Below are 72,089 nucleotides of genomic sequence, written 5' to 3'. Positions count from 1 at the left end.
AACTAGAGTGGAGACTGCGAGCCAGGCCTTCTTGTCCAACATTAGTGTCTGTATCACAAATGCGCTTCTTGAAGAATGGTCAAAAATTCCCATAAACACACTCCTAACCTTTCCCAGAAGAGTTGAAACTGTTATAGCTGCAAAGGGTGGACCGACGTCATATTAAACCCTATGAATTAAGAATCAGCTGTCACTTAAGTTCATATGCGTGTAAATCAGAATCAGAATCGCTTTTTATTGCCAGGTATGTGGACACACACGAGGAATTTGACTCCGGTTACACCTCACTCTCTTTAGTGCAACAATTACAAAAAAATAGACAAAAAATAGACATAGAACAAGATTAAATCAGAAGTGCAAATTGGTGCATGGTGCAAGGATGAAACACTGAAGTCCGGTTTTAGCTGTTTAACACAGAGACAGCCTGAGGGAAGAAACTGTTCCTGTGTCTTGTTGTTTTGGCGTACAGAGTTCTGTAGCGCCTTGCAGAAGGGAGGAGTTTAAACAGTTTGTGTCCAGGGTGTGATGGGTCTGCAGAGATGTAACCTGCCCGTTTCCTGACTCTGGACAGGTACAGATCCTGGATGGAGGGCAGGCTGACACCAATAATCTTCTCTGCAGACCTTATTGTCCGTTGCAGTCTGTTTTTTTCCTGTTTGGTGGTTAAAAAAAGGCAGAAAGGCAGATGAGCGAATATTTTGGCAATATAGTGTAGCTTTCAGTGTTTCAGTTCCTTTGATAACTTCAATACACACCTGAACATTAGTAAACTAATGTGATATGGGCAAGCTAATAAAGTTAGCTAATGTTAACAAACTAATACCACTTTGAATCAATTTTGTTGTTCTACTTATAGCTAATTTAGAATTTTGCTGGAGAAGTGGATTTGATCGTTCCATATAAGGTAGGTGGCCTTTTTTTTATGATTATTTCCAGCTTAATCATAAAAAAGTCCTGCAGAAACCTTATGAAGATAAGTTTAACATTGATTTGGTGAACAGTGTTATTTCAACGTTGCTTCTAGTTGTAACTATTTTTTTAGCCATCAATATCTCCAGCTAAATTTAGACCATTTTTAGCCAAAGCATTTCACTCTGTATTACTTAATATATTTATGTTTCAGACACGTTTTTCAGACAGATGGACATGAAGCGTATAACCTGTAACCCCAGCAGGAAAGATGGCACTGCCTACTCTAGCTAACTGTAGGCCCATCTGTGTGCTTTGAGTCCTCTGTCAACACTGTAAAATTGTCAGTGATGAATTTGTTTTTCATTGAGTGATAAAATGGACGTATACCCTGAGAGCAGATGAAAACTGTTAGAAAACAGTTTCATGGCCATTTGGCTATGTTTGAGTTGGCAGCCTGTCTGTAGGCAAATTTTGCTGAACATACACTATATTGCCAGAAGTATTAACTCACCCATGCAAATAATTAAATTCAGGTGTTCCAGTCACTTCCATGGCCACAGGTGTATAAATTCAAGCACCTAGGCATGCAGACTGCTTCTAAAAAACCGGCACAAAACCGAGGCATTTTGGGAAAAAAAGTGGCAGACAAAACACAGTGTTTTCAATGGACTCCAGCTCAGGTTGCCCACCACGTAGGTTCGCGCGCTTAGAAAATACGGAAGTGACGTCAAGTGAAACCCTCCTGGCGCAAGTGTGTATGGGAGTAGGCTAGACTGATTGACATTGTTATTATTGTTATTATTATTAAGAATAATAATGATACAACTTTATTTACATACAGATTGACATTTAATAACACCTAAAAGACTGACAGAAGAAATTACATGAGTAAAGAAAATAAACACCATGAGTGTGAATACAGATCGCAAAGAAGTGATATAAAAGTCAGTCAGTGCATTAATAGTAAGTATGTGTTAACGGGTTACACAACATTTCCGTGCCATAATGTGATGACCTGTCAAAGAATGGGCCGAATCACGATTACAATAGGTTGGTTGCTGTGTGACATGGGCCGGTGACAGGCAGGCCCATTTTCGTCGGCCCACCGGGGATTTCCCCGGTATCCCCGATGACCAGTCCGCCCCTGCTATAGTGACCTTGCCATACCTTAGCTTTGGCTCAATTGACGGCGCTGGTAATATGCTTACCAATGTGGTTGTTTAGCTGTGTGAGTTGCAAGAACTGCTTCCAAGTTGAGACAGGCAAATCTGTTCATACTGCCAATCCTGGTGAAATCTGGACTAAATGTGAGAGCTTAATCAAAGGCCTCAAAAAGGTATAGACTTTGTAACCTTTTAAAACATGTACTTGTAAAGTTTTGTAAACTTGTAACTTTGTAACGTTCATATTATAACCTAATTTATCCTAGATATCTATGGATCATTTTCATGTCTTCTATACATCTTTTCAACCAAAGAATATATTTTTCTTGAATTAACTCAATGTAACTTTTGCTAAGAAGTGGTGACAGCAGCCTCTGCACTCTCTGGTTTTCACAATGATACCAACCACACAGAGCAATGAAAAAAAAACATGTAATTTCCACATATTACTTCACTTTCAACATAATTTGCTAGCAGGAGCCAGTGTTTGAGGTTGTACTGAGTAATGCTCTCTTTTTCCATCAGTACAAAAACTTTAGCTGCTGGTGTATGACACACAGCAATTTAACTTACATAATGTCAGTAAATACATTTGTGGTGCAGTGGGGATGGAAGAGAAGACATTCTACCTTTTAGTAGTCAGTGCATTACCACTTCGATTGTATAACTTAAATTTAGAATGTATCTGTATGGTGTAAAGTTTGCCTTTATATTGGGATACCAATATATAAAAAGCAATTGTAAAGAGAGAGTTTTGATTTTAATTTCCAAGTAGGCAAGTTCTATTTATATGGCTGATCTGGGTAAACTTGAAACTGTGTTTACTTAAAACTGTATTTATCTTCAAATAGGCCCATATGTTTAAACTTTCAAGTAAAATTTTGTGGAACTTCATTCGTAGATGTCTTTTGTCCATTTAGATTTCTTCTTTTGTTTGTTTTGTTTTATCTTTAAAAAAGAAATCCAGTGGGAAGTTAGCAGTAATTGAAAACACATGTAAAGTCACAAAAAAAACATAGAACATCTGCATCCTGAAATCCAAGAGTTAATGTTTTAAGAAGACACTTTAGAGAATGTATGACTTTTCTCTCAAGGTTTTATAATTATAAGTTTTAATTATATATTTACCTCTTTCATTTCAGAAGTTAACAGATCTTTGCTCTTGTAAATTATACCTTTATTTCTGAGATTATTAGTTTTTTCTACTCCACTCTGCTGGGTGTCTTTTTTTTACCCACACAATGGCGCTGAAAATATCAAAGAGGTGCGAAGGCTAACAAGTATTTCAGTGAAATTTCACCTTTCTTGACACATGGATTCACAATGGTGGCTCTGCTGTAACGGATGTTCTAAAGTGCTCTCTTTGAGAAAAAGCTGAGCCCTTTCCTCAAATCTAACCATGTAATAGTTTGCTATAAAATGTATTTTACTGAAATACTGGTTAATATGTGTAAGATAATGTTGTTGTGGTCCCTTCATATTCTTTTAGCACATCTCTACAGGTATTTAGTACAAAACAAATAGCATTAAACAACTGATTAGAAACCCTGTACAATTCAGATATGATTATATTAGCTTTTGTAGATGTTAGGATTTGATGTTTTTGGATGATCCGGCTGTAGAGAGGATCTTCGCTGGAGAGTGAGCCAGTTCTGGGTGGTTGCACACCTAAGGCCAATCCATCATCAAGCTGGCTGATGCTTAAAAGGAGAAGGATGATCACCTCGCGTCGTCGGATGATTAACCCAGACGACAATCCGAGAGCCCAGTCTGTCCTCAACCTTCCCGGAAAGACGCAACTAGCGAACAGCTGTCTCATACCGCCTTCCTCTGCCTGCCCACTCTCCAGCGCGATGCCTCCAGCAGACCTTATCCTCCCGGACCCTTCTCTCACCCCTCCTTAGACCACCAAGGGAACCTTCTGCAGACCCTCCACATCTATCCTCTACCCCGTCCACGTTTCCCCTCTTCAACAACCAAGTAAGCATATTCTTCAGTCATCCGCTAAGACCCATCTACAACCGCTAATCCGTCTGCTTCCCTTCCTCAGACTAACCACAAGGCTGGTTGAGACTTCACCACCATTAAAGTGATACTCTGGAGTAGATTCAACCTGGGGTCATTTGAACCGTGATATCCAGCCAAGTAGCCCACCCGCAGTTTTTTCGATATTGGCTGAACATCAGCTGAGTTACTGAGTTATCCCGAATAGCTTCGTACAAGGGTTAATTAGACCCTCCAGAAAAACGCGGGCATAAATCCTTGATCTTGAGGGCTAAAATCCTGGATTTTGCGATTGACTATGCGGTTTTTTTTTAATGATTTTATGCCGTGAAATTGCGAGAAGTTGCGGAAACTTGCGAATTATGCAAAAAGTTGTGAATTATGCAAAGTTGCAAAATATGCTGCTAGCCTGCTACTGAATGAAAGAGTCATTTTAAAGACCTCCTATGATAAACAAGCATACTGGAACCAAGTTACTTCACAGAAGGTTTTTTTATTTTAACAACTTGAGCAGTTTCACAATACATACACAGCACACACACTTCTCGGTCTCATTCTGTTTAATTTATTCTTTATTTGGCCAATTTCAAGCTTGTACGCTACTCACCTCGTTTCTGGTAGCCCTCGCAAGGGTTTTGGAGGTTGCTGCCTCGGTGAACGTCAACTGTCTGGCTTTGGCTTTCCTTTCCGCAGCTGCAGAAAGCATTTTCAAATGTTTTGCGCTGGTAAAGTGGCACGTCACCGATTTTCTTTTATGCTCCAACACACAGTTGCACGGGGTGCAGAATAGTTTCCCCCCGCTTTCGTGCAAGACATCGGGGTACTGGTTTGCCCGGTCTTTGGCAGTAATGTGCGTCGGTAGGTGAGATCGATTAGCTTTTTTCATTTTGTGTCTCGTTAATTTTCTCTTCACGCTACGGTGCTGTTTTCCTTGTGTGTGTCGGTGGCAATGACGTCGCAAGCCGCGAGTCGCCAGTTAATTTAGACATTTTTTTTTTTTCTCTTCCCAACTTTATGCAGAAAAGTGCAGAGATTGTGAAATCAAGCGAGTCCTGCATATTTTGCACGGAAAATGTGATTATTGCGGTGAATATGCGGCTTTTTTGAAAAATATTGACCCCCGCATAATCAGCGGTATTTTGCAATAAAATCAGCGATCGCAAAATCGCGTTTTTCTGGAGGGCCTAGTTAATGGATCCTGGCAGTGTCTCCAAAATTACCACACTAAAATCACATGCCATGACACCAAACTTCTACAGTAGGACAAATATGGTCTGTACTCACAAAACGATGCATTTGGAAGTTTGAAAATAGTCCAGGAGTTTATTATTATCAACACAAGCCTGATAGCTTTTCTGCTGCTAAAGCTGCGTCGACGTCACTTCTGGGAGCTTCAAAGTAAGATGAGGGTTGATCTACTACTGTAGACAACAAAGTATATGCTATATTCTACATGTTTTTTTTTATGAATTTTTATGTTGTAGAGTTGTGAAATTATTTTATCAATGGAGAAATTGAGCAGCCTTGCTTTGTTGTCTACAGTAGTAGATCAACCCTCATCTTACTTTGAAGCTCCCAGCTCCCAGAAGTGACGTCGACGCAGCTTTAGCAGCAGAAAAGCTATCAGGCTTGTGTTGATAATAATAAACTCCTGGACTATTTTCAAACTTCCAAATGCATCGTTTTGTGAGTACAGACCATATTTGTACTACTGTAGAAGTTTGTCATGGCATGTGATTTTAGTGTGGTAATTTTGGAGATACTGCCAGGATCCATTAACCCTCGTACGAAGCTATTCGGGATAACTCAGTAACTCAGCTGATGTTCAGCCAATATCGAAAAAACTACGGGTGGGCTACTTGCCTGGATATCACGGTTCAAATGACCCCAGGTTGAATCTACTCCGGAGTATCACTTTAACATCCCATGTCCTGTTTTCTGGATCCCTGTTGTCACAGCAATAAAGCATTCAAATCTACTGGTTTCCGTGTTGATTCTGCATGTGGGTCAGAAAACTTAAAGGCAATATGACAGTAGAAGCTCAGCCCTAAATCTAAAGATAGTCCTGGTGCTTTGCAACAGTTACACTATGCTAGCAGGCTGACCTAATTTGAGAGTGAGGGTAGAACTGTTGACACGTGACATCTTTGTCTTTCAACAGACTGTATCTTTGAATACCTTTTAACTGACAACGTGGTTTGTGTGAATGTCTCTGCGTGGTAGACTGGATGATGCTTGAAAAAAGTGTATCATGCAAACCAGTGCATATTTTAAAGTGTTTACATGTTTGAAAAAAGGAAGCAGCGATTCTTAAACTTGAAACCACATTTTTCTCACAGGAATGCTCTTAACGTGAGTATTATGTCAGAACAGAAATACGCAAACTTACCCAATACTGCAACAAAACTGTCAAAAACACTGTTTCAACACAATCAGTTCTCACCGCTGGCGTGGGGTTTGGCTGCTAACCTCATTTGCTTTCAGTGAGCTCATTTCTCTCTTAGTATTTAGATGTGTGATATTTTCAAAGTCTTTGAAGAAAGACAACCTAGATTTTTTTTATTTTTTATTTCATTCTATATTCTGGAGCAATTTGTGGAAATTCTGACTTTGAAGTTGCACCATGAGTACAGCACTGTATTGCCAACAATGTAGAGAGCAGCTGTAATATGTTTCAAACATATTGGCACTGCCAAGCTGCTACTGTTGGGGCCTTGAAGCAGGCCCTTAATCTTGCTCACTTTTGTGTCATGGTTGAAACCTACAGATTTGTAACAAGCTGGAAACTGTTCTAGAAGGTATATACTAATATTTCTAAATAAGTGAACCCATTTTTTTCCCTTTTATATAAAAAAAAAAATATTCAAACAAATGTTTGCACATAGATCAATAAGAAGGTAAAGCTAAAGTGAGGGACAAAACCTTTATTGGGATGAAAACAGTCAGTGACTGCATGCCAGTGGGCTCCTTTTGATAATCAAATTTATTTATATAGCACATTTCATGTACAAATAATTCAAAGTGCTTTACATAAAAGAAAAGCATTGCAGCAGGGAGTGGAAGAAGCATTAAAAATACATAAAACAATATAAAGAAACAAATTAAGTCATTTAAATTAATTTAAAAAGAAGCAACAGTCAAGATAAGTTAAAAGATATCGTGCAGATTTCATGCATAGACGCATGAGAAAACTGTTTTTAACCTGGATTTAAAAATGCCTACATTTGGTGAAAGTTTAATCTCCACTGGCAGTTTGTTCCACTTGTTTGCAGCATAACAGCTAAATGCTGCTTCTCCATGTTTAGTCTGGACTGGACCAGCTGACCTGAGTCCTTGGACCTAAGAGCTCTGCTGGGTTTATATTCTCTGAACATATCACAGATGTATTTTGGGCCTAAACCGTTCTGGGATTTGTAAACCATCAGCAGGCTTTTAAAATCTATTCTGTGACTGACTGGAAGCCAGTGTAAAGATTTTAAAACGTGATGTGTTCAGATCTCTTATGGCGCTTTTCCACTAGCTCGCTTCGGCTCGACGTGCTATTGCGTGTTTCCACTAGCATGCCGTACCTGCAACGGGGACGATTTTCCGTATCACCTCAGCCCTGGTTCCAAGCGGGCCGAAGCATTACTAAAACGTGACGTCAGCCGACTGCTTTCCACTGATTGGGCGATGAGTGTTGTCACTGGAAGCGTCATAACGCGGATAATAAAAGCTAGCGTTAGCAACCGTTAGCTTACCTCTAAACGTTGGCTGTGTTCGAAACCGCCTACTTCTCCTACTATTCATACTTTTTTAAGTTCCCGGATGTACACTAGATGCATACTAGATTCGCCGAAATGTTGAGTATTCATCATGAGGTTATTTGTCACACTCAAACTACCCAAGATGCAACGTAACGTGACGTTGCCCATCGCCATTTGAACGGTCAAATTCTGTTAACGGGACGAGAGCTGTCAAAACGGCATAACCTGAAGTGCGTTGCTCACTGCGGCTAGCTTTAGCAGCGCCGAATTCGTGGGAACAAAATTGTAAATAGCTGGTATTTTGTCAGATTTTCAACACCTTCAGGGTCTAAATGACTACTTTCTCGCCTGAAAATGTTTCAAATGTTGCTAAAGTTATATATTTACAGAGTTTATAGCTTAAGAGAAATCAGCTTTTCAGGCTGGCTGATTTCGGCTCGGGCAGGAGTGAAGTGCACTGTGTGTAAACGCTCTGCATGCTGTCTGATCGATCAGTATGCCGTTTTCAAGTATGTGGTAGGCGGTTTCGAACACAGCCGTCGTCTTTTTGAAGCTCGTAACAAAACTCTCCGGTACTTTTCAATACTGTTTTGTCTGGCGGCCAGGAGTCTTCTCTTGCCTTCTGTGTGACAAAAAGCCACAGGGTGAGCAGCAACACGCGCAGCCGTGTTACGACGACCCCGCCCACGTCGAGGAGGCACGAAGTATACTCGTTTGTAATGAAAACACAACCAAACCGAGCCGTGGCGAGCTAGTGGAAAAGCGCCATTAGTCCGGGTTAAAACTCTAGCAGCAGCGTTCTGGATTAGCTGCAGATGTTTAATGCTCTTTTTGGGAAGTCCAGTTAAAAGAGCATTACAGTAATCGAGTCTACTGGAGATGAATGCATGGTGAATGCATGATGATCAGTCTCATGTGTGCACCACTTAAGCAACTCTTGCATAATAAGTTAAAACAATACTGAAAAAGTGTGTGAACCTCAAAATGATGTGCTTCTGATTTGTTTTGAAGTACACTGGCATTCAATATGCATCTCTCTGGGGCTAAAACGGCCCTTGAGCGCTGTCAAACCTAATTTCACCAGCACAGCAACGGATTGTTTTTCTTCATACTTCATACATTCTTCATACTTTCACCATAATAAATAACGTTTAGCAAAAAAAAAAAAAAAGCTGACGAAAAAACTATCGTAAACGCTATAGAAAAGTGAGGAAAAAGAGATAAAGACTACAGGCAAGAGAAAGGACAAGATTAAACATTGGATTAACTATTACTCGCTGGAGACAGTTTAGAGGGAAAAAAACAATACAAGAGGGATGCAAACTTATCTTTGTTGTTGCTATTGGTAAGTAATAACTGATTAGCTCTCTTTTTCTGTGGTCTGTCATGTTTGCTGTGCTTGGCTCTTTTGGTAAAGTTACTGACATGTGTGTATAACAATGAAAAAACTAGCATTTTTCCCTCTGCTCTGAGTCAGAGGCTGAATCTGTGGTTGATTCCTGTTAGAATTAATGGCATGTGTTTATATAAGAATTCCTTTATTCGTCCCACAGTGGAGCAATTTTCAAGTTGCAGCAGCAAGAGATGGAAAAATATATATATATAACAAAATAGTAAAAGGATTAAAATAACACTATAAACAATATAGAACATATATACATATGTATATATACAGTGTTTTAATATACACCATTGCACATTTGGAAATATATCTGGTTGATATATGGATGTAGTTATTGCACATAGTTAAACTGTTTCATTCTTAATGAGTGTGTGGTCTACTGGGAGCACTGCTGGTTGTGAAGTCTGAAAGCTGCAGGAAGGAAGGACCTTCAATAGCGCTCCTTCACACACTTCGGGTGAAGCAGTCTGTCGCTGAAGGAGCTCTCCCGCATGGGGTGGGAGTCATTCTCCATAATGGATGACAGCTTAGCCATCATCCTCCTCTCTCCTATCATCTCCACTGAGTCAAGGGGGCATCCCAGGCCAGACATTTGCAAGATTGCTCCCTGCATTAAGATACTGCATTCCAATAGCAGTATTCAGTCATCTTGTTTATTGATATACATTGAAATGAACCTTATTGTTATGATGCGTGCCACACAGATGAAGCCTTAGCCGCTTTCGGACTGTAGGAACCTTTGGCAGTTCTAATAACCTTTTAATCCGCGGGGCCGTTTTCTCCCGTGTTCGGACATACAGGAACTCAGGGCCATCTCCCTTAGTTCCTATAACCATTTCAGCTCCTTCTCCGAGGTCGGGTCTTTTCATGGTTCTATAGAATGCATCTGACGTAGGTGTTTGGTGGTCGGTAGCTACGCCCCATGTCATGCTGTCACGGCTGAAATGTTTACTCATACAACACGGACAAAACCGGCGCGTGTTTAATAAGTTAAACTTACACGTTGTCTCCTTTGTCTGCAGCGCTCTGCTCTCTTTTCTTCCTTCATGAAATAAAAAAGTATCGTCTCCTGACTCTCTCTGTGAGCTCTTCCAGCCTCCATGTTAGACGCCTGATGTGATCGTCCATGATTAATATCACCATCATGCAGACCAGGAACACGGTGGCCTCCCCGCTCTCCATATTAGCTTCTTTGTGGTGTTTTTTCTTCTCTCCTTACTTTTACCTTGTTTTGTTTTGTTGTTGAATGTGGCGCTAAAGTAACACGTCACTGACGCAGACGGCTGCGCGCGCCGCATCAGTCCCGACCTGGTCCTGACTCGTGCGAATGCACACTGAAACAGTTCCGCTGGGGAAGGACAGTTATCAGAACGAAATTCGAGTAGGACAGTTCTGATAACTGCGTTCTTAGAACGGCTCTGTCCGAAAGCGGCTCTTGTTAGCCATCTCAGTCCTATTTCAGATAAGATTTTTTTTGCAATTTTACATAAAAATCATTAAAATTTGTAATCCATTAATTTGTTATCTGCTATCTTGAAATGCATGGTAAGACAATTTGTATAATTTCTAAATACAATGCACATGTATTCATTTAATGTAAACAAATTTCAAAATTCTAATTATTCAAAAATGCAGACAAAGCAAATTGTACCACAGAAAAATGAGAACATTTTGACCTTTTTATTTGTTCTTTTTTTTTTTTCGTTTTGTGAGCATGTTTGTTAACCACCAGTATAAAAGCATATCAAATATGCTGTCTTAACATTACCCTACATTGTTACTTGACATTACTTGGCTTCTGAGAGTGTTTTTGCCAGCCTCTTCAGTGTGACAGCAAATTTATGTGTATGGCTGTCCACATGCTGGCTGAGACAGAGCAGTGGACAGTGATTTTACATTCCACAGCTGTAGTGGTGTCACGGCATATGCCCAGCAAATTGGTGCATAAATATGCATATATAGTGACAACAGACTATTTCATTTGCAGTGGAAATTGTTTGGGTTTCCCTTTTGGCCTTTTTTCAACTACGTGTTTCAGCGTGCACATGAGGAATATGTTTGCACTGCATGTTGTTTAATGAGGGACTCTGTTACATTGGTCTCATTATAGAGAGTTATTGTGTCCGTGAAGTTTTGTCTGTTTTGATAAGAACATATTACCTGTGTCCCTTGCATCCTGGCAGAAGTAACAGCAGCTCCAAAAAGTTGATCATTTTAAGACACCGATGCCAGCCTGGAGTGCATTTTTATTTCATCATATCTGGCAACTTTTCAACACCTTCTTTATATTGGGTCACATTGTTTTTTCTGTGGCTGTTAAGCTATTCATGCACGGTCAATGATTTTTTTATTTTTTTTTAACATAATTTTTTTTACATGCTTGGGTCATCTCGTTATGTTCTACTCTCCAGATTGTGAATCAGTGAGTAGCAGTAGCACAGAAAAGGGGTGAGACAAACCTATGTGGGAGAAAGTAACTCAGTATGATGTAGAGACTTTAAACTGTCAACTTCTGAGACCCATGGGAAATTTGTACAAAATTGGATTTTGGAAAATGTTGTGGTTCAGAAGAAGTGCATTTATCTAAGTGTGACATTAAAATACAAGTTTATAAATTAGGTTAATATCTGTGCTCACTATATCCGCTTTTATTTTTCGCACTTAAAGCTGCTGTCGGCAGGTTTTCAAAATTCCGAGTCTAAAGTCGGAAAATTCGAACTGATACAAGTTTCAGGTCCCTCCCCCTCTGTGGACGAGGTTGTGCACGTGAGTTCACACCAGTGTGCGCGCGCACACAAGCTGGGGACAGACTCAAGGCTCTAGCATGGTTGCCGCGTCTGCTCGCGCGAGCGGTGTTGATGACGTCACGAGTTCGTGCCCGCCATATATAGTGGCGCAAGTCGATGCGCCAGTAGTTGCAATTTTCTCCGTCACTGCTACGTGAAGGTTACCGCTACTCTACAACCACGAAAGTGGAGAAGAAAACAATGAAGAGCAGGAATACTGTCATAAATTATACTGGTGCAGTATTCGGATCATTTTAATTTTTTAATTCAGTTAAGAGGTGATGGTCTGAAGCCCCCGGGATCACCACTTTTTGAGTCTCTGCCCTCTTCTTTGCCTTCACGTATCTGTGCCGTAGCTTCTTCCACACATTCTTGCAGAACTCTCCCTCTTTCCCCAAAGTTCTGCCCATCTCTGTGCACCAGTTTTGGGAGTTTACGTGCTCCCTGTGCTGTTTCACTGCAGTTTCGTACAGCTGCCTGTACAAACGCACCTCCTGACTGAGCTGGTCTCACAACGGTCCATCCGGTTTTTCGTTGGTGGCGCCGCCAAGTTACAAAAATCGACTGGTGCACGACAACGCGCTGCGCCGTCTTTTCAAGGGAAGCGCCATGCCCGATACGTCATTTTGACGTCACGGTCCGCCACCGCCGTGATAGACGCGTCAACCATGCTAGCGCCTTATCGCTCAGCAGGGAAGACGTGGTTGATGACTGTTCTGCTCAGATAATAGATAAATAATAAACCTAACGTGATTGGTTAAAAACAGCAGGGAGCGCTCGATTTTTGCAAGCACGATTAGAGGCTTCAGAGGGAGCTACAGAATTCGGGATTTTTCCTAAACGGCTTGTTTAATATTCTACTTCCAGAATCCCATGACAGTTCAAGCTAATATGACTAAAAAAAAGTTGCCGACGGCAGCTTTAATGCCTTTTGCTGATAATGCCTCTGTACTTGGCTTAGGACACTCAGACGGGGCTTGGAACCTGTCTGAGCTAACATCTGATGAGAGGGAGTTTATATCCTGTACAGGTAGCAGTCCATCACAGAGCCATGGTTAGGGGATTACTATTTACTTCTGCATTGCATTGCACTCATATATGCATTGCTGTCTTTTGCCACCCCCATTTTTAAAAGTTTTCTTATATTTTACCAGGAAAATAGGGATTAGATTCAGCAACTTCTTAAAAAATGTGTATACATATTTTTTGGTTTGTTTTTCTGAAGAACAGAGTTTGTACAATTCTAACAAGCTTAAAAGTCAATACTATAACTTGTTCTTTACCCCAGTCTGAACCCTTTAAATCAATGTTGTTGTTTCTTGAAGCAGTTTTTAGGAACAGTTCTACTGGGTTCTTGAGGCACATTCCAAAGCTCTTCTTTGGATGTTGGCTACCTTTTTTTTCGATTCTTTGTTGAGATGATCCCACACTGCTTCAATAATGTTGAGGTCTTCATTTTCGCTTCCTTAAGAATGGCTTCTTGACAGCCATCCTTCTATCGAAACCATTTGTGATGAGGCTTTGGCAAACAGTTGATGAAAGGCCAGATGCTTGTGTCAAGTCCTGTGTTAGGTGTTTGATGAATTTATTTCCTATTTCTTAAGGACATCACTTTCAGATACTGCTCATCTGCTGTGGGAAGCTTTTAGGCCTGCCACTTGTCCAGTTTCCTCAGATTTGTTTTAAGGGCACACAGTACACCGTGCTGATATATGCCAAGTTTTCAGCTAATAGCTTATTGGGAATCATCATGTTGGTGCAAATATATTATTCTATGTCTGTTAAACTTTGTTATCTTGGGCATTTTTTCAAGATGCAACTGTAAGAAACTGAAACAAATGATGTTTAATTTCATCAAACTGCTTGTAACAATGTCCCTAGATGTGATTTAACATTAGTTCTTTGCTGTATGTGTAGACACAATTTTGATTCATCCCTTGAGTTAGGTGTATTCTTTATGCCCGAATGATTAATCGATCAGTGTTAATTAGCTTACAGCAAAAAACAAAAAGCCAAACAACAATAAAACACCTTCTGCTGAAAATGGTAGAATAGTAGACCGGTGTGTAAACTGGTAAAATGCAGTCAATATTCACATGAAAATAAAAACAACCCTCAGAAGCCTTGAGAACTATTGCTAAAAAACCCTTTAAAATATCGGGCAGTTCCTTGCTTGGAAACAAGATATAAAGAAATGAGGGGTGGTTTAAAACTTTTGCACACTATATACTTTTGTAATCATTTTTAAACCGCAGGAATCTTGTCTGTCTACTTCCCTCATTAAGTTGAGAAACAGGCCTATTTAATTATATTGTTGCAGACGGTTGGTGGTATTGTTTTTCTTATCTGAGGATAGAATTCAGATTGGAAAGCGACAACATTTTCATGTACAATTTCCTTTCCTCATGAAAACGATCAATTACACTGATGTTCTGTACCGTCTGACAGCATGATGTAGCAGTCACTCTGTCTCACTAACTGTAGTTCCACTCAGAGTTGGAGATGTTGAAACTATCTGTAGCAGAGGTCAGAATCTTTACTGTACCATGGTGATGTGTAGCAGCGTGATGATGATCTTATTTTTTTTGTTTACGTTTTATTCCATTGCCTTGTCTCTGGGGCTTCCCACATTGCTGAGTAATGAACTTCTCAGACATACAATACATTTATGGAGAAAATTGCTTTTTTTGTTCATCCTTTAAATCAGAGAGTTCAATTTGCATTCTCAAATAGAGCTTTCACCTTGTCAAAAGACAAAAAGCTGTGCTTTTATTAATAGTGCACTATGCAATCAGCATTTGTAATGAGTTCTATCAGATTACATTATTTGATGCACAGACACTTGAATATGCTCTACATCTCAAATTCAATTTTAAGACGCTCAAACAAGATGGTGATTACTTTTGAATAAACACTGAGCACTACCAGATAATAGAAATATGAATAACTGAAAGTGCCTGTCACAGACTGTCCTTCACAAAGTTGGCACAGTGTTGAAATTCTATACTCATATCAAACAGGGCATGCCATCATACTGCTGAGCCTTAACATCTGAAATGGAGGAGAGAGTATGTTACATGTATAGAAAGAACATAAGCATATTGTTATATTAAAATAGATTAATGAGCCAAATGTTGCTAACAGAATATGTGTGAATCAGTTGGGAACTACAATTAGAACTAAATGCAGAGATGTTGATAGAATTAAGTTAAATTAAACCAACTTTAAAAAATAGCTGGAGTCATCTCTCTGCAGTTTTAATTTAATATTATAATCTTCCTGTAACTCATCTGCATTTATATATCCATTGTTATTACATCCATACACTAGCTTATCTACTACAACAAGCTACTTTACCAGAAGCTGTTACTACAAAGGAAACCGATAATAAAATTATTCACAACAATGTGCATTTACCTTCACCAGTTTTAATTTCAAGGGTTTTTAGACAATTCCTGCATTTAGGATCTTAGTGGTAAAATGATGGTTGTGTAGAGGTGCCTGTTTATGTCCTTGTTCTGCTATTGTATCCCAAAATGACTGTGGGTGAAATTAAATACTGTTTCTTTAGTCACCTGATTATTATAATAAAATTAAAACTTAATGTACTGTCTCTTTTCTTTGATCTGAGATTCCTTAGTATGCTTCACTTGAAAATATGCCTAGTCTGAGACTTGTATAATTTAGCCCATAATCATGCAGAGAGCCATGTCCCTAACACCATAATTAACCTTAAATAATATCATCTTCACTTTATAGAGAAACTAGCCACTGGTTATTCTCAGCTTTATCTTGCTGCAAAATCCCTGTATAATCCCTCAACATCTCCTGGCATATTGGAGGAAGGCAGCTTCTTAAGTGTGATAGATGGAGTTTGGTTTCAGGCTCCTGCTGCCGTAGCTTCTTTTTCTGGCCGAGCCATCCCCAGAGAGTTTGGGATCATCCACAGTATAATTCTATTTAGAAGTCTTTTGTTATTGTTTGGTCTCTGTTCAGAAGATTATGAAGCTAACAGTATTTAGTGGATTTTTTTTTCTTTTGGCTTTGTAAAGCCTGTTTATTTGTATTTAGATTGATGATTTTATAAAGGGACTGGCATATCCATTTCAGTCAAAATGAGCTGAAATAAGTTAAGATTCATTAAAAGCAAGAGCAAGAACATAATGACTGATTTGCATAACAGTTGCACCTCATGAATAAGTGACTGAGTGGACCTACCAGGCAGTGCCCAGTGTCCCAATGTCGGTGTAAAATACGAGCCCCAAACAGCCAAAAGGAAACACAAAGGACAAAATTAGGCAAAAAAGTGTCAAACAAATGTTATAATGTCTCTTGCATAGATTAGAAACCAAAACTACTTGGTTAGGGTTGAAATAAAAGTATAGTGTGGACTAAACTACATTCTTTCTACACTGTCACCATCCCCGGGATGTGATTTTGACACTTCACGTGCAGTTGTTCTCTTGATCACTAGAGGTTGTACGTATTTTTTTTATGTAATTAGTGGTTGTTGTTGCCTGCTTAATAATAATAATACATTTAATTTAAATTGCACATTTATCAAAATCTCAAAATGCTTACAGGATTAAAAAGAAAAGAAAATGTATTTATTAAAGTAGATCAATCAAGCTAAAAACTTAGCTAAAAGATTAAAAAAAAAAAAAAAAAAAGATAAAAAGAACAAATGACCCAGACTGTTTGTTGGATGTTGTAAAATCTCATTCTGGGTTTTGGATCACCTCAACCTCTTCCTCAACATACAAACCTTCTCCTCTTAAAATAAGATCTGCATGTAATTTTTCATGTCTGTGTGCACAAAGAGAGAAAAATTTGTGTCTGAGACCCCTCACAAGATTAGATTAGATTTCACAACTTGATTAATTACTAAAATGTTTGTAGTAGAAAAACACTAATGTTGAATCGATCTGCCAGTGAAAATGAATGCAAATTTGCTAATTTTTGCTTGCTTCATGGATGGCACAGAAAAGAAGTATCTCTGTTTACAATCCATCTGTCCACCTGTCTTGGTTTAATAAATTAATACCCCCTTGTTTCAGTCTTATTGTAATTACTTACTTTAAAAACTATTCCAACGTGGAATCTTAAAGCGGCACTATGCAACTTTCAGTAATACGGGGTTTGTTTACCATGCAATACACACCCCAAAGCTGTAGGGGGAGCGCCGTAGAAAATAAGGCGACAGTCTAGCCATATTATATATTACTACTCTAGAAGCTAACCACATTCAATTTAGCCGTCGACAGCTAATGGAGAGAGGTGTGTCTTATCAGGCTCCCTGGCTCGGCTCAGAGCCCTTTAGACCTGCCGTGAAGCAGTAGTTCTCGGCTCTCGTGTGTCGCGAGACTTCCAGAGGTAAACAAAGCACGCGGCGCCACAGGCAAAGTTGCAAGCGCTGTTTCGGGCTAGGGCCACCAGATGGAGATGGAAATGTCACCGTTTTCATCAGAACGGTCAGCCAAGCTATCTGATGATTGCCAAGCAATTTTATGACCATGAAAAAGTTGCATAGTGCCGCTTTAAGTGTTGTGAACAAGACCAAAAACAGGTATGAGCTTTAGATTAAAGCTTGGATTTGTCTAGTACAGATGATCAGTCATTCATGCATTGTTTAGAACTGACCCCATCAGGCCTCTCCACAATATGAGTCTAGACAACTTTCTGTTATTATGCAGTACAAGTTCAAATACTGTGGAGTATTGCATCTAAAGGGAGTTGTGTTTGCCTGACATCCTTTTATTTTCAGCATGATATTATCTGGTATTCTCACTTTCAGGTGAGATATTTACTTTTGTTTGAACACAGTGAAGTGTTTCAACACCTGCAAAAAACAAGGTGTGACTTGGATTGTGATGAAGCAAGATTGTAATAAAGCAATATTTGAAAGAAGGCAGCTTTCAACCCCTCTTTGGCCTGTTGTCATTTCTGATTTTCATTATGTTGATATGTCTTTTGTAGACAAAAAGAGTACTATAAGACAGCAAAAGCGTAATGAGCTCCCAGGTTTCTTGGTACCATTACATTACAGTATGTGATTGAAAACATAACATAATCAGAGATGTTCCTATTCAGGCAAAGGTAAGGGAATTGTAAATACCGACAAGGCAGCACAGGTGCTCATCCAGGCTCTTGTCATCTCCCGCCTGGACTACTGCAACTCCCTCCTTGCTGGCGCCCCGGCTTCTGCCATCAGACCTCTGGAGCTGGTTCAGAAAGCTGCTGCTCGTCTGGTGTTCAACCTCCCCAAGTTCTCCCACACCACTCCCCTTCTCCGCTCTCTACACTGGCTCCCTGTAGCTGCTCGCATCCAGTTTAAGACTCTGGTGCTGGCCTACAGGGCAGTGGAAGGAACAGCTCCTTCATACCTCCAGGCTATGGTCAAGCCCTACACCCCCGCCCGACCACTTCGCTCTGCGGCCACCAGGCGCCTGGCTGCCCCGTCACTCAGGGGTCCCTGCGCACGATCGACACGGTCACGGCTTTTCTCTGTTCTGGCACCCCGATGGTGGAACGATCTCCCGACTGATATCAGGACAGCTGAGTCGCTGCCCATCTTTCGCCGTAGGCTGAAAACCCACCTCTTCAAGAAAAACTTCCCTGATCCGCCCTCTTAGAACAGCACCTGCACCGTCCTAGTTCCTTACGCACTTATTGTTTCCTCCACCACTGGCACCCTCTATATTTTCATTACCCCCTACCCGAACCAGGGTTTGCATCCCATTCCTGCTTTTTCTACCTCTTTTATTTCTTCCCCTACCCGAACCAGGGTTTGCATCCCCACCCCGCTGTGACTGGTGTGCAGTTGGTGAGAGGCTGGTTGGTTATCGCACTTACTCTAGCACTAGTTTTGCTCTTAGCTGTTTGGTAGTGGAAGGAAATGCACTTATGATTTCTTGTGACCTGAAGTTCTTTTGCCTACCGATGTTGAACGCACTTATTGTAAGTCGCTTTGGTTAAAAGCGTCTGCAAAATGACCGTAATGTAATGTAATGTAATGTAATTTATTGCACCCAGATCATGATTAGTAGGATTAAAAGAGTAAGTACAGGGAGCAGAAATCCTGATATCGATATATCACTGATACTTGAACATATATATATATATACCAGTGCTGCTCAAAGGCAAGGCAAAGCAAAGCAAGTTTATTTGTAGGGCACAATTCGTACACAAGGCAAAAAAAAAATCACAAGAAGGCAAAGAAAATCATTCCATAAAGCATAAAAAATAATAATTAATTAAATAATATTAAAAGCAAAGAGTGCAGATAAAATACTTATAGTTGTCATGCACACAGAACTGTTTTCAGCCTGGATTTTAACGTTGTTGAGGCCTGTCTCACATCTTCTCGTACTTCCTGTTCTCGAGATAGGACTTGACACTACCAGAGATTCCTACCCAGTCTTCTAACCTCTGTAATAAGATTGCATGGTCAACTGTGTCAAAGGCAGCACTCAGGTCGAGCAGAACTAAGACTGAGACTCTGCCTGTATCTGTGTTCAGGCAGATATCGTTTGTCACCTTAATCAGAGCTGTCTCAGTGCTGTGGTGGGGCCTAAAGCCTGATTGGAAAGTATCAAAAGCATTGTTAGACAGGAGAAAGTCAGTAAGCTGTTGGTATACAACTTTTTCTAGGACTTTGCCTCAGAATGGCAGGTTTGATATGGGCTGGTAGTTCTTCAGTACTGTGGCATCAAGATTGCTCTTCTTTAGAAGAGGCTTAATGACAGCAGTTTTAAGGCCTTAAAATGTTCCAGTCTGAAGTGAGATGTTAACTAGATGAGCAAGTTGTGGTTACAAACTGCTCAGCACTTATCAAGGCAGCACGTTGATGAACTCAGACTGCAGATGATCTCTTCGACTGTTTTGTCAGTAACAGGTGTGAAATGTGTCAGCTCTAGGTGTCTAGCTAGTTATTTGTGTTGTGGAAATTATTGCATTTTTAATGCCTTGAACTTTGTCATTAAAGAATATTGCAAACTCATTACACTTAGATGTAGAAATGAGTTCTAAAGGCAGTGAAACTGGAAGGTTTGCTGTAGCAAACAGGACACGAGAGCTGTAACTGCAGTTTTGATGATTTCAGAAATATAACTCTCCCTCGTTCTACGCAAAGCCTGGTTGAACACACATGGCTTTTCTTTGTAAATCTCATAATGAACCTGAAGCTTTGACTTGCGCCATTTCCGTTTGGCTCTCCAGCACTCCCTTTTCTGTGCCCTGACCGACTCTTCTTTTCTCCATGGCGCTGTTTGCCTACTTTTAACCATTCTAACCTTGACAGGAACAATGGTATCCAAAACATGTAAGAGACTTGATGTGTAAGAGTTCAACAGATCATCAACATTAGAACACGGGGTGTTCTCAAACCTAATCATTTGCATATACTGTGTCCCTGTTCTGTCATTTATGAGTCTTCCCTGAACAAATGCAGACCCAACTGCTGGTTTGGGTGTAACACAGGTCAAAGAAAACACAACAATGATCAGATAAAGCAACATCGACGACATCCACGTTTGAAATAACAACACCCTTTGAAATGAGCACATCTAGAATGTGCCCTCTGCTGTGGGTGGGCTCAGTCACAAGCTGAGTTAGTCCAAACATTTCAAGGACAGCAGTGAGTTCTTTACCTTGCTTGTTATGGGCTACATCCACGTGCATTCAAGTCCCCTGTTATGACTAAACAGTCAAAAGCAGTGCACATAGTTGAAAGTAATTCAGTAAAATCATCAATAAAACAATTCTGTGGTGGTTTGTAAATGGTGATACAAAGTATGGAAGATTGTTTTATCTCCATTTTGAATGACACATACTCAAATGATGAAAAAACCCCAAATGACAATTTGTGGGTGGGTATATTGTCCCTGAACATGGCACAAACACCCCCACCCTTCTGGTTTTCTTGTGTTTTAGACACAAAAATGGAGTGAGGTGGACTAGACTTAATCAGGACTGTTTTAGCTGGGTTTTGTCGAGCCTTGTCTTAGTTAAAAATATAAATCAAGATTTTGAGAGGAAATAAAACTTAATTAATAATGATTTGTTACTTGGGGTGGCCAATGGCGTAGTGGGTTGTACAGGTGCCCCATGTACAGGGGCTACAGTCCTCGCTGCAGCTGACCCCGGTTCAAGTCCCGCATCGGACGGCCCTTTGCTGCATGTCATCGTAGCTTGTAGGTCTGGAAGGGGATAGGGAGAGAGTCAGTGTCATGGGGGGGCTCTGGGCCTTGTTGATAAGGCTAGTAGCGTGTGGGAAGAAACTGTTCTTGTGGAGTGAGGTTTTGGTCCTGATGGACCACAGCCTCCTGCCAGAGGGGAGTGTCTCAAAGAGTTTGTGACTGGGGCGGGTGGGATCAGCCTCGGTGTTGTCCTTGGTGGTGGCAGCAGCGTACCAGATGGTGATGGAGAGGATGAGCTCAATGATGGAGGAGTAGAAGTGCATCATCATTGTCCTTTCTTCACCCTGGGGGGGGGGGTGATACACTGAAGCAGTTACTCTGCCTCTGGAGGTGTCGAATCTTGAGAAGAACCCGTTTAAGGTGTCAGAAAGAGTTGGATCGCTGCTGATCTGCTGGCTGATGCACCCGCAGTCTGCCATCTGCCGTTGTTGTTGAAGTGCTCCTCGATGTGCTGTTTATACCTTAGTTAAGCCAGTCGTATTCCTTTTTTCAGATCTCTGCCGGTATTACTGTACACCAGACTGTCACCTGACCTATAAGCAGAGTCCCAGGCTTTGAGCAGGGACTGCACAGTACCATCCATGGTTTCTGGTTAGGGAAAACCTTTACAGTCTAAGTGGGTAGGACAGCATCAGTGCAGAACTGCACATAGGACAGAACAGCCGATGTGTAACTCCTAAGATCTGAGCCCTCTCTGAAAACCTCCCAGTCAGTGAGCTCAAAACAGTCCTGAAGTGCCGAAGAGGCCTTTTCAGTCCAGACCTTTTTGGAAATAAACTGGAAGTCTCACTAGTAAATGTGAAATTATTGCATTTGTCTACATGTCCAAAATGTATTAATGACATAATTCACAATTTATGAGATAGCAACATAGGCCTAGGATGTTTTTTGTGGGGCAGTGTTCACATGACATGACTCGGAACCTTTGAATAGTAAAAGGTGTAATCCAAGTAGTCCGAAAGATGCCAACTTGACCGTGTACATTCATTCTAACCCTAACCATTAAAGGTTTATGGAGGAAATTGAAGAAGTGCAGTGACAGGAAAACATTGGCCAGTATGTGGACAATAACAGAAACTTTAAACACACTCTGTCACAAGGAGTTGGACCCAAGAAGCTGACCAAAGCTGATATTGAGATTTGAAATTGTTTAATATTGTTACTGAATTATGTTTGGTTTCTTGTAAGTTGATGATCCACCAGAGGGGAACGGGCGTCGGCGAACGGACAGACAGGTGAGTCCCTCTGGTAGGTGACTCCATCGCGTTGCAGGGTGCAAAGGGTGCCAGTTAGGGAAGGGAAGGTAAATACAAGAGGAAAAACACCAGATGCCAGAGACCCATGACACACTCCTTGAATTAAGGGAAAAAATATATAAAAGCAAAAAAAGAAACTAACAACTTGCTTCAATAGCTTTTTTTTGCTCATATATGACCTTACACTAACAGTGGGATATTGATAAAAGTAGAAAAAAACAGAATATCGCAGAATAGGATTTCACCTCTCTTCTTCTGTTCGTCATTTTTAATATCATGAGCCTAACAACTATTAGTATTATTATTATTACTATTTTCCTCTTGATGCAAATGAAGGTTACTTGGAGGTTATATCCTACATTCACACATGCCACGATAAATCTGACTTGGTATGGAAGAGGCCATATTCTCAAATGTGAACAGTTGAGGTTCAAAATAGTTTGATTAGTTTGGTGGTAGGTTGCAGACATACTTCAACATGCAGACATCACAGAAATGCAGCAAGGAAGGCACCACGATTTACCAAGGAAAGTGTGAGCCGTGAATAATGACAGGCTCCATTGGTCTGTACTATAAAGCAGATGCTATTTAGCCTCTTAAAGTATAGTTATCTTTTCAGCTTTTCCGTATTATGAAGCTAGTTCATGTCTTGCATGGGATGTATCACAATGGCAGCTTATGTTGGATACCAAACCTACCAAAATACAACACATCAACACATGTAAAAGCATTGTCTCTTGACCAATCAAGTTTCAAACGGAAGACAAACTTAGACAAGCAGATAAACACCCTATAATTCAATAGCTTTCATAGAACCACTTTAGCACTAAGACTGGAAGTAATCCTTTTTTGTGTGTCGGTAACCATCTGCCTCAAAGGGTTTGGGTATGAGAGGGCAGGGCAGAGACACAAACAAACAAAAAACTAAAGGCTGGGGACACCCTCTATAGATAGCTTCACAGGACTAGGCTAGATGTTCCCCCTGTTTCAAGTCTTTAGTAAGTAAGTAAGTAATCTTTATTTGTACAGTGCCTTTCACAGACCAGGGTCACAAAGCGCTTTACAGGTACAATAGAAAAAACACAGTTAAGAGGTACATAAAAGTATAAGTTTAAAAGGCCAAGGCAACTCAGTGTCAATCATAGCAGCCCTAAGACAATTAAGAAAAAACCTGAACAAAAAAATAGGTCTTAAGTTGCCTTTTGAAGGCGTCAACAGACTCCATCGAGCGCAGAGAGAGGGGAAGATCGTTCCAAAGCCTGGGAGCAACAGCCTGGAAGGATCGGTCTCCTCTGGTCCGGAAACGAGTGCGTGGCACCATCAGAAGATTCTGATCCACAGACCTCAGATCCCGAGCTGGGGTGTAAGACTGGATCAGATCACTGATGTAGGGTGGAGCCTGACCATGCAATGCTCTGAAAGTTAAAAACAAAATTTTAAAATTTATCCTAGTTCTTTTATTTTATCCTAGTTATCTTTATACTAAGTTAGCCAGATACTAGCTTCATCTCGGCTCAATGCCTCAAAAAATATAAATGGTTCAAACTGTTCACATAACATATTGTATAACACACTGTATATTTTACGAGAACAAATAGATTAATGAAACACTAAAAGACCAATGCAAGTAAATGTGGATCTCTGAACATTTTTATTCACTTGAGAATCACAGATAGACACAAGGTTAGTCAGATTCAATTCAGAGTTTCTGGAGAAGCAGTGAATCGGGAGTAAAGTTTTTCGGGGATTGTTTAAACGATGGATATGGATATGAAGGGAAAATCTCATTAATATTATGGTAAAATCCCTTTATGATAAGCATGCTGAACAGGTTCTGACCCTTACAGTCTTTCTGAAAGATCAAGTCCATGAATAAAAATGCAGTTCGGTGTTATTTCATGTGCCCGCTGTAGTTTTTCTTGGTTAGTTTCTAAGGCAATATTATTGTTTCTGGTGACTTTTTGTCTCAAGACAATGTACAATCAGCTCAGAAGCACTCTTACCTAATTTCACTAAGTTTAATTTTGCCCTTGATGAAGAGTTGTTACAATGGCACTTTCGTGATGCTTGACTATTATTTAATTCTACAGTTTGTAAGTTATAGTTTTAAACTTTGACCTTAGATAAGGATAGGTATCAAACATATCTCTGATGTAGGGGCTCTCTGTACCAATCTCGTCGGTGGATGGACTCAGCTGGCTTAGGTGCTGCAGTAACTGTTCAATCAATCATTACACTGCCACACTGGCAACATTAAAGCTGCGGTCGGCAACTTTTTTTTAGTCATATTAGCTTGAACTGTCATGGGATTCTGGAAGTAGAATTTTAAATAGGCTGTTTAGGAAAAATAACGAAATCTGTAGCTCCCTCTGAAGCCTGTAATCATGCTTGCAAAAACCGAGCGCTCCCGGCTGTTTTTAACCAATCAAGTTAGGGTGGAGGAATCCTACCTGTCAATCACAGCTTGTGCACACGCTGCTGAGCGTGAGTCTGCCCCAGCTTATGTGCGCTCACACTGGTGTGAACTCACGTGCACAACTTCGTCCACAGAGGGGGAGGGGTTTGGGGGGCGATTCGGCGCTTGTTAGAGGTTGGGGGAGGGACCTGAAAGTTGTATCAGTTCGAATTTTCCGACTTTAGACTCGGAATTTTGAAAACCTGCCGACTGCAGCTTTAAGAAAGCAATAGAAGAAGCAGAAATTAGGATTTAGGTATAAGTCATTGAGTCCTTTGTTACAAATGAAATAATTCATACAGATATTTTTGAATAATTCACATGTGAATATTTGGCAGTGTTGTTCAGAGGCAATTAAAGGGGAAGTTTTTTGGTTTTTTTTAAACCTGGACCTTATTTCTTATTTCTATCATACTCAAAGTCGTCATCCACATCGTCAAAATCTGATAAATATTCTGCCATGTTGCACAAAACTAGTAGTAGCAAACTCTGTGTGAAGATAACAGACAGTCACAGAGCACATTAATGGAGTCCCTCTTAAAATGTTGCTTGACTCAGGGGCTCAAGTGACTATGGGGAGTGTTTCTTCCATCCATGTTCTCCCCACCAATGTCCAAATCCAACCACTTGATACCCTCCTTCTCGGTGAACCTCTGGAGATTTCTGCAGCTAATGGCACAGATGTCCCCTTTGGTGGATGGGCAGATGTTGAGGTTGGTAGGAAGAACTATGGACATGTCACCATACGAGTGCCAATGTTAATCAGCAAGAACTGTCTCAGTTCTCCTCTTCATAGCTGAGATAATAAAAGAATAGAGCGAGGGGGGGTGATATTTCTGTGTTGCTTAAGGAAGCCTTAAAGGGGAACTCCGGGGCATTTGAAGCGCAATCCCATTGCTAGAGGTTGTCAAATACTGATAGTAGGACACAGACAGGTGCAAATCTGCGCTCCCTGTGTGGAGATCGCGCTGTTCGCGCAGCCTGTCATGCGAGGCTAATACGTGGTGGCTAGGGGCCACCACGTATTAGAGAAGATAATTAGAGAAGATAATTGTTTTGTATATGTGATTATCGTCCATCGACTCTTTTGGGCTTTCACATGCGCGAGCGTACAACTAACCGGTGAGTTACATGCTGTTTATAAAGTTGTTTTGTAACGTCCCCATGCCAGTAATGTGAGAACCATGCATATGGTTTTGATGGTAAGGCTTGTGACTTTATTGTCGGATGGTTTATAAAGTGGTGTGACGTTTCTGCAGTGTGCAAGTTGTTGTTTTACGTGGAAGGGTTAGCGCTTGCCCCTAGCCACCACGTATTAGCCTTGCATGACAGGCTGCGCGAACAGCGCGATCTCCACACAGGGAGCGCAGATTTGCACCAGCCTGTGTCCTACTGTCAGTATTTGACAACCTCTAGCAATGGGATTGCGCTTCAAATGCCCCGGAGTTCCCCTTTAAGTATCAGTGACAGTGCAGTGGAAGCCCTAGTTTCTGCCCTCCAGGTTTTGACCCCAGATGAGATGGATGAGTGCAGTGTGAGGACAGGGAAGAGAGGTGTAACTATCCGTGCAGGGCAAATTTGCGAGGTGAGGTGTAGAATCAGGGAATGGCCAGAGGGTGGGGCTATGCTTTTTCAACCTAACTTAGTGAATAACTGTCCTGAGGGTTTGGAATTATTTCCAGCTGTAGTAGATGTTCAAGCTGGGTCCACCAAAATGGTCAAAATCCCAGTTCAGAACCCCACTAAACATGACATCTATCTCACCAAGAGAACGGTTTTAGGAACACTGGAGGAAGTTACAGAAATAAAACCAGTTAACTGTTTTCCAGGTACCTCAGAGCCAATGTCCCATTCCACTGTTAACACATCTTCAGCTCAGGTCAGCAATGATAAACAGAGAGAAATGAGTGACAAATGCATGACAAAAGACACAACAAAACAGAGATGGCACCCACCTGTTGATGTATCACACCTGCAGGAGCATGAACAAAAGGTAGTCAGAGACATGTTGTATGAGGAGTCGGATGTCTTTGCTAAAGATGATTCTGACATCGGGTGCATCCCAAGCTTGCAGCTAAAAATTCATCTAAAGGATGACACCCCAGTCCAAACATCCTACAACTCAGTTCCCAAACCCTTATACAAAGAGGTAAAGGAATATGTCCAAAATCTGCTTGATCATGACTGGATCAAAAAGTCCATCTCACACTTCTCATCTCCAGTGGTTTGTGTCCCTGACCGCCACCCTCTTCCACGCATCCAAGATCTGTTGGATAGTCTGGGGGGATACTCCTGGTTCTCAATACTCGACCGAGGCAGTGCATACCACCAAGGTTTTGTAGAGGAGAGTTCCAGACATGTGACTGCCTTCAGCATGCCTTGGGGACTCTACGAATGGATCCGCCTCCCGTTTTGGCCTTACAAATTTATTTATATATTTTTTTTTTATCTATATAGCGCCAAATACAACAAATGTCATCTCAAGGCACTTAGATAATAAAGTCCAATTCAAGCCAATTGGAATTCAATTAATTGTAATCATAATTATTCATAAAATAATCCAATTTGTTCATATAGAGCCAATTCAAAAACAATTTCCTAGCTAAGGAAACCAACAGATTGCACTGAAACTTTTTTTTTTTTTTTTTCGGTCCAATCTCCCGTCCTGAGCGTGCCTGAGACGACTGTGGAGAGAAACGACTCCCTTTTAACAGGAAGAAACCTCTGGCAGAACCAGACTCAGGAAGGGTGGCCATCCGCCTCGACCAGCTGGGGTTTGAGAAGACAGAAGGGGCGGGGGGGCGGCACTGTAACACCATTCAAAGGATATCTGTTGGAACAGGGAAATACGAGTTAATGACCACAATAATGTCACATATACATAAAGAGAGTAAAGTGAGGAAAGGTGTGACAGATGAGCTCCCCCAGCAGTCTAGGCCTATAGCAGCTTAACTATGGGATGTTTCAGGATCACCTGAGCCATCCCTAACTATAAGCTTTATCAAAAAGGAAAGTTTTAAGTAGAGGTGCACCGAAATGAAAATTTGTGGCCGAAACCGAAACCGAATAATAATTAATCACTTGGCCGAATACCAAAACTGAATAGTACAGTTCAGTTAAGTTATCAAAAGTTAGATTTTTCACCATTTTTAAATATTGCTTAAATCTACGCCTTACAATAAATGTTTAGACATGTTTTTCAAAGAAAATAAATGTTATTTGAAATCTTCAAAAGTTATTACTAATAACTATAACTATAACTAATAACTAGAGATAAGTTTCATTAATTCCCATTTTCAATTAATTCTGGGTTTTTTTTCATTCATTTCATAGAACAACAAAAAATACAACATATTATAAAAGCGTTCCAACACAAAAATGTAAAAACATGCAATATAACAAATTATCTGAGTGTCCTTTTTGGCATAGAGTCTAGGTAGCCTGCTCCTTCAGGAACAGTGGCAGCATTTTTTGTAGTTTGTGTGTTTTGCCTTTAAGTGATATTTTAGACTGAAACTACTACGGTGAGAAGACAATTCAACTTGGCTGTAAATGCAGGAGTTTTTTAAAAATGTATTTTGAAATACATGCTTTTACGTTGAAACAAGTAAAACAGGAAGTAGCGCCGGTTAGCTCCGAGAGCTTCACACAGAGACCGAGGAGCACCTGTAGCGTGATGTTACCTGCTAGTTTATTTTTATTTTATTACTCCATGCTTCGTGGTGTTTGCTGTAACTGTGTGAATGTGATGCATAGGAGAAGTGTAAGTTAAAGAATCCTAGTTCTGATCGTGAAGATTGCCCCTGGGGAATGACTCTGCCGTTGGTTGAGAAGCAGGCTAAAGAGGCCAGTATTACTTTGATTATTTATTGGTACCAGCGACAATGCTAAGAGTGCTATTTCTTTAATGATTACAACAACTAATGTTGTATTTTATTTTGTTTACTTGTTTACTTGAACATTTAGTTCTACGGTGTTGATGTGGCGTTAATAAACATCTGTGAAAAGAACCGGAGTCTCGCATTGAATCAATGGGCGGCATATTGGCAGAGTTTACAGATGACTTTGGTTCTGTCGACTCCGCCGTCTAGAAGTGGATAATTTTGCGTCACCACTATTCGGCCTCCGATTCAGCCACTCATTTGGCTTTCGGCCGAAAGCCGAATGTGTTTTTTTTTGCGTTTTCGGCCGAATTGGGTATTTGCAGTATCTGCACACCAGTCAACTTTACATAAGCCTACAAAATCGAATGGCACTAGATACGTTATAGCCTTGTCTACTTCAATGATGGTTTAAGTACTGTAATGCTAATGACAGGCGTATGTCACTTTTACACCTTTAAATAAAGTAAATCTACTCATAGCATTAGTTGAAAATAAAGACTGAATAATCTCTGTGACAGAAACGCGCACGCGCAGACACACACACACACACACACGCACACACACACACACACACACACACACACACACACACACCACAGTCGGTGACCACCTCCTAACCAACAAGGTTGTGCAAAAAACAGGCTAGGCTTTTTATTCGTGTTCTAGCCTGAATAATAAGTAATAATTTCAGCATGATCCATTCCTCCCATACTGATGTAGTGAAGATGTAGCCTACCAGTCGTTTATCTAAAAATACCTAATTTAAGTCTCCACGCACACGGAGAGCCCTCAGTCCTCCCATTAAAAAAAACATGTCGTCATTCTGCTAACATTTCGCCTAACATTAGCCTACTTCTTACCGGGCTGGCTATTCTGACCTCCTCAATCTGTCACTGGGTCACATCTGTCTCCTCCTCCTCCACCTCTGAATCCACCCCGATAGCTTCTTCCTCTGTGTTTGGCCTACACTGTTCTACGGAGACACGCAAGCTCTGGGGGCTGCTGATGATGTTGACGGCCCTGGCCCTGCACTTGATGGCCCTGCAACCGGTGTTATGGTCGTGGTGGAAGCACTTGCAAACATGTCAGTAAGCTTCGCACATTTTGCTGCTTGTAGGCTTTTTAGCCTTTTATCTCGCAGCTTCTGTGCACCACCCTTTCGTTTCTGTTGTTTATCCATTTCGGTTTTTGACTGTTCTCTGAGTCCGTTCAGGTCAAATGGTAGGATTGATGACCTGGGTCAACGGTGAAGGGAGGGGAGGGGCGGGCCAAAGAGGTGCTGAGAGATTTCATTGGACTAGCCCATTGTCCTTCGAGAAATTCTACCAATGGCCGCATTTTGTGTTGCAATTACAGTCACGGGCGATAAAATAATAATAATATATTTTTCAAAATAAAATTAGGACGGCCCCGGCCCAAAAATATGCGTCGGCCCACCGGGCATTGCCCGGTAAGCCCTATAGCCAGTCCATGCCTGCTTCCATGTCAAGTCTTTTGTTTTGTTTTGTCTCAATTATATTCAAGTATTTATTCCACAATTTAAGTTTTTTTGTTATCCGGCTCAGCCGCGCCTTTTGTTAACCACGTTTTGTTTGTATAATAAACCAAGTTTGCTTTTCACATCTCTGAGTCCGCATCCGTGTCCTACCAACCCACCCCAGACACGATAACTCTATCGTTGAAATATGATGACAGTCGGATCACAAACCAGAGGGTGACACCACAGTGGCTGTATTATATACAAATGGGTAGACTAAATGAGTATGCTGAGAAATGGAGCTATGCAGGCGTCTCTTAAAATGACTGGACCATCAGCTGTGATATCACATGGAAGTTGTATTTCTTGGCTGTTAAAGTTGTCGTTTTCCTTCTTGCACTTCTGATCAGCTAGTTTAATAAATTAGTACAGAGTAAATTATTTTATTTGTTCAGTCTATTGAGTTAGTATCTTGTTAGAAGTACTTTTGTGAAAGTTTTAAATTTTTTAATCTCTTTTTAGGCACCAGTTTGTAGGTCAGTTGCTTCCTCACTGTTAGTTTATTTTTTGTCAAATGTTTTTAGGAGTAAAATAAAAACTCCCATTTCAACCACAGATATGCCTACTTGCCCTTTCACTGTTTGGTTCCTAACATGTGCAAGAGGTCCTGGCTCCCTCTCAACATGTGGCTATTGCATTTTCATGGATCACTTGTCATGCTCTCAAAAACTATCACATTCATGTGTGGTCATGATCAGACCATACATATTACCGTTTGTCTGGATACATTGTGGCGTTGTTGCAAATTGTTTCCTGTCTCTGAGGGCCTATATAAAGAAAAATGAAAGATTCATCCACAGATTCCACCAAATGTCATGCAGTCATTTGAACGTATTTTATTTTGTGGACTCTTTTTTTTTTTTTTTTTTTTTTTTTTTTTTTTTTTTTTTTGATTGAGATCTGAGTCTCTTGGTTCATTAACTAAAATACTGCAGAATCATTTCAGGCACAGAAGGATCACACAGTAACTTTTACACCTCTGGATATCAAATTGTTATAAAAAATTGATTGTCCCATTTTTCTCCTAATTACAACAGCTGTGATCAATTTTTCAGTTGTTGTGTCCAATTACTTTCTTGACCAAATCCCCACAGTCCTCTTGAACTGAAGTTGGAGCTCAGCAAACGAGCCAGTGCCAAATATTGTCTGAAACGTTTATCCACCATGTAAAAGTTTACCATTGAATACCCACTCATTATAGCAACATCTAATGCCGCATTTATGCCCATAATTTGACTTCTAATCTTGAATGATAATGAGACACTAGTTAGTCTCTCATACGTGCCCCCCTGTTGCAAGCTAAAATTCGAAGGATTCAGGTTACACATTTCTCCTGATTCTCACACTTTACTTATTAGTGCAACGTACATCGTGTCCAATCGTATACTCTTAAGGAAAGTTGAATTTATCATTCTGAACCTTATAGTGGAACGTAAACCAGTAAAACTAAGTGCAGAATCTGCACAATGTCAGCTTCCATAATGCAGTGCATTATCTGTTTTCTGTAAGTGCTTAGCATGCCTCTGTTACTTTAGTTTTAACAGCTGACATAATTGGCCAGGTGCTGTCTTCAGTGAAGTTCAGCACAACTGCCATAAAGTAACTTCCCATAGTGCGACAATGAAGATGAAAAGCTATTATGAAAGGCAGTGGTGAATATCATATTATGATGAATGATCAAAACAAATCTAGCTTTGGCTCTAATACAGCAACACATAGTCGGCTGGTTTCCTCATGCAATTAATCTCCATAATGTTGGGCTACTCAATGAGGATACTGACATGGAAAAAGAAACCAACCTGTTTATACACAGGTGTTGTTTGTAATGTTGATTACTTGCTTTGTTATTGTCACAATCATCAAAATTTTGTCTCAAGGTATATGGACTCTTTCCTAATCATGAGCAAGATGGCTCAGATCTAGATAAGTGCCAGTTTTATAAGATACAGAAAGAAATACTTAATTGACAACACATGATACATGAATACAGGAATGCTCAATATAATCTCTTCCCACACATAATAAAGGGCAAAAATATACACAAACAATAAGACACACACTATCCCTACTTCATATCCGACAAGATAAAATGCTTTGCAATTGGATTTTTGAGTATACGTTTGTATGAAGCTGCACTATGGCTCAGTGGTTAGAGGGGGTTGTCCAACAACTGGAAGGTCGGCGGTCGATTCCCACTCGACGCTCAAAATAAATTGGTGGTCTGACAGCTAGAGGGGTGACAGTCAGCCTCCTCAGGGCCACGCCTGAACTGCCCTTACGCCCATGCTTCCTGGGCAACTCTCCATGAATGTGTGACTGTGCGTTCAAGCACGTGCATGTGTGTTCAACAGGTGCCAACCTGGATGGGTCAGGACTAATTTCATGTTAACATTCATGTGTACATGACAATAAAAGTAATCTTAATAAAGTGATATCCAAGGTAAAAGAGAAGAATGATGGTGATCATGACATACTTTATTGACAGATATTTGTTTTGCATGACAGCAGCTACATTTGTAACACCACAAACACAGTAGTTCCCAGCTGGAGTCAAGGACAGTTCTTTCAGCCATGTGTGGGTATTAGATCTATCCCATGTCCCAGCCTTCCTCCTCTTATAACATACCATATCATGAACAGGAACATAGACTTTTTTTTTGGTTTCTAGAAACATAAAATGGCAACAAATTTTATTTGTGAATGGTTTGTTTATCTATATCTTATAGTTGATTTCTCAATAAAATTGATGTAAAGCTAAATTAGTGCAAGATAATCTCATTCATTGAATTTAAATGACTGAGTATTATACAGACATTTGGGATTTTATGTTTGAAATTATTTGCTTCAATCGGAATCTGTGCTTATCAAATTGTATTCCAGACATGACACATAAAAAAGGTGAATTTGTTTTATAAGCATGTGATAACAGTAATTCGAATTTTAGTGAGTGTTTGCAAACTTTCCTAATCTAAATCCTGTTGCCCCTCACAAAGGGCAACTGACTCCTATGCGGAACATGTGTATGAGTGGAATTACAATCAAACTATAATTACTTTGAGGCCAGTTGTACTGGTAATTGTGAAAGGATGACAACAGGTTGGCCAACATTAAGTCTCATCTTCCTTTGGCGAGTTTGGCACTTGCCTGTTGGCCACTGGCCGAATGTTTTTCTGACATCCACAGCAAGAATGATTGATGACTGAAGCCCTCTGATGATGTGTATCTCACTGCCAAGCTGCTAAATCTATTCAGAGCTCTCTCTTGAAACTCATTTAGACCACACCTGTCCAACTATGTGGTAGCACATGCACATTCTTCCTAGATGAACAAATACTGTGTGGTGTTGACAAATTACTGGAAACTGTAATTACCTTTAGGAGATTTTTGATGCAATATACGTCAGAAAAATATTTGTAAATACTATTTTTCTTTAGCTGGTGAAGAAAAAATGCTTGCAGCTGATAAAAATATTTGTTTTGTAATAGTAATGCTAATGTCCTTTCGTAACTTTTTATCCAATCCTTACTCACTTATATCAAAACATTGGTATTCTCAGTATTTGCTTTGTGTATGGTAACCTGAATGCGCTGCATTATACTGAAAGCTTTATCCTCTTTTTATGCCAGACACACACACGCATGCGCGCAAACACACACACATGCACACGCACACACACACACACACACACACACACAGCTCTATTAGCTCCAAAGAATTTTAAACCTCCTAATGTCCTGATACTACTGCATTTTTCATTGGTATTTTAAGCAAAGAGTTGTGAGGTCTTAGAAGTCAGCTGGTATTCATTTCTCTGAGGTAGAGAGATTCAAGTTCTCCCTGAAAAAAAGGCTTCAGGAAAAAATCCTGCTCCAAAATGGTTATATTTCTATTCTCTCACACATGGTTTTGTTCACCTCAATGAACACAAAAACAAAAGATAATTGAATATGATTATGTTTAATATCCAGTAATGAATTCAATAAAACATCTCTGTGGTTTATTTTTCTTCTTTTTTTTTTTTCATTTGCAAGTAATAAGCTAATTTGACCAACCATAGAAGTTGACTAATTGTTCTCAATGTTTCTTGGCAATGGACTGTGATGAGTGCAGGTGTATACATAATACATCAAGGTAAGACGAGATGCAAGAAAACTGACCATGTGAGTGCTAATCGTGGAAAAAACATGAAAGGTAATGTTTTGTTTGTTTGTTTTCAAACTAAGATAATGGTGGACATAAGTGACCAGACATCACACACTTTGCATCAAATGAGACCAAAATATAAATTAACCGATTTATTCTCTTTGTGTTGAACAGTCAAGGTTGTGTCAAATGTTGAGGTCTGGAGTCCATGTTTTGTTTAAATTAACTTCTCCATTCGCATCACATTTATTCCAGCTAGTTTGGAGAACCAGCGATTAGCATGTGTGTTACGGTGGGATGCAGTTTGAACAAAACCGAATTTTTGGAACATGGAAATGGCTACTGTCTGTGGTGAGCTGACATTCACGATGAGCCGGACGAAGCCTCGCTCCTTGCAGAAATCCAAGGCCTTCCGTGTCAACTGTGAGCCCAGGTTTTTGTGGCGCCATGGAAACACCACAACCACGTGAGACATCTCACCATAACTTCCATCCCCGGCATCCTGAGCGAACTCTGTGCCACTCACTCCTCCATTCCAGTCATCAAACCTTTCACCTTCTTCCTCTCCTGTATTCCCAGTCACTGCCAATATCCCCACCACCTTGGTCTGGCCGTTGACATCTGCCTCAGCCACCCAGAAACCATTATCTGGGTTTCCCAGGTAGCTGGCTTGAATATCAGACATGTCTGTGCTTAGCCTCCTCATCATGTAGCCCTCGTAGATGTCATGACAGCAGTAATAAATGAGACCAGCCCATCCACTGCCAAAAAGTAAAGCTTGGAAGTAGGAGCTACCTCCAAGTACATAGCCAGCCATGCAAATGCTCAGAGCCACACCAACATGGTCTGGATTGGTCATGGCCTTAAAAAAAGCTGGGTATACATGTTCAAGGATCCCGTCCCGAAAGAGTGACATGACCACATGTTGATCTGAGGGTTTGAATTCCCTGATGGAAAACTGAACTGCAGGTTAGAGAGGAAGAGAAAGAAAAAGAAAGGGAGGGAGAGAACAAGTGCTCAGTGAGACTAATCTGCTTGTTATTGCAATCACAAATTCCACATGGATTTCACAATGGGCTCAATATGCTCACGTAACTTCTTAAGAAAGAATAATGATCAATGCACGTCTTATTGAATCTAACCCTTTCATTTGCAATAAATAATAAGAAATAAATCTGGCATTTGCATATGACAACCCAAGGGGAAAGTCACAATTGAAATTATTGTGCCATTGTTTCATTTTATGATTTGAAGTTTGAGTCATCGTAAGATGGAATACAATTACATCTCAAATGTGCTAAAAATGAAAATCTAAGCAAAGTGAGACCCTGGGGCAACAAACAAAAGGTTTTTCGTTTCACGGAATTTTGTTACAGGTCACTCAGGCATGTTAGTGTTGCCATTCATTTAAACCCCTGTCATCTTATTAGCAATCTTGTTCAAAATGAACTTGACTAGTTGAAAAAGGTATAAAAGAATAAATCAATTAAAGCACCAAACTTACGGTTATTTTTCTGGGCCATGCTGACTCTCTCCTCTCGTCTGTCGCTCAGACTGAAGGACCTAATGCTGCTGCTGCTGCTGCTGCTCCTGGACTTAAGCTACAGATTGTGATAATCAGCCCTTCACAAAAAGGATTGAAATTAGTCAGAGCACGCTCACCTTACACACCACATACACACACAGTGGACGCCTTAAATGACCTTAAAATCATATCTACAACCATTGTCATGAAAAATGTAGGTTTATTGTAATTTGTATAGTTAAATTGAAATTCTAGCAATTTGAAGACGTGTGCTGTAATCACAAGGTTGCTATGAAACACTTTTTCAAAACTTAATTAGCTTCGACAACAGAGTAAAGAACTCTGTCATTGGGTTTTCTCAGGGAGGACGTGCACAGATCCTGAATATATTAGATCAGAAAACTGAGTAGAATGTGAATCTGATGCCTATTCAAGCACTTCATAGATTTTTCAGGGCTAAAATGTTTTTAATAAGCTCCTTTTAGCCGCATATATTTTTGTGGTGTTTTCTCTGGAGTCTTCTGTGGAGTCTTCTGTGGCTCTCCAAACTGTTTCTCTCCTGTAGTATAAGGGTAAAAGTAAAATTATATTGTCTAACCTCCTGACATAAATGTGTCTCATGGCCTTGGCATCTTGCGCAATAATCCGGTGGCCCTTGGCCATGATTACATTTTCCTTGGTAGTAGAAGGGCCTTTACACCTGTTTAAATCGATAGTGCTGCCTCATGAATCTGTTAGAGCTAGAAGGTCAAGCTAGTCTGAAACAGTCCAAAGCCATTTCCCAACCACTATGTGAATTCTCATCGCTGAAATCCAAACCCTCCATCATTGGAATCACATTTGGTGAAGATAGATGTTTTTTCCCCTCCCTTACTCAATTAGTGAATTACGAGAGAAATACACGAATAAAGAAAGAACAAAAATCCCTAACCCTTTTCAACAATAAGCCCTAACATTGACATTTCTGGTGATTTTGGATAAACAAATCGATAGATTGCAATAACAGAATAGAACTAATTACTTTCCATGAATAACAGAATTAAACTAAATAATTTAGGTATCTGTGTTTTATTTTACTGCCTTATAATCTACAGGATGTCAAAGTTGAGTATCATTATAATTTATCTTGCTTTATTTACCTTTAGTTACTAAGTGCCTTTCCAAATGAGGTTGTTACATACGGAGCTTACGAAATAATATGCAACTCATTGCAGTTTATTGAAACATTGAACCAGGCTAAAACAGTACAGGATCCAAGTAAATGTCATGGATGTTTAAGATGTATAAGTCAGTGGACATTTAAATATCTAAAATATTGTGCAGCTGGAACATTTACTTGGTAACTCCAATATTGTCTTTTTATTTTGGACAGAAATTTGGTGAACTCACAACACCCCAGAGGCTGTGGTAGTTATGCCTAGGTATAATGTGTTCAGAGAAGAAAGGGATAACGGGAGGTGTGGAGGGGTGTTATGCTTTGTAAATACTTTAAAATGTAAACAAAAGAAATGTTCAAGAGAAGAACCTTTAATGCATTAGTGTGAACATTTCACTTTTTCCTGAAATGTTATTAATTTTAAATTGTATATATAAAATTATTAGCTAAGGTAGATTTTTAAGATCAATTAGGACTTGTTTTTAATCACTGTTTCCACAAGATTAATTGTTATGGGAGATTAAAATATTAATTTGCATGCAAAGATGAAGAGGAGAAATGTATTAATTATTTCACTTTCTAACAACTAATAGAACAGCCTACCTGGATAAGTCATCGTTCAAGACCAAAACGATATCTATTGTTCCCGATGATTGAATTATTTAGACTTGTAACCTTTAGAATGGCCTGTCAAATCATAACATAGTCTCTGATTTCTACAAAGCTAAAAAAAAATAAAGATTCATTTAAAAACACAATCTTATTATAATTCAATATCAAGAGTCAACAAAATATTTCAAGGACAGCTCTGAAGGGCATTGATTGGGGGTCCTCTCAAGTGGAGACACAGAGAGTGATTGTAACTAATTCTCTGTAAAGAAAAACAAAAGGGAATATTTTGCCCTGAGTGCAGGAAACTGATGAAAGTAAGTGACCACCTTCTAAAGTAATCATTCAAGAAGAAAAAAAAAATTATCTTTGCAAATTAATTAAATAATTTCTTTACAAACTGTGTATGACCTGTACCAACTTTTTACCTGGGGTCCGTTTCACAAAACAGGTTCAACAAACTCTGAGTGTATTCTTGAACTCTGAGTTGATCTACTCTGAGATAGAAAACTCTCAGTTTTCTGTTCCAGAAATGTGGATTTGAGTGAGTTTAGTCAACTCTGATTAGTTTCACCTTGAGTTTCGCGTGTGCACCACAACTTTAAAAAGCCAGCATCAATGGAACCACGATTCGACGAGTCACCATGGCAACGGGGAGGAGGCGGGCTACGTTTTTCACCAACCTCGAATTGGAAATCTTAATGCGCTCATACAGCGAGTTTCAACACGTTTTTAGAAATAAGAGCGCATTTGGCAGCAGTTTAAGATGAAATATAAAAATATTGTTCAAACAGGTGAGACCTCGGCAAGGAGGTACCTAATTTTGATCATGTTTTACACTGTAAAGTAAATATTAAGTGGCTATTTGACTGTGCAGTTGTTTTATCCCCAACATAATGCTGTTTTCACACACATGAATGTCTTCTCATCTATATCATGTTTTGTTAAATAATCAAGCCTATTTAAAATAACATAGACTTCTACTGAGCCAACAGAAAGAAGGCAGATGCCCGTAAATCGGGTGGTGGCCCAGCACTGCCACCTCTAACGGAGGCAGAGGAGCTGGTCCTAAGCCAGAATATTGGAAGGCCAGTGGCTGAGGGAATCCCTGGAGGGAGTCCACCCCCAAGACACAAGTGCCTTAATAAAATATAATAGGCCTATAGGCCTATATATTTTTTTCCAGCCAATTCATACAAATATTTATTTGTCTTTTATGTCTTTTTTTCTTTTGTCCCAACAAAATTCTGATGGTGCCGCTCAAAAAGATAATTGTCTGGAAATGCTAAAAAACATACCTGACATACTGTCCTGTTTCTATCAATCATAGAGATTGGTGTGGGGGTGCAGCTGGACAGAGGAGGGCTAGTGGTGGGAGTTGCTGCAGAGGTGGAGGTGCAGCTGGACCGAAGAGGCCAGGTGGTGGGAGCAGCCACAGATGTGAAGGTGCAGCTTGGGCTCAGGAGACCTGGAGGTGGTAGCTGCCACAGATGTGGAGATGGAGCTGTGCTTAGGATGCCTGGAGGTAGAAGCTGCCGCAGTGGTAGATGTGCAGCTGGGCTCAGGAGACCTGATGGTCGAAGCTGTCACAGAGGTGGATTTGCGTTGGCTTCAGGATGCCTGGTGGTGGAAGCTGCTGCAGAGGTGGAGGTACAGCTGGACAGAAGAAGCCTGTTGGTGACAGTTGCTGCAGAGGTAGAGGTGCAGTCAGGCGGAGGAGGAAGCTTAGTGATGTGGGTTGCCATTGAGGTGGAAGTACAACTGGGAAGTGGAAACAGTATAGGGAATGCAGCTGTAGTGGTGGGGGTGGAGGGAGCAGCAGCAGAGGTGGAAAAAGCCACACTATCAAACCTGTTGTAATATTGGTTGAAAGTATTGGCTTTGTTCACATCACCTTCCACAGTTCTTCAGTCTGTATCCAGTGATGGTCCTCATGCCCTTCCACACCTCCTTGGTGTTATTGTTCTCCAGCTTTCTCTCTACCTTTTTCTTGTACTCCACCTTAGCTTGACGTAGTGTTTTTTAACCTCCTGATGTACACTCCTCAGCCTTTTTCCATCCTCATTCTGGAACGCCCTCTTTTTCTGGTTCAGGAGGTCTTTGATGTCACCAGCGATCCATGGTTTACTATTTGGATAGCACCTTACAGTCTTCACTGGAATCACAGTGTCCCTACAGAAGTTGATGTAGTCTGTGATGGTGCTGACCCTCCTGTCCATGTCAATATCTATTTCTTCTTCCTCCAGCAGTACAGCCCAGTCTGTGACATCAAAGCAGTCTCTTAACGCATCACTCGCCTCTGCTGACCACTTCCTGAAAGATCTGGTAGTAACAGGAAGTCTTTGTACACAAGGTCTGTATGTGGGTTGTAGATAAACCATGCTGTGATCAGATCTACCCAGTGGTGGAAGAGACACTGTCCTGTAAGCCTCCTTCACGTTAGCATAGAACAGATCTAATCTAATCTAAACAGATCTAAGACCTTTCTCCACATGTTGGACAGTCCACATGCTGTACAAAGCCAGTCAGGCAGGAGGATAGAGAGACGTGGTTGAAATCCCCTGTGATTGCAATGAATACCTCAGGATACTGGGTCTGTATCCTAGCAACAGCGTAATGGATGACGTCACACACCGGTGTAGGTGCCGCCCTCGGTGGAATGTAAACAACGATGACGACTGTGTATGGGAACTCTCTGGGCGCATAGAACGCACGGAAACCAACTGACAGCATTTCAGTGTCTGGACAACAAGCCCTCTCCTTAACGGTCATATTGCGGGGGTTTACCCATCTCTGATTAAAAAACAGGATAATACCCCCGCCTTTCCGCTTACCGCCGCTCGTACTCAGGTCTCGATCCGCTCGTACGACTGTGAATCCGGTATGTCCACACATGAGTCTGGTGTGTTGTCGTGCAGCCAGGACTCAAGCCTGATTTATGGTCGGTGACGCAAGACGTAACGCAAGACGCAACGCAGGACGCAACGCAAGCCCTTGCGCGGTTGCAAGCCCCCCCATTGTGTGCTTGCGTGTGTCACCTCAATTTTTTAAACTTCACGCAAGACGCGAGCGCAAGCCACTATCTACATCACATCCGGCGGCGTGTTCATCTTCCGGTTTCATCCCCTAATAAAAGACCGCTGTTTTCAAACGCCAAGGTAGAGAGCGAAGAAGAATGAATCCACTTGCCGAAGAGCATAGACATAATATAATATATATATAGACATAATATAATATATATATTATGTCTATGCTGAAGAGGTCCTGGCGGTGAATTTCCTTTCATCGTAGTAGGCTTGTCCTTGAAAAAAACCCACTGCTCCACCTACTGTCCTGGCGGTGAATCGCCACGCAGCACACGCAACCGCCGACAAAGCAAAATGAAGCATAAACGTCTCAAGCCATTAACGCAAGTGCAAGACGCAAGCATAAGGGCAGTTAAAAGAAGTATAACTCAGCCTTCAGACAGACAGATCAAACTGCTCTCCTTATACAGCCCTTAGTTACGCACAAGCGCCTCTCGCACTTGTTTGGTAGTGAGTTAGCGTTTCCCATAATCACCGAGGGCAGAAAAGGCTTGTACCTCCACCTCCTGTTGTGCCTCTTTGCCTTTAGTTTTGCTCTAGCTCTGCATGCACGGTACAGCTTTTTTAACTCAGTCGGAATTGGATTTTTGATTCCGCATCCAATCCTTGACAGTGCCAGCAGTTGTTCCCTTGTGTACACTGCTCTAGTAGCAGTGCACAGTCAAAAAATAAAAATAAAACAAAATGTAAATAAAAAGCAGATCACTAAAAATCACAAAAAATGTTTAGATAAAAACTAAAAGTTAGAAATTACATATAATCATATAAACGAGGAAAAAATTGAGAGCTACACAGATTTGCTGCCGATAAGACCGGTGCATAGTAACCGAAAATATGTTGCAGAAGTAAAAAAAAACCTCAAAGCTAGGAAACTTAGAAGGATTTCCAAAACAACGTGTAGGTGCACTTCAAACCCAACTCAGACAAAAAACTTGTCCACCCAAAGGATAGAAACCCCAAATGCAAGCTGAGTGACACTGTACATGCAGACCAGTGCTGAAAGGCATGTGCAGGCCTTTATATAGAAACTAGATGTAGAAACTTTATATGGAAACTAAAGAACCACTTCTCCAGAGCATGGCTTAATACAGGAAAGCCAGCTCCTCAAGTCAGAACACAGAATTCCTCTTCCAAATTGACTTAAACAGCCCACACATTGAGCAAGTGGTCGAGTGCGTGATCTCTATGGCTTTAAATGTAGGAATGTCCCAAAAACTTAAGCTTGAATCTCCCAACCAGTCTATCAGAACTGAAGAGGCCTTTCCGATGACAGTTTAAAAAATTGCAAAAACCAAGAAAAGAAGTCAAGTTATCATTTATTCAAGTACTTAGGATTTACATGACCTGGATGACTGACAGTCTACACCAACTTTATATTTAAAAGCAACATTGCTGCTTCAAAAAACAGAAGAGACAATTGCTATTGTGGAAGATGTATTGTGTCAATTTTTGAGTTGATATATTTTCTTTTCCATTAAATGACTATTGTTTGTTCCAACATGACAGCTTCACATTAGTTAGAGGGAGTATTAGAGCCACATTAAGAGGAGAAAAATGCTTTTTTTTCATGAACAAAAATGCCAAGAATAATGTCAAACTGTTTGAATAATGTGGCTGAAAGCTTTTTCTTCTTCTGAACACTCTTCAACAGCATACTACTTACAACCACACTGTGAACTGAATACCTATTTCTCCAGATCAACTTGTGTATTATAATGTCTTTATTGTACGGCTGATTTAATCTCAAGAGCTTGAGTTTGATGTGAAATACCAGTTTCACTCTTGACATTTAATATTAAGTCTCAAAATGCAAAATAATGAAACAAATTGTACTATGATTTTCTTTTGTGTCACCCTGATACTTCATTGAACCTTTGGGCTCCTAATCTTTAAACTAGATTTGTTTCAACGTGATACTCAAAGAGTGCGTTCACTGTTGGTCACTCTGTCGTATAATGTAGGATACATGGAAATGACGTTTTCTGAAAGCTGCAGTATCAGCAGCGTGAAACAAACTTAGCAGTTCAAAACACAAAACATTTTCTCTAACACCAAATGAAAACATATAGATTCCTGTGGTACCAGACATGTATGGTTTGTGCTTTTCTAACTGCACAGTTTACCTCAAATGCATGACCAGAATAATATTTTGATGTCAGGGTTTTGGTTTTGTGTTTTGTCCTAGTTTTTGTTAGCTCTATCGGTGGTGTTCAAAGTTTCTACCTTTGGTTTAGATTTGTTACTATGATTTCAATTGAGTTTTTGTAATTCTCTGATCTAAATTGTATTTTATTTTGAATTTTCCTTTGTTTATCTTTTGTTTTTCATGTTTTTGCCTACCTTTGTGATTGTCCTCTCTGCCTTAATTTGTGTTTTTATAGTCCTGTCTTTCCTTCTTCAATGGAAAGTTTGTCCACTTGCATTGCTTGGTATTATTCCTCCCCTGGTTTCTTTTTTGGATTATTGAACTTATTCTATTAATTATTCTGCCTTTGCAACACCTTAAAGTAACACGCATTTAAAAATGTTCAAGTTATTTTGTTCTTTGGCCTCCTCCTACAGTTGTGGTAACACTACAGTCATAAAAACAAATCTCAGTGTGAGCCCTGCTCATGTGCAACCATACAGGTGAATTTGTTGTTGTGTTGAAGAGGCCACAGAGATGCTATCAAAAACCCAGAAAAAAAACCAGAATGGTGTGGTGCAGAGCTAGAAGTCAAAGTTGTGAACTGCAGTATTTCATCCCCAGGAGTACGTATACAAAGGTCAGTGTACTTCAAAATAAATCAGAGGCACATAGTTTTGAGGCTCACATACTTCTCTAGTCTTGCTTTAAATCCTTCCAGTTTTTTTTTTTTTTCCCCTTTAAGTCTTTGTTTGCTATACCCGCTTGTCCTCTGGGTACTCCTCATGCATTCCTATATGGGTTGATTGTGTGTGCACTTTGGAACTTGTATACAAAAGATGTCTCCATCCAAATATTCTGTTTTTACCTCAATCAAGTATTGAAACTTGTTGTTTTTTGGGGGGAATTAAGGACATTTGTTTTTTCACATTTTAGCTTTTAATCTTAAAGTAATTCACAAAGCTTTTTAGTTCTAAAGGCAAGTCTGTAAGAAATCAGAATTAGAAATTTGACCTAACAGGATGAATATATTTACCTAATTATTGATCTATTTATCTATTTTTGCTGTGAACTGTGAGAATATTTCAAAACAAAATGTTTCACAGCCATTTAATTCCTAATTATTACAAATTCTGTGAAACTGTATATAAATCATGGAAAATGAGGTGCTGCTTTAATGAGGTAATCATAATAATGAGCTAATTGTACTCAATCATTTTCACAGAATAGAAAAGCTCATTAGAAAAAATCAAGAGACACAAAGAAAGGTGCAATATGTCCTGAGCTACAGCAGGTAGCTGCTCGTGCAGTGCCATTTTAGAATATACTTATTAGATTTTATGGGAGGGAGAAACCAAACCAGGCTTATGCTCTGTGTTTTGAGGGATAGGATGTAATTATGACTTTGGATTTGGACACACATTGCCGTAGCATAGGTGTGTGTTATGTGGTCACACAGCAAGGATCTGTAATTAGACTCATTGCACCCATTTTTTTACTGCTATTCTTGGTTAGATCTGCTTGCCTTGATGCAGAATAAAAATGGAGGCGAGCTGAAAAATTTCCAACCATTGATAAAGTCTGTTGTCTGATTAAATGCCTCTCTAAATCATGTTATGTGTGATCCTCAAGCAATCTGTTAATTGATTTTATCATAATAGAAATGGATAAATTATGTTGCATCTCCTCTGCATCACTTTTTTTTTGCGGTGAATTTCACTCTGCACCTCGACTCCATCATTTTTATGAACTCTTTAAAGAACATCAAACAAATCACGATCCAGTATATTTTGGAAATCACAATTTGATGTACAGCATACTTTCATCTGTGAGTTTCCACAGATATTGAAGGAAGTGAAGGAAAATAATCCCCACATACAGATGGCCGACAGAAACCATTAAAATCCTGCTATGACTGATCTCCATATTAACTAAAGGCTCCTGAAGTTTTTTGACAATGAAGTTGAAAGACATTATAATGGACATTTAGTGGCTAATGGCTCAAGTTATGCTGCGCTGAGGATATCTGGCATGAGTAGCAGTATTAAATGGAGGAAAGGATTACGTCTCACTCTGGAATGATGAGATCGGTGCTTTGATTGAGAGAAAAATACTTGAAAATAACTGCAAGAATTCATGAATTCCTTCTGGTTATAGACTGCCTGTTTCCATCTGTTCTGTGACTTCATACATGCATGTTGTCATATCAGAACAGATTTTGTGATAAGTAGATGCATTTGCTGTTTGTATCATGCACTGTAAAAGCAGACATCTCAGTCAGTCCTTTGTTTTTATGTGCTAGATTCCATTTTAAATACTCTGAGGTATTTGTCTGCTTGTATGGCCAATTATCCATCCATTTTCTATACCCTCTTATTCCAATTCAGGGTCATGGGGGTTGGAGCCTATCCCAGCTGTCATTGGGCAAGAGGCAGGGTCGCCAGTCCATCACAGGGCAACATGGACACAAACGAGACACACAACAGTGCTGCATTTGATACGGTCGATCACAGTATCTTATTACACAGACTTGAACATGTTATTGGGATTAAAGGAACTGCATTAGGCTGGTTTAAATCATATTTATCTGATAGATTTCAGTTTGTTCTTGTAAACGAAGAATCTTCCTCACACACCAGAGTAAGTCATGGAGTTCCCCAGGGTTCTGTGCTTGGACCGATTCTTTTTACTTTATACATGCTTCCATTAGGTAACATTATTAGACAGTATGGCATAAATTTCCATTGCTATGCTGATGATACTCAGCTGTACTTATCTATAAAACCAGATGAAACCAATAGGTTGGTCAGACTACAAGCATGTCTTAAAGACATAAAGACCTGGATGACTCAGAACTGTCTGCTGCTAAATTCAGACAAAACTGAAGTCGTTATCTTTGGACCTGAGCGTTTCAGGGAGAAATTGTCTAGCTATATAGTTACTCTAGATGGTATTTCCTTGGCTTCTAGTTCTACAGTGAGGAACCTTGGAGTTATTTTTGACCAGAACTTATCATTTGACTCGCATATAAAACAGGTTTCTAGGACTGCCTTCTTTCACCTTCGTAATATTGTTAAAATCAGGAACATCTTGTCTCAGAGTGATGCAGAAAAACTAATTCATGCATTTGTTACTTCAAGATTGGACTACTGTAATTCTTTATTATTGGGCTGTCCTACATATTCTCTGAAAAGCCTTCAGTTGATCCAAAATGCTGCAGCCAGAGTTTTGACGAGAACTAACAGCAGAGATCATATTTCTCCAGTTTTAGCTTCTCTTCATTGGCTCCCTGTTAAATTCAGAATAGAATTTAAGATTCTTCTCCTCACATATAAAGCTCTTAATGACCGAGCTCCATCATATCTTAAAGATCTCATTGTAAGATATTTTCCTAACAGAGCACTTCGTTCCCAAACTGCAGGTTTACTTGAGGTTCCCAGAGTTTCTAAAAGTAGAATGGGAGGCAGAGCCTTCAGTTATCAGGCCCCTCAATTGTGGAATAAGCTGCCAGTAAATGTCCGGGAAGCAGACACCCTTTCCACTTTTAAGACCAGGCTTAAAACTTTCCTTTTTGATAAAGCTTATAGTTAGGGATGGCTCAGGTGATCCTGAAACATCCCATAGTTAAGCTGCTATAGGCCTAGACTGCTGGGGGGCCTCATCTGACACACCTTTCCTCACTTTACTCTCTTTATGTATATGTGATATTATTGTGGTCATTAACTCGTGTTTCCCTGTTCCAACAGATATCCTTTGAATGGTGTTACAGTGCCGCCGTCGCGGTGGCCCCCTGCCCCCCTCCCCCCCCCTTTTTCTGTCTTCTCAAACCCCAGCTGGTCGAGGCGGATGGCCACCCTTCCTGAGTCTGGTTCTGCCAGAGGTTTCTTCCTGTTAAAAGGGAGTCGTTTCTCTCCACAGTCGCCTCAGGCACGCCGCTCAGGCCGGGAGATTGGACCGAAAAACAAAAAGTTTTCAGTGCAATCTGTTGGTTTTCTTAGCTAGGAAATTGTTTTTGAATTGGCTCTATATGAACGAATTGGATTATTTTATGAATTATGATTATTATTAATTAATTGAATTCCAATTGGCTTGAATTGGACTTACTATCTAAGTGCCTTGAGATGACATTTGTTGTATTTGGCGCTATATAAATAAAAATGAATTGAATTGAAATTGAATTGAACAACCATCAACGTTCACACTCACTCCTAGGGGCAATTTAGAGTCACCAGTCACCCTAATATGCATATTTTTGGAAAGTGGGAGGAAGCCAGTGTACCGGGGAGAACATGCAAACTCCACACAGAAAGGCCCCAGCTGGGAATTGAACCTGGAACCCTCTGGCTGTGAGTTGATGGTGCTAACCATCCTGTAACTGTATGACCCATTATTGCAACTGTAATTCATATCAAAAAGACTATTAATGTATCAGAGACATTTACTAGATATGAAAAAGGACTGTGGGAAGCTGACAAATCTGTCTTTTGGAAAGCTTTGGGTTTTCTTCAGCTAGGTGTCACTGTCAGCATTGAGCAACAAGACAAAATACAGTGTGAGTGGAGAATGCGCTATGTCAGAGATAAGCTCTAAAGTGAATCAAATGGTTCAGATGATGCGATTGACTGCCTTTGGAAGTTTAATAGAGGATTTAATCGGCCCAGACAGAACAACAATGTATATTTTTCATCCCTATTTCTCAGGAGTATCAATGTTTGGACAAGCTGACAGATATTTATTGAAAATGCATTGTGGTTGCTTCACTTCAGGTGTCTCGGAGGATGATTTTTGAGGTAGATTCCTACTTCTGAAGCAGAAGGCTGAAATAGATTTATCTCAAAGAGAAACACAGACCTACTTGCCTGGAGAAAATAAGCTTCATAATAAACTTTCCTCAAAATTAATCTTGGTATATTTTGAACAGCTCATCATAGAATAAAAAATTAAACCCACAAAGGCCAATTACAGGTTCAGTGTAAGGCTTCTTGCAACCCAGTCAGAGATAAATAAATAAAAAGAAGTTATCTGTTACATCTCGAGAAACCATAGATAAAAAAAATCTCAATGTTTTGAAACTGCTCCTGAGCATTCATAAGACACAACAGCTACTGTTGTGTTACAATCTAAATTGTCTTTTTGCTTTCACTGTTAGATGAGGTTGACAAAATCACTGGGCTATGTTTAGGGTTAATTTCCTCTTTTGTACTAATTATTTGAGACCGTCCTTCTTTGAATTTCTCCCATTGGGGGATGAATAAAGTATTTTTCTATTCTATTCTATTCTATTCTATTCTATTCTCCCTGAAACATTCACAAGTGAATTTCATTTTCGTGCAGGCAGATATGTCCAGTAATTATGTTCAAAGAATGTACAACCTCTTGTTGAAAAAGGTGGCCATGACGGTAGGATCCTTTTTCAGTAGAATTTGTTTTTACCTAAACAATGATTTGTTTTTTAACCCAACCTAAATACGTAGTTTTGATTTTTAACCTCAACCAAGGGGTGTTATTTTCTAAAGCCAATCAAAAAGGGATATTTAGTTTTAATGTATTGTGTTTTCATGTAACTAAGGGAACCAGTGAACTGGCATCTATAGTTTATGTTTAATATTTATGCATTTAGCAGACACTTTTATTCCGTTTGGATGCAGATGCTGTGGTGTATGGTTGGTTTGGCTGGGAAGACAAGCTGTTCAGTTTTTGATAGTTTTAGATGGAAGTGATGGGCTTTCATCCATTTCGATATGTCAGAGAGACAGTCTGAGACCGTGTGGTCGTCAGGTGGGAATGACAGATAGAGCTGGGTATCGTCAGCATAGCATTGGTATGAAAAGCCATGTGATCGGATGATCTGGCCCAGTGGTGTATATGGCTAAGGGGAGAGGTCCCAGTACTGAACTTTGGGGGACCCCTGTGGGGAGGTGGTGCGCTGCAGAAGTGTAACCAAGCCATGATACTTTGAATGACCGACCAGTGAGGTATGATTCAAACCAGGAGTGTGCTGCCCATGCCCAGAGTTAAAGTCACTTAGTATAAGTAATGTAGTTTATTCCTAATTATAATGATTTCTAAACATACCAAAGTAATGGTGTTGTCCAAACTCAGAAAGTGACAACTGTTCAACAAAAGTGTGTTATTGATGGAATGTACATTTGTGTAACTCGCATGTCACATAAAGGCCCATGATTAAAAGATTAGTGCTTAACTGCACCATCCATCCTCCTTCCCCCTTATGAGGACCTCATGGCTTCTTAAACAAAAGACTTGAAAATGATTTCCACTCAGATGCGGAAACAACCATGAGTCATATTTCCCTGCGGCCGCTTGTAGGAGCAATACCTTACAGGAAAACCCTTATGAACCATATGGAAGGGTATATACAAACGACAAACATGATAGTTTGAATTTTTAAGGACTTGTTGAATTATTCTGATCTGAAAATACACTATATTGCCAAAAGTATTCACTGACCCATCTAAATAATTAAATTCAGGTGTTCCAATAACTTCCATGGCCACAGATGTATAAATACAAGCACCTAGGCATGCAGACTGCTTCTACAAACATTTGTGAAAGAATGGGTCACTCTCAGGAGCTCAGTGAATTCCAGCATGGTACCGTGATGGGATACCACTTGTGCAACAAGTCCAGTCGTGAAATTTCCTCCCTACTAAATATTCCACTGTCAACTGTCAGTGTATTGTAAGGGAAAAATTAATTCATATACATTGTATGAGTGTTACTCTGTATCACCTGGTAATAACTCATTTAAGACACTTGTTTTTCTCTTTTCTCCCTCTTTCAATGAGGGTATTGTGCTCTTATGATTTAACAACTTTAAGGAGTTTGACAGGGAAGATGGCACGATACTGAGGCGCCTTGGCTGGAGAAAGGGAGGAAAGATAGACAAAGTCTTGAACATATCAAAGGAGTGACTACGTATTAACCTGTATATTAACTGACTTGTTTTCGCCTAAGAGTCAGAGCAACTCTGAACTCTGTTCTGTGTTGTTCTCTCTTGCAAGATATTATTAAAAGCATCTTATCTCCTCAGAAAATAACTGACTCTGTGCCTTACTAAAATTTCCACAACAATTTTGGCGTCACGAACAGGATCCCTCGACTGGTTTACCTGGACCGGACCGCAGTGCAAGGCCAGCCTGGACTGAAGCTCCAGCCTCATACCTCCAAGGCCTTTCGGAGAGAGAGGGCTGACGGGTCCGTTTCCTGGATACCAGCGCTGGGGTCATCTTTTGAAACACAGTAATCTGGGGCGGTAAGATTGCTTTCTGTTATTATTTGGAAAAGAGGGTTTTCTCGGTTGTGTCATTAGCGAGACAGAGATTTCACGGGTAAGTGAATCTTAAGTCAGTCCGAAGAAGTGTGACTGAATCAGTCCGAGGAAGTGTGACTGAAGTAGTACTCCGAAGAAGTGTGAGTACAGATTAAGGTCCTCATTGGAGACGTCCTTTGAGTGAAGGAATATATTCCCCCATTCCAAGTCCGAGAATGGGAAACAGTATGTCTCGGGCTTCTGACCCTCCCGGGGGACCCAAGTATGATGAAATGATAAAAAAATATGGTCCGGAGAGTGTAAAATGGACTACTTATTGGAGAAAAAATTGGGGTTTTCCCCCTGAAGGTTCTTTTAAAATGTCTGAAATAAGAATATTAGAAGAGAAGATTTGCAAATGTGAGAAAGATATGAAAAAAAAAAAAACAGTAAAGGTTAAACAGTGGGAAAAATTAGAAGAATGTAAGAAAGGTATAGAGTGTTGGAAAAAGGAAAGTGAAGTGAGAGAAAGAAAGAAAAATGCTAAACAAATGCCAGGACGGAATGATGATGATAATGCAGTATGTGGACGAAAAGATAATTTATCTCTGACTAAGACTGAATCTCCTTTTAAGCCACCACCATATTCTACTGATAACACTTTTTCTTCTCCCTTTTCATCCGCACCTCTTTACCCTACACTGAGCGCTCTCGCTGTGCCGGATCCGGACCTGGACTCCTGCCCTCCACGACGCCTACAACAACTACAACAACAACTACAGCCACAACAACAACTACAACAACTACAGCCAGACACACCACAAGCATCTGGTTTATGGGAAGAGAATTCTCCAAACTTCACTCCAGGAGAAATCTCTCCTCAGCCACAACATCTGTCACACCAGTCTGAAGATGAAGAAAAGGAAGAAGTTGAATTCTACAGTGTACCAGCCCAAAACCTTTTAATGCAAGTAAAAAAACTCCTCTCCCCACAATCTGGACTTCGGAGATCTCAATGTGATATGCCTGCCATGCTCAGAACCAAGCTGAGACCTGTAAGACTGAAAAGGAGCTGCATTTGGCAGCCATGAGCATGTATTACGCAGTTGGTGATATGACAGGTCACCCCGGAAACAGAGGACGAGGTCGGGGACGTGGACGTGGACGTGGAAGGGGAGGTCGACGTGGACCACACCTGAACTATGACTCGAATGTTTGTTTTTACTGTGGCCAGACTGGACACTGGAAGCAGGACTGTCCACAGCTGAGAAGAGATGAAACTAAGCAAAAGGCTGACTGAGGGTGGGAGGCGGGTTCCGGACGTCACACGCCAGCGGAGCCTCAACAAATGGGTGATAACACAACACACACACATACTTTTCCTGCTCTGTGCAATGAAGAGACGCTTGCTGACTGTGACTCACATAGTAAAGTTTTGCATGCTATTTCTGTCCTAGAGCAAAGATGTTCACCTCAGGTGATAGGAACTTATGCTCACTTGACATCTGAAGCCTATAAGGCTTTTCCAACTTTTCAGCTTAGTATTTTGGGGAAACAAGTAACATTTATGGTTGACTCTGGGGCTACATCATCAGTAGTGAAGTCAGGGGAATTTGATCATCCTCCAAAGCTAAGTGGGAACTACGTCTATTCCATGTCTGCATCAGGTCAGGTTGTGAAGGAGAAAATGACAACACCCATTGCGTGTGTCACTCCGATGGGCCGTGATCTGATGTGTAAACTGGGCATTATTTTAACTTCCACACCAGAGGGTGTTAAGGTTATGTTGCAGCCTGAGAAAGTTTTCACAGCGGTGCAGTTTGACTCATCAGCACTTACATATGCTTATGAGTGGAAACTTCCCAGCTCTTCTTCCTCACAACAGCTCGTGGAGGAAGCAAAAGCTTTAGTTTCACCCCTTTCTGATTTCATGCAACCTGCTGATCTGCACTGTACATCACACATTTCTTTGGGGCCTGACTATGACTATGAGAAGAAGTGGTTTCGCACTCCTTTTGAAAAATATGTACGTCTACTTCATTTTGGATTTCACAAACTGCTGCACTGGCTGTGTGCCTCACTCCAGAGCAATTAGAGTTTTTTAATGTTTGTGGTACTCGCCCTCACATCTCCTTGGCCAAACCTACACATTGGCACTGGCAGGGTGTGGGAGAGTTTGTTGCAACTTGTAAAAAAGAAACTGATTGGACAGTTTCACCTGCTGATCCAAATTTGATGTTTTCTGAACGATTGTCAGCATACAAGAAAACCTTTTTGAGCACAATGCATTGTCAAAGAACTGTGGAACTAGTTCCCACTACAGAATCACATTTTGAAGCATGTTTTTTATCTGAAACAGATCTGTCTTCATTACCCATGTTGGCTGAAGTGCCCACTGATCTTTGGGCTAAAAGCAAAAATGATGTGGGGTTGATAAAAGGCTGTGAACCGGTAATTGTCACCCCTAAATCGGACTTTCGCCCGTGTAAAAAACAATATCCTTTGAAGCCTGAAGCAATCAAAGGGATTAAGCCTGTTTTTCAATCTTTTCAGAAAACAGGCATCATTGTTCCCTGTGAAAATTCACCTGTGCGCACTCCATTATTTCCTGTTAGAAAGATTAGAGATGCTGGCCAGCCAGTTGAATGGCGTTTTGTACAGGACCTCCAAGCCGTGAATGCTGCAGTTCAGCCACGTGCTCCCACTGTGCCCAACCCACACACTATTTTGTCTCAAATTCCATCAGATGCACAGTTTTTCTCAGTTGTTGACTTGTCTAACGCATTTTTTCTCTGTCCCTGTGCATCCTGATAGCCAGTTTTGGTTTGCTTTTGAATTTGAAGGGAAATCTTGGACTTTTACCCGGTTATGCCAGGGATATTGTGAAAGTCCCACTATTTACAATGCTGCCCTCAAAGCTAGTCTGGAACCACTCCAACTAACCCAAGGCTCTGCTCTTTTGCAGTACGTGGATGACATCCTTTTATGCAGCCCATCTAAGCAACAGTGTGAAAAAGACACAGTGACTCTGCTGAAGCATCTTCATTCTTGTGGCCACAAAGCCAGCCTTTCTAAATTGCAGTTTGTTCAGGACAAAGTCACCTTTTTGGGCCATGTGATTTCCAAAGAGGGGCGCTCACTTTCTCCTAAACGCGTTGCTGCAGTTCAGAACATTCCTAAACCAGTTACTAAAAACAGCTCATGTCCTTTTTAGGCATAACATCTTCCTGCAGGAACTTCATTCCTAACTACTCTTCTCTCGAAGCTCCTTTAGGTGCTCTTATCCATGGGAAAGGCCTCCAGTCAGCTGATCGTGTTCCATGGACTTCTGAGGCTGAATCAGCCTTCACTCAGCTTAAGCTGGCTCTTCAAACAGCTCCTACACTTGGCATCCCAGATCCTCATAAACCTTTCACACAGGCAGTTGATGAGAAGCGTGGTTGTATGACATCTGTTCTTATGCAGGAACACGGGGGGAAGACAAAGGCCAGTGGCTTATTTCTCCGCAAAGTTGGACCCTGTGGCTGCAGGTCTGCCTGGTTGTCTTCGTGCTGTTGCAGCTGCAGAGAAAGCTGTCCTGGCCTCCCGAGATGTTGTAGGCTACAGTAATTTGACTGTTTTGGTTCCTCATTCTGTTGCCATTATTCTTCTTGAGCAGAAAACCTCACATCTTTCAGCTGCTCGCTGGCTCAGATACACCTCTGTGCTCCTTGATATGCCAAATGTCACTGTTAAACGTTGTACTGTTCTGAATCCGGCTACGTTGCTTCCCACTTCTGATGATGGGGAGCCGCATGACTGTGTAGTTGTTCTGGAACAGGTTTGTACACCCAGACCTGATCTTTCTGACATTCCTCTTCCCAACTCTGACATGATTCTTTTTGTAGATGGATCAGCTTTGCGTGATCCAGCCACAGGTACTAACTGTGTTGGGTTTGCAGTATGTTCTTCACATGACACTTTGATGTCTGGTTCCCTTCCTAAACACTTCTCTGCCCAAACTGCTGAACTCATTGCACTCACTGAAGCATGTAAGCTGGCAACTGGTAAGTCTGTCACCATTTACACAGATTCCAGATATGCTTTTGGTGTTGTTCATGATTTTGGTGCGCTGTGGAAGCACAGACATTTCCTTAAATCAGATGGCAAACCCATTTTGAACTCCTCACAGGTTTCTGATCTTCTTGATGCGATCCTTTTGCCTACAGCAATTTCGGTCTATAAGTGTGCGGCTCACACTAACTCAGATGATCCTGTTGCTCGTGGCAATGCTAGAGCTGATGCTGCAGCTAAGCAGGCAGCTAACTCTTTTCCTGTTTTCACTTCCCTCTTTTTGCAAGCGGAAGACACGCCCACAGATTTCCATGCTTTGCAAAGTTTTGCTTCTGCAGATGAAAAACGCATTTGGTCCTCAGCGGGTGCAACTCATACAGATGGTGTTTGGCTGGGACCTGATGGTAAACCCTGTCTTCCTAAACATTTTTTTCCTCACTTTGCTAAATTGACACATGGGTTGGACCATGTGTCAAAAGGGGGGATGCTGAATGCTCTCACTGCTCATTGGTTCACAAAAGGGTTCAGCTCATATGCACAAAAATACTGTCAGTCATGTATGGTTTGTGCTACACACAATGCAGGGAAAGCAATACACACTTCACAAGCTGCACATCCTCCACCAGAAAGACCTTTTGAACATTTAATGATGGACTTTGTTGAACTCACACCAGCTGAAGGAAAGAAATATGCACTCGTAGTAGTGGACATGTTTAGTAAATGGGTTGAAGTTTTTCCTGCAAAACATGCAAACAGTCATGCAGTAACTAAAGCACTGCTGACAGAAATCATTCCAAGGTGGGGCATTCCAGAGAAGATCAGTAGTGATAATGGCAGACACTTTGTAAACACAGCATTGACCGAGGTTGGTAAGTTCCTGGGAATAAGCTTGCGTACACATTGTGCCTATCATCCACAGAGCGGAGGTGCTGTGGAGAGAGAAAATGGTACTTTAAAGTCCAAGCTAGCCAAATGTTGTGAAGAAACGGGTCTGCCATGGACAAAAGCATTACCTATTGTGCTCACCTATATGAGGATGAGAATTAGAGCTCGAGTGAACCTCAGCCCATTTGAAGTTTTATTTGGCAGACCTCCTAACCTGGGAGTGGGACCTGTAACCAGACCCCTCCCCTCCACAACTGCTTGTGATGATGCGATGTTGTCTTACTGTCGAAACCTTTCCACTGTCCTCTCTCAAGTTTCACAGACAGTGAAAGCGGCACTTCCAGCCTCAGCGGACACACCCCTGCACCCACTCCAACCAGGTGATTGGATAGTGGTGAAGGAATTTCGCAGGAAACACTGGAAGTCCAAACGCTGGCAAGGCCCGTTCCAGGTGCTACTGGTCACTCACACAGCTGTTAAAGTCGCAGAAAGAGCAACCTGGATTCACGCCAGTCACTGTAAGAAAGTGCCAGAACCAGTAGATGACTTCCACCCTGACATACATCAGCCTAACCAACTCGCCCTGAAGGACAAAGAAAAGAGTCACCAGTAAAAGCTGTACTCCACCGGTGTGTTAAGTGCTAGTAACCTCTGACACCGAAGATTGAGACATCCTCACCGAGACCTGCGATGAAGCGACGTGATCATCACACGTGCGAACAATGGCAGAAACAGTTTGTTGTTTGTATTTTACTATTTGTAACCAGCATGTGTACATTTTATCTTGATTTCACAGGCAGCAATAATGCAGATCATGTTAAAGATGCCTCTCCTGGTGGCAAGTCCAGAAATGTTTTACAAGAACCATGGGTGACACGCAACGTTTGGTATCAATTGGCGAATTATTCTGTTAAATCTGTCACCGATGCTTCTTGTGTGGTTTGTATGAAAGACGCACAGCCTGTTGCTTTTACAGGTGTGCCTGGGGAAGTTGATCCTTTAACTTGTACTTCCTATGCCATCTGCTCTAAAGGCATTCGTAATGTGACGCTGGTCTGCCTGAAGTTGACCCTGAGATGACAACGTCTCCATTCCGTGGTATGAATTGTACTTATCACCTGTGTTTGACACATTGTTGGCTGATGAGAGGAAGTTATTTTAAGGGCGTGGATGGCAAATATCATAGTAAGGGAGACCATTATCCTTGGAGTACTGAATGTCCGCCACTCACCGGTGGCATTATTCCACCACCGCCACATTTTAAGTTATCTAGAGCACGAAATACTTATATAGTTTGCTATGAATCCCAACCTGAACCTGCAAATGAATTCAACAGACATGCCCTGGGCAGTGTCCCACCTGACATGTGTAATGTTACTGTCCCTGTCACATGGGGAAGAAGTAATACTCAGAATTCAGTAGCTTTTCATTGTATTTTTACTTATTGCCTATTTGATTCTCTCTCCATGTCTCATTGGATTTTTAATGATACTTTGCATTCCACTCGCCCTGTCCCCGACATGTTTTGGCTGTGTGGCCGTCACAGTAAGCTACATTCTAGTTTGCCTGCCAATTGGACTGGTAGGTGTGCCCATGTGATGTTGGTATATAATGTCCGTATTGCTGTTGATCCTTTTGCTCCTCAACCCACCCGCTCAGTACGCAAACGCTCTATTGCTGGCAGTTTTGATGATCGTGTCTATGTTGATGAAATTGGAGTTCCCAGAGGTGTCCCAGACGAATACAAAGCCAGAAATCAGATAGCTGCTGGTTTTGAGTCCATTTTCTTATGGCCTACTATTAACAAAAATGTGGACTGGATCAATTATCTTTTTTATAACCAACAGCGTTTTATTAATTACACTCATGATGCTATTGAAGGACTAGCTGAACAGCTAGGCCCCACCTCACTTATGGCTTGGCAAAACAGAATGGCTTTAGAGATGTTGCTAGCTGAACGCGGAGGGGTGTGTGCTTTGATGGGTGATTCATGTTGCACTTTTATTCCTAATAATACGGCTCCGGATGGCTCTGTAACCAGAGCTCTGGATGGCCTCCGCTCCCTTAGAGAAGAACTGGCTGAAAACTCTGGCGTTGACACCTCCCTTACTGGTTGGCTTGATTCAATGTTTGGCAAATGGAAGACTCTTATTCTCTCCCTCCTCACAGGGTTAATTATTGGATTGTGGTATTGGCTCTTTGTGGATGTTGTATTATTCCCTGTGTGCGAGGCCTCATTGTGCGCGCCATTGATAAGTCTGTGTCTTACCAAATGATTCAACTGACTCAGCAAACTCCTTTGCTTTCAGGTTGTCCTTTTAGTGACTCTGATTTGGACATGGATGATGATGTTTCTGTTTAATTGTTGATGTTTTGATTGTTTATCATTGGACCCTTTATCACTATGATGCCTGCGTTTTAAACTCACGTTGTGTGTGAATGCAGACTGATGTTTACTGATAAAGTTATTATTTTTCTTGCTTCTTTTGGGTTGATTAATATTAATGGTATTATTATAATCAAAAGGGTGGAGTGTAAGGGAAAAATTAATTCATATACATTGTATGAGTGTTACTCTGTATCACCCGGTAATAACTCATTTAAGACACTTGTTTTTCTCTTTTCTCCCTCTTTCAATGAGGGTATTGTGCTCTTATGATTTAACAACTTTAAGGAGTTTGACAGGGAAGATGGCATGATACTGAGGCGCCTTGGCTGGAGAAAGGGAGGAAAGATAGACAAAGTCTTGAACATATCAAAGGAGTGACTACGTATTAACCTGTATATTAACTGACTTGTTTTCGCCTAAGAGTCAGAGCAACTCTGAACTCTGTTCTGTGTTGTTCTCTCTTGCAAGATATTATTAAAAGCATCTTATCTCCTCAGAAAATAACTGACTCTGTGCCTTACTAAAATTTCCACAACAGTATAACAAAGTGGAAGTGATTAGGAACAACAACAACTCAGCCACGAAGTGGTAGGCCACATAAAATGACAGAGCGGGGTCAGCGGATGCTGAGGCACATATTGTGCAATTGCTACAGACCTCCAAGCTTCATGTGGCCGTCAGATTAGCTCAAGAACAGTGTGTAGAAAGTCTCATGGAATGGGTTTCCATGTCTGAGCAGCTGCATCCAAGCCATGCATCACCAAGGGCAATGCAAAGCGTCGGATGCAGCGTTGTAAAGCATGCTGCCACTGGACGCATTTTCTGGATTGACGAATCCCGCTTCTCCATCTAGGAATCTGATGGACTATTCTGGGTTTGACGGTTGCCAGGAGAACTAGGGGTTCCTCGGATCAGAGTCACGGATCGGATCATTTTTCGGATCAGCAAAAAAATAAATAGACAAGACAAATAAACATGTTTTGTCTTTTTGTTTATTAACACTTTTAAATCATTAAATTGAAATATATAAAATCAACTTAAAGTGCACAATTAACATCTTCTTTTCAACATTATCAAAGAAAAACAACTTAAAGTGCAACATAAAAACACACCGATAGCGTTTGTGATCTCTTTAGCCCGGTCGGATTGTGAAGGAAGGGGCTGAAATGCCGCGGTGATGAGCGGTTGTTGAGCCGCTTTCGGTTTCACTCCTGTCAGTGAAACACCGGGGTGATGTCGCTGCAAATGCGTGGCCTGGTTTTCTTTATGTTAGCTATCGCTATGTCAGCTACGTGTTATGTCTGTGTAGTAACCTAAGCAACAGGTTTGTGTCGCAGCGCGAGTATATGGAAACAGACAGAGGCAGCAGTTATCGTTACTGTAGTCACCGAAGTATAGCCTACTTTTATTTTCCATCCCCACTGTTCTACATGTTGTACGCTGAGGACAATAAATCACAAACGAGCCATAGGACTGTTTGCTTATTGAAGAGGGAACTATTGCAGACTTTTACCCAGAGCGTGGAAAGTAGCTCTGTCCCTGGAACTAGCAGGAATGGTAACGGCTGTGTGAGGACTGAACATATGCACAATTTTTTTTTTTCATAATTCAATCCGCGGATCATGTGTGTGCCGAACCGAAATAATTGATCCGAACGGATCACGGACCAATGATGATCCGTTGCACCACTAAGGAGAACGGTACTTGTCTGACTGCATTGTGCCAAGTGTAAAGTTTGGTGGAGGGGGGATTATGGTGTGGGGTTGTTTTTCTGGGTTGGGCCCCTTAGTTTCAGTGAAATGAACTCTGAATGCTTCAACATACCAGAGATTTTGGACAATTTCATTCCTAACACACTCCCAACTTTGTGGAAACAGTTTGGGGATGGCCCTTTCCTGTTTCAACATGACTGTGCACCAGTGCACAAAGCAAGGTCCAAGGATGAGTGAGTTTGGTGTGAAAGAACTTTACTGGCCTGCACAGAGTCCTGACCTCATCCCGATAGAACACCTTTGGGATGAATTAGAGAATGCGAGCCCGGCCTTCTGTCCAACATCGGTGTGATTAGCTCAAGAACAGTGTATCTGACCTCACAAATGCGCTTCAGGAAGAATGGTCAAAAATTCCCATAAACACACTCCTAAACCTTGTGGAAAGCTTGCCCAGAAGAGTTGAAACTGTTATAGCTGCAAAGGGTGGGTCGACGTCATATTAAACCCTATGGATTAAGAATGGGATGTCACTTAAGTGTATATGTGTGTAAAGACAGACACGCAAATAGTTTTGGCAATATGTTTTAAAAGAAGAACCCTTCTACACCATTCCATAACTTGGCAAAAGAATAGTGCTGCCTGGCAATTGCCAATCGGGTGCCAACCAGGAGGCAGGCTTGGCTGAATAGAGACAGTTCATAGAATCAATTTTTTTGTTTGTTTGTTTTGTTTTGTTTTCATTGCAGAAAGTCCCACTGGAACACATCTCCACAGACAGCACTGCATCGTTCCTTGTTTGTATCATTAACTTTGCTAGGTTTGTGAATGCAGCTTTCAAGTGCTGATTATAGCCCCTTTCACACTGAGGAAGAACCTGCGTTTATTTCGCGAATTTAGTGTGTCCGCTGTTCCTTTCACACTGACGATCTGGGCTGGGGTGTCAACTCGATTCGCCATTCGACCCGCGTCGGACCCTAGTCTTTTTGCCGAGCCGAATTTGATGTGAAAGCAATTGACGCGGGATGGACGTGGGCGTGGCGTGACGTGAGGAGTTCAAAAGAACTGATGGACAGCTGATCAGAACGACAGCGACAGGTGAGGACAAGTTTCACTTCAAGTTTTACTCTGCAAGTTCGAGACATTTTGCAAGATGGCCAACTGGGGAGACAAGGAGGTCAGCGAGCTCCTCAGCCTCTGAGCAGAGGACGTTGTTTACCGCCACGTCGAAGACGGTGAAAGATGGACCTCTGCTGGAAGTTGCCTACGTCATTGTACACGCCCAGCATTTTATGTGTTTCGTGTGACGCTCTGCCACTAGGCAACGCCCCCGGAACTCGGCTTCAGGTGGCACGGATCATGGCACGGATCACCTAATACGCCAAGCTTTCACATTGCTCGACGCGGGATGAAGTGGCAATTTGGACCCGCGATGGTAGCGGATCTCAGTATGAAAACAGCTTATGACTACTCTTGATATCACAGATGAGCAAATAAGCTCATCTGTTGAAAAAGAATCTGACTACTTGTAGATACTTGACAGAAGAGAGCATGGGTGTGTATGGCAAGCCTCACAAATCAGTTTTACATTTTTGTGTTTCACTTCAGTCGTAACTCTCATATCTTTGGATTTACTTTATCTGCGCTGCAGTCCTTATTACCCAACTTCCCTTACTTCACATTACATGCTTGGCACATAATATGAACCTCAGTGGTGGTGCAATCTGCAAACATTTTGATCAACTAAATGCATTCATGCTGAGTTTCTCGTAAATGTTTTTCCAAGCTAGCTAGCTAGCTATTCTTTTATTGTATTGTCAAATATTGAACTAATTTGTTATCCTATTTGCAGGTATGTGGCAAAAGCACACCACCATCTGTGGAAGACCGTGAAATGCTCCAGAATCTAGATGACACTCAAACTCTGCAGGTTCAGATTGGGATCATGGCAGATAAGTGCAAAGTCATCACCCACTTTTAAATCTCTTCCAGAACAGATTAAGATTAAGATTACTTTATTGTCATGATACAAGTGTTACAAGTCACACGAAATTACTCTCCGCATTTGACCCATCAGTTAGGCACCTGTAGAACACACACATCGACAGGGTCACACTCAATGGGACAGTTGCCATCTGGAGTGGTGAGCAGCCAATCACACCGGGGAACATGGGGGTACAGGGTCTTGCACCTCAAGGGCACCTTGGCCAAGTGCCACCCCTCTAGCTGTCAGTCCACCAATCTATTTTTGAGCTGCGAGAGTGGGAATCGAATCGCTTACCTTACGGTTATTGGACTGCTTATATTATACTGTAGATATTTGACTGCTTGAAGGAGCCATAGGATAAACAGGGCAGCAAACAAAGAGCTACAACATGAAGCGTGTGCCCAGTACTTTGAGGGTCTTGATTTAGCAAAACTCAGCAAGTACATGTCAGATGGACAATCCACCATTTATTTCCTTTAAGAGGTCAGGGTGTTTGATCCTTGTCACACTGCATTTATGAATGACAGTGTTTCCAGCAACAGTAACGTCCCAGGTTTCGGTGCTGTTCCTGAAGATAAACTGGACGACTACTTCAGTCACCTGGGGCCAGCAGCACTCAAAGCTTCAGCCTGCCACATTTTGTACAAGCTGGTGTTTTCCAGCTGCAGGAGATTAATTACAAAAGCCTTCGTCTTTTCATACCACAACTCACCAGAGGAACCTTTGAAATAGATATGATAGAGGAGGATTCAGAAAAGGACATGGATCCTCAGTCAAGATTCCAGGATTTTTTCTTTGTTTCTCTAGATTTATTGATTGTCCCTGCAGCATTTCATTTTAGATACTGAGAATACAGAGTTTAACACTATTAGATGGAAAGAAAAAAAGGGGGGGGGGGTTTATGAGTGGATGGAGGGCTGATATTTCAATTTACTTCTCAGTTTATGTTGAGTGCAAGCATATGGTAAAAGAAAATACTTAGAGCAATTGGGAAATTCTGTACCATCTGTGCAATTAACCTTTTATAAAAAAAATTTTTTTTCCAATTAAGTACTGTTAAGATACAAAAAAGAAGAGTTTGGTTTGTCATGTATTATTGGCACCCTTGTTTGTTTACTTAGAGCATCTGGGCACTTTGATACTTCTAGTCTTCTTAGTTATATTTATTTGTATTCGGTTGTCAGAAGAAAACAGGGCATTGTGTTTATCATTGTCTGTTGGCATAAGTTTGATGATACCATTGCATTTCATAAGAAAATTCAGGTGGTCTTAATATAAATAGTTTTTCCTGTAATTACCATGAATTATATTTGTCACTTGCTCTGAAAAGAACAAGTTCTATGCACTTTAATCTTTTTATAATTCTTTTGTAATTGCTGTTCAATCAATAGTTAAATAGAAAAAGCATTCTCCTGAATGGTGAAATCATCTCCCAGTGCACTTAATTTAATAAAGAAAGTTAGAATTTGATTGGTTTTTATACAATTCATTGTGACTACAAAAAAAAAAAAAAAAACTTGTCGCAATTTTTCCAAAAAAGCTGCTGCAAAATAAGTCTGTTAAGTCACTACAATCCCAAAAGAATCCTGCAAAATCCTGGAGGGACTGAAAAGGGAATGGGTTGTTACAGACATTCCCTGAGCACACTGAGTTTATGCCAAGCATATGGAATATGTTATACAAATAAAATTGACTTGTTTTGACCTCCCAGTGACAAAGTATGCAGCAATCCACAAGGGTTTTACAATATTCATGCACAGAAAATTAAATGTATACCGTTTTAAGACCTACCTCTCTGAAGCTGGGCTGCCAGTAGCATCAGCTCTCCAATGCACCAACTCCACTGGGAATGGATTTAGATCGATTTTTAATTATCCAGCTCTGATTTCTAAATTAGGTTTATATGCCTAAACTAATAAAAAACAAAACACTGTGATGGATCTTAGGAGACTTGAATATTGTTATCTATCCAACCCAGCAGAGATTTCAACCCTAATCACATTCATTCAGTCACTGAATGTAATGCTTCTTCTACTCTCAATTATTGCATAAAAATCTTCTTCCCTCTCCCTTTATCAGGGGTCACCACAGCAAGTCAATCTCACATCATTGATTTGGCACATGTTTTACACAGGATGCCTTTCCTGACACACCCCTCCCCATTTATCCAGGCTTGAGACCAGCACTAGAAATACATTGATTTGTGCTCCCCAGTGACTGGGTGGTCACTCACACCTAGGGGTGAATTTAGAATTTAGAGTTACCAAACAACCTAACATGCATTGTTTTTCATAAAAACAATGAAAAATATAAGGTTCCAGACTCACAAAATCCATTCAATTTAGTTTATTTATATTGCGCCAAATTACTAGCCTGGCTGACGCATCCACAATCTCGATAAGATGGTGGTCTGGGAACTAGGTGTGCATTTTCTCGTATTTGAGGCGTGGTTTCCGAATGCCTACAGCCGTTTATTGGGCGCTAAGAATGTCTATCAAATGGCGTCTGGTTCTTCCCATGCTGCTTTGCGCGCGATTCATAGCCAATTGTATCACTTATACCAGATGACAGAAATTCGACGGGGAAGAAGAAAAAAAAAAAGTAAATTAAAAGTAAACTTGCGCTCTAAGCTACTTAAAGTGATGGTTCGGAGTAGATTCACCCTAGGGTCATTTGAACCGTGACATCCAGCCAAGTTTTTCCGATATTGGCTGAACATCAGCCGAGTTACCGAGTTATTCCGAATAGCTTAGTACAAGCGCTAACGGACCCTGGCAGTATCTCCAAAATTACCACACTAAAATCACATGCCATGACATGACAGTATATGCTATATTCTACATGATTTTTTATGTTGTAGAGTTGTGAATTTATTTTATCAATGGGGAAATTGAGCAGCCTTGCTTTGTTGTCTACAGTAGTAGATCAACCCTCATCTTACTTTGAAGCTCCCAGATCAAGGAAGTGACGTTGACGCAGCTTTAGCAGCAGAGAAGCTATTAGGCTTGTGTTGATAATAATAAACTCCTGGACTATGTACAAACTTCCAAATGCATCGTTTTGTGAGTACAGACCATATTTGTACTACTGTAGAAGTTTGGTGTCATGGCATGTGATTTTAGTGTGGTAATTTTGGAGATACTGCCAGGGTCCGTTAGCGCTTGTACTAAGCTATTCGGGATAACTCAGTAACTCGGCTGATGTTCGGCCAATATCGGAAAAACTTCGGGTGGGCTACTTGGCTGGATGTCACGGTTCAAATGACCCTAGGGTGAATCTACTCCGAAACACTTTCTAAGGCTGCATCGAACGGTAACGTTGTGTCCGCTGCCATGTTGGATTAACACTCTACAAGCTTCGGTGTAGCCAGAAAGACGTCGTCATCGTCTTGCTGCTGCCCCCCGTTCTGTGATTGGTTCCCAAACTCAGGCAAAAATAAGGACGGTGGTTTCCAGGCTGACTTTGCAGTGAGAATGAAATCGAGCTCAAAGCAGCATGGGAATTCCCAGGCTACCAAATTACAACAAATGTCATCTCAAGGCACTTAATTAATATAGTCCAATTCAAGCCAATTGGACTTCAATTCATTGTAATCATAATTCATTTCAAAATAATCCAATTCATTCATATAGAGCCAATTCAAAAACAATTTCCTAGCTAAGAAAACCACCAGATTGCACAGAAACTTTTCTTCAGTTCAACCCCCAGACCTGACCATGTGTGGTGGCGCGAGCTATGGGGAGGAAGCAAAAACAAAAAGGATATTTATGGAGGAAATGCTAAGTAATATTGTCCGACAACGCCACCTCTGGACTTACATCCAAGGAAATAGATTGAACAGTTAGTTATAAGGCAGCCAGGTCCGTCATTAATGTGGCATGGAGACGTGTTTCCATTTCAAAACACATAATTATTTATTTATTTTTTAAATACTCAGTTCCTTAAAACACCAAACCATCCATACCAGGAGGGGGATCAGCATCAGGGCTGAGGCCTACCAGTGGTGATGAGGGGAGGTCAATACTGAGTGAGAGGAATCCCAGGAAATGAGCCACCACGGCAAATCAGGGGGTGCTTGATATACACACACACAGAAAGGGAACCGCCACCAGGACCACCACCTTCAGCTCTCAGCACCTGGGAAGACAAGATAAAACAATTAATGGGATTTGATCGTCAAAAGAAAAACAAAACAATCAAACAGTTAATCAATTAAATAAAACTAAATAACAAAAATTCGGCCCCACAGTCCATCGCTCGGCGGTTGCCAGTTTTCCGAGGGACGAGGAAAACCTGGCCTGCCTGCTTGTCTGTGGGCGAGCAGCACGGCAGGGCTTCTCAAAACCTTCTAACACAAAGAAACCATTAGTACAGAAACGCTCATGCTTTGCAAATTAACCAAACAGGCTATCATGAGGCGCACATACCAACAGGTGAGTCTACGGACGCTCAGAGGAGAGCTTTACGCATTCATCTGGACACCGAGCGCCGCCTAAAGGTTTGCTTGCAGACGCGGCAACCACGCTAGAGCCTTTAGCTGGAGTTATAGTTGACGCGTCTGTCACGGCGGTGGCGGACCGTGACGTCAAAAGGACGTTTCAGGCATGGTGCTTCCCTTGAAAAGACGGCGCAGCGCGTTGTCGTGCACCAGTCGATTTTTGTAACTTGGCAGTGCCAACAACGACAGACCGGATGGACCAATTTGAGACCAGGCTCAGTGAGGAGGTGCGTTTGTACAGGCACCTGTATGAAACTGCAGTGAAACAGCACAGGGAGCACGTAAACTCCCAAAACTCATGCACAGAGATTGTCAGAACTTTGGGGAAAGAGGGAGAGTTCTGTAAGAATGTGTGGAAGAAGCTACGGGACAGATACGTGAAGAGGGCAGAGACTCTGTTGATGCCGGGGGCTTCAAACCTTCACCTCTATTAACTGAATTAAAAAAATTAAAATGATCCGAATACTGCAGCAGTATCATTAATTACAGTATTCTTGCTCTTGACAGCGGCATTGTTTTCTTCTCCACTTTCGTGGTTGTAGAGTAGCGGTAACCTTCACGTAGCAGCGCAACCTCTGTGACGGAGAAAATTGCAACTACTGGCGCATCGACTTGCGCCACTATATATAGCTGGCACGAAATCGTGACGTCATCAACACCGCTCGCACTAGCAAACGCGGCAACCATGCTAGAGCCTTTTACCTGATCGTATGCGCATGGAGCGAGGAGACCAGGGGGTGGGCGTGCCCACGGGCCACAAGCAAGACGGGAGCTGAAGTACGCACTGCCCCCTTTTCTACCTGCTGCCTAATTCTGATTGGCTGATGAAGCCACACACCCCAGAATTGGCCAAGGCTCTGAGTCAAAGAGCAAGACATGCATGAGGCGACTGTGGAAAGGAACGACTCTCTTTTAACAGGAAGAAATCTCTGGCAGAACCAGACTCAGGAAGGGTGGCCATCCGCCTCAACCAGCTGGGGTTTGAGAAGACAGAAAAGAGGGGAAAAAACACTGTAACACCATTCAAAGGATACATGTTGGAACAGGGAAACACGAGTTAATGACCACAATAATGTCACATGTACATAATATAATTTGACAAATTAAACGGGGGAAAAAGAGAGTAAAGTGAGAAAATGTGTGACAGATGAGGCCCTCCAGCAGTCTAGGCCTATAGCAGCTTAACTATAATTTCAGGATCACCTGAGCCATCCCTGACTATAAACTTTATCAAAAAGGAAGGTTTTAAACCTAGTCTTAAAAGTGGAAAGGGTGTCTGCTTCCCAGACTTTTACTGGCAGCTTATTCCACAAGAGAGGGGCCTGACAACTGAAGGCTCTGCCTCCCATTCTACTTTTAGAAACTCTGGGAACCTCAATTAAACCTGCAGTTTGGGAGTGAAGTGCTCTGTTAGGAAAATATCTTATAATTAGATCTTTCAGAAATGATGGAGCTATATGGAGAAATTCTATTTGGAATTTAACAGGGAGCCAAAGCTAAAACTGGACAAATATTTTCTCCTGTTAGAACTCATCAGAACTCTGGCTGCAGCCTTTTGGATCAGCTGAAGGCTTTTCAGAGAATATGTTTCTTTTCAGAGAATATTCAGTTCTAGCCTAGCAAGCCAGACCCGTACAGAAAAAAGCTGTACAGGGGTCTAGTGACGCTGGATAGCAGTGTGGGCGGGATAAACGGCTGTCTGTCAAGTTCAACGCCACGCAATAGGATGGCGCAACAACCAATCAGAGTGATGAAGAAGTTTTACGTAGTCAACGCGACGGAATGGTTTGTAGTCTATGGCCTGAAAAGCTGATTTCGCTTAAGCTATAAACTGTGTAAATATATAACTTTAGCAACATTTGAAACATTTTCACGCTAGAAAGTAGTCGTTTAGACCCCCAAGGTGTTGAAAATCTGACAAAATACCAGCTATTTACAATTTTGTTCCCACGAATTCGGCGCTACTAAAGCTAGCCGCAGTGAGCAACGCAGTTGCCGTTTTGACTGCTCTCGTCCCGTTAACGGAATTTGACCATTCAAATGCCTTACCGGAGAGTTTTGTCAGCTCTGAGACGAAGATCGGCCCGCCGTCTTCGGTACATCATGCTAGCAATCGACTGGGGATTGCACAACCACCAGCGGGTTGTGGAGACCCATGCGTCGTCCCACCAACGGAGCAAGCTGGTAAATTAAACTTTTATCATACCCGGTGGGCAAAACTCCAAAAAGGTCCTTTTTAAAAAAAAAAAAAACTTAAGTGCAGTTATCTGTTCGTCTCGCAAAGAAAACTGTATATCTAAATTTTCTAGAGTCGCTGCCAAAGCCAACTCGAAAGACTGTTCGCTGGGCGCAGCCACTGTTTACCTCTCTCTGGAACTACACACGAAACGTCGCACCTCTAGCCCGGCCTCTGACAGCGCTCCTCACGATTGATTGGCTCGATTAAGTTTTGATTTGGAACCTCGCAAAACGACCACAAGTGACTAGACTAGCCCCGGAGCAAATTCCATTTGCGGCCGCTAGGGGGTCTAGATTTCTAGGCCAGGACAGCCCAATAATAAAGAATTACAGTAGTCCAATCTTGAAGTAACAAATGCATGGACTAGTTTTTCTGCATCACTCCGATAATCAACAGGTATGCTGACACATTAGAGCAAAAATAAAGATGATTTTGGACATATAACAATAGAGTTTGCAAATTAAGCAATCCATGACACAATGTCTCCAAACACAGTTCTAAGACTTACTTTCCAAATGGGTGAAAGCCCACCCACCTGTGCGTCCTCCCACAACAAAAACTCGCTATCACCACTGTGCCACTCTTTCACACACGCACACTGATGCCCAGACAAACCTTCATCCTTCATTTGCTGGCAACTTTTCTCTCTGTGTACCACACTACAGCTGAACCACCGCACAAATATTTTTTAAATTGACCAAGCTGCACCACAAAGTTGCCTCCATTGGTGCTTCAGGGTGAAGATATTATTTCCCAAATACGGCATACTTCAACCCAGAGCCTGGGGCATCAGCCACAGAGGGGAGCAGACAGATGGATATTTACAAATTTTGTGTGCTGCATAGAAATGTGGGTTTGAGCTCTATCCAAGACACCCTGAATAAGCACACCATCCTGCTCTCATCTCAAGAGATTAAGTTGTTGTTGGACAATGTTTGTGAGCTCTGACAAGTTGCCATCTTCGAGCTTTTGTAGCCTTCACACACCAGGGTTCCTTCACTGTTATTCTCCCACCCTATGCCTGATTCATGAGAATGGAAAACACTGAAGAGACCAAAATAACCACCATCTGAGAGGCCTCATCAGTCATATTACCTCCTCAGGGTCAAACCCACAAAGCCCTAATCATGGTTGCATCTTAAAAATGCCCTGAATATCTGTATGTATGAATGATGTTTTATTCATTTCATAACTGGGTAGACTTTGCTGAAATAAATAATAAAACTGATATTTCAAATGTTAGTTATCAGGATGGGGGATCATGCTATTCTAAAACAAACATGCTTTTTTGCTCAGATTAGAAATGAAAGCCTATAATGATCTAATAAGATCAACATAATACAAATATAACCCACAAAATGTATCTCTAAAAAGGCTCGACATGCAGATGTATCATGGGGTTAACAAAAATTTGAGACAAACACATAAACAAGATTAAAGTTTGTCTTCAGAAATCAAATTGTATTTGTTTATTGCAATAAATGTTACAGTGAAATTCATTTTAAGAAGATTAAATGCTGACCCCACCTTATAACCTTGCATTAGTTACTACATACTTTAGATTAAATTATTTCAATTTGTTCAATTTGTGGAATTTTATCCACTTTAAACTCAGCCTAGATGTCAAACTTTTGAAATGGCTGTTTACATTTAGGGAAAATAATAAAGATGCTAAAGAAAACTAAAGGATAAATACTTAATTGATTATGTTTGTCAAGACCAGAGAATGGAGGACGCAGATGCAGGAGGTTTAATTCCAAGACTTTTATTAGAGGGCAGCAGATCAACCAGTTCCTCGTGAGAGAAGCTAAATAGGCTATGAAATATTAATCTAAGAATATACTTTCCAAAAGTGGAGAAGTATATCTATATAAAAATTATCCAAACTCAAAATCACTCCACTAGCGGAGGAGAAACAAAAGACCATGAAACTTTACTTTTAAACTAAATATCACTCCTACTGAGGAGGAAAACAAAAAGAGACTCTCCTAGAAATCGGAGGAAATATGCTGTGAAAGTATTACAAACAAAAAGCCACTCCACTCAGGAGGGAAAACAAAAAGGCTATAAGCAAAATTAACTCTGTAACTCTTACAGGTTCTATATTATCAAAACTTACTCTGGGAAAAACAAAATCACTCTTACGAGGAAAAATACCACTGGGAACTCGGAAACTTGGAAACGGGCTTGGCAAAAACGCTAGGATGATGCACTATACGGAGACAGATACAACACACTGGCACAAGACAGGGGGAGACGCAGACTCTTAAGCACACAGGGGTAATGGGAAACAGGTGGAATCATTCATACCACAATCAGACTGGAACACGAGAGGAAGGGCAAGTGACCTGGAACGAGAGGGAAGTTAGTCTTTCAAAATAAAACAGGAAATGACGAAACAATACATGAAACGAGACAAAAACCCAACTTAACCTCACCACGGTGTGACAATGTTTTATGATACTGATGAATTTCTGTCACGATAGCAAGTCAGAAAGAAAATGTTTGTGGAGTTGAACAGGAGGACTGCTCCAAATATAAAAGACAACGATGAGAGGACTACAGCTTTACCATCAATGCTCACATTTGATGTCACTGGATGTTTGCACTGTGAATGCTGGTAATTTCATAATTAGATTAATGATCTGCATTTCATGTCAGCTGACAGTGGAAATGCAACAACAGTATTGTTTGCCAGCCCCCTTGCAAATTAGGTTGAGGGAATTAGTTTATTCTATTTCAGTTAGTGACTTGTTTATCACTGCAGTACATTAGCTGACAATATCCCAATCCCATACCAGCCAAGAATGCATCTACAACCAATTGTGGTTTTATAGTGACATGCAACAGATCTGTGCTACTGTGAAGAACTACCCCATTTTGCCAGGTCACTTTATTTATACCCATAGACAAATTTGTTTTACAGTCAATTGACATTCATACATACAAACTCTGAAACAAATGCAACATAGAACAACACAATTAACCCAAAAGTAAAAAAAAAAGAAAAATGCCAAAAGTGCTCAAAGCCCTACCAATTAGACGACCAAATAGAACAATATTTGTATAAAACCTATTTAAACCCCCGAAAAAATAAATAAATAATGCTTGTGTAAAGTCTATGAATATATGTGCAAACTAACGCTGCAGCTTGTTAAGTTCAATAATGGCAGAATAATAATAATAAATAAAGCTGTTTCTGTTTGAATGTTTAACTTTACACTCTGGGGCTAAGAACCTCTGTCCAGAGAGAAGAAGCCGTGTAAGGGATGGGACTCATTGTCCAGAATGGAAGAAGTTATCTGCTGTAACTGTCTGATATACAGGGATGCTGGTAAAAGTGACTCACCAATCAGTCAAGAAGATCATATAATTATATAAGAGGCAGCTGTAGCTCAGGGGGGAAGAGCAGTCACCTACTAACCAAAAGGTCTATGGTTCAACTCCCAGCTTCCCCAGGCAGCATATTGAAGCATCCACACCAATGTTCCCTCTAATTTTTCATGTGTCTGGGCATGCACACAAGCTCCCTGAGCACACTGAGGACCACTGTGAGCAACATCAGACGTGCATGCTGTGGCCACACACCAGTATCACACCTGTTCAAAACCTTGGTTCATAGCAAGTTACATGGCTTATAAAAATAATCAAATCACAACAGCAATTTTCACTAGTTTACTTTTCATTTAAGTGATTTGGGCCACTTAAAATGAAAAAGACAAAATCTTGTTGTTCATGAGATGTGTAGTATGTTATATACTGGGAAGATACATGCTCGCAGCCTGCATGTTTTGCAGAGTAGATCTTTCTCACTCGAAAAAGAAAAAATCTCATCCAGTTTCACCGCTTGTTCTTCTATTTGCACATACTAAGACAGCCATTCCATCCTAAAAGAACCGCATTTCTTTTTTACTTTGGCTTGGTGAGTGGATGTGTCACTGGCGCTGCCCCGTTCGTTTCGCCGTGATAAGGGGCGTCTCTTAACTCCTAACTCCGCTGCGCTGTTGTTAGCTAGCTAACCTGCAGGGCCCGTATGGGCAGGGCACATATGAAAGCACTATGAATGCTATGAT

At 41.0% G+C, this 72,089-nt stretch overlaps 1 protein-coding gene across 1 annotated transcript; it reads right to left on the bottom strand.

Annotated features, from left to right (window-relative positions):
• Positions 1 to 34,702: 34,702 nt before the first annotated feature.
• Positions 34,703 to 36,008, bottom strand: LOC142390386 (putative N-acetyltransferase camello). Its single transcript, XM_075475801.1, has 2 exons — positions 35,990 to 36,008; positions 34,703 to 35,448 (listed from the first exon to the last, which is right to left on the bottom strand). The coding sequence occupies exons 1-2, from the start codon at positions 36,006 to 36,008 to the stop codon at positions 34,703 to 34,705; spliced, it is 765 nt and encodes a 254-aa protein (XP_075331916.1).
• Positions 36,009 to 72,089: the final 36,081 nt, after the last annotated feature.

This window comes from Odontesthes bonariensis, chromosome 10, assembly GCF_027942865.1.
Source record: "Odontesthes bonariensis isolate fOdoBon6 chromosome 10, fOdoBon6.hap1, whole genome shotgun sequence".
In the NCBI taxonomy this organism is placed as follows: Eukaryota; Metazoa; Chordata; class Actinopteri; order Atheriniformes; family Atherinopsidae; genus Odontesthes; species Odontesthes bonariensis.
The sequence above is the reverse complement of the archived record's forward strand: the minus strand, read 5'-3'. Positions and strand labels throughout refer to the sequence as shown.